We start from the raw sequence: 72,089 nt of genomic DNA, 5'->3' as shown, positions 1-72,089 counted from the left end.
TTCTATGAAAAATATCATTGGAATTTTGTTAGAGATTGCATTGACTTTGTCCATTGTTTTGGGTAGTATGAACATTTTAACATTTTAAATGTTAAATGTTAAATAAATCTATGAGCATAGAATATCTTTCCATTTCTTTGTGCCTCCTTGTTTCTTTCCTCTGTGTCTTAAAGTTTTCAGTGTATAGATCTTTTTACCTTTGGTTAAATTTGTTCCTAGATATTTTATATCTTTTGATGCAACTGTAATTGTGATTGTTTTCCTAATTTCTCTTCATGATAGTTCATTGTTAGTATATAAGAAATGCAACAAATTTCTGTATATTGATTTTGTATCCTGTAACTTTACTGAATAGTTAAATTAGTTCTAACGGTTTTTGGCTGGAGTCTTTGCAGTTTTACTTCTTACTTTCCAATTTGGATCCCTTTTATTTCTTTTTCTTGACTAAATTACTCTGGTTAGGACTTCCAATACTATGTTGAATAAAAATGGCAAAAATGGGCATCTTATCTTGTTCCTGATCTTAGAAGAAAAGTTTTCAGTTTTTCATGTTGAGTATGATGCTGAAAATAAGTTGTGGCTTATCATAAATGACTTTTATTATGTTAAGTACATTCCCCTGATATCCACCTTGAGAATTTTTAATCATAAATTGATGTTGAATTTTGTCATATACTTTTTCTGCATCTGTTGAAAGGATCATTTGATTTTCATCATTCATTTTGTTAATGTGATATGTATGTCACACAATTTTGATTTAATAGTTTTGGACATCATCTCTTAATTTTTTGTCACAGAGAATGAGGATTTATTCTTTTTTTTCAATTTTTTTTCAAATTTTCACTTAAATTCTAGTTAAATAACATATAGTGTAATATTGGTTTCAGGAATAAGAACTTAGTGATTCATCACTTACATATAATACCCATTTGCCAACATGACAAGTGCTCTTCTTAATATGCATCACCCATTCAGCCCATCTCCCACCCACCTCCCTCCACCAACCCTCAGTTTGTTCTCTATCATTAAGAGTCTTTTATGGTTTGTTTCCTCTCTCTTTTTCCTTCCCTTTCCGTATGTTCTCTGCTTGGTTTCTTAAATTCCATGTATGAGTGAAATAAAATGGTGTTTTTCTTTCTCTTACTGACTTATTTCACTTAGCGTAATACACTCTAGCTCCATCCATGACATTGCAAATGGCAAGATTTCATTCTTTTTGATGGTTGAATAGTATTCCATTGTATATCTCTTCTTTGGCCTTTCCTCAGTTGATGGACATTTGGGCTTTTTACATAGTTTGGCTATTGTTGGTAATGCTGCTATAAATGCTGGAGTGCATGTACCCCTTCGAATCTATTTTGGGTAAGTAGCTAGTAGTGCAATTGTTGGGTCATAGAGTAGTTCTATTTTTAATATTTTGAGAAATCTCCATACTGTTTTCCACAGCAGATATACCAGTTTGCATCCCCCCCAACAGTGTAGGAGGGTTCCCCTTTCAATGAGGGCTTATTCTTACACACACATCCACAGATCCTCTTCCCCACCCCACCCCCATATAGTAGTATCACAAATTTTGCTTAAATCATTCATCAGTGCTTAGAGTATGTATGATGATGGTGGAAATAATATTCACTGCCAAGCCCAGTAATATACTACAATCATGCCTCTTATCTTATACAGTCCTTTGGAATTAATACTTTTCTCTTTGCATTTGTTACATTTCTCTGGACCTATTGTAATTTCCCCCCAAAAGCTCTAATGTCTCTATCACATATACCTATCAATATTTTCCATATGTTCAAAAAGTCAATTCCATCTTTTCCCCTTAAAACTGTTCTTCTTGGAGCTTTTCATCCCTCTACTCCAATCCAGATGTGTTGCTTTATTTTTGAATCCCATTTACAGTTCCTTTCAGATGAATTCCTGTTTTGTGGGTTTTTTTTGTTTGTTTGTTTGTTTTTCTCCAGCAGCCTGTAAAGAAATCGTATAGAGAAAGTAAAATTTTTGAGATCTGAGTATCTGAAAATGTCTTTATTTTATACTCAAACTTCAGTGATAGTTTGGGTATAGAATTTCATTTCTTTCAAAATTATGAAGTAATTGCTGCATTTCTTCTACCTTTTATAATTACTATTGAGAAATCTGCTGCCGTTTGGATTTGTAATTTTTGTGTGTGAACTGTATTTTTTCTCTGGAATCTTAAAACAATGTTCTTTTTCTTGCTGAGATTTTAAAATTTCACAGCAATGTGCCTTGGTGTCCGTCCTTTTTCATTTATTGTGATTGACCATTTTAATCTGAAGATTAAGTTAAAAATTTAATCTTTAGTTCTAGAGAATTTTGTTATGAGAAAATTATGTCTTTCATAATTTCCTCCCCACTGTTCTCTCTTTCTAGAGCCCCTTTTGGGTTTGGTACAGGGCTCTCAAATTGATCTTCTGATTTTCTTAACTTTTCTCTCTATTTGTCTCTTTATCTATTAGTTCTTCTTTTCTTCTTATTTCCTCACCTTATTTCCCAAGTTTTTCATTCTTGCTGTTATGTTTTTAGAAACTCTCTGTATTTTTCTAATTCCCTACCCCCAACCTAAACACACACTTTTACTTTTTTTTTTTTTTTTTTTGTGGCAGCCTGATCTTGTTTCAGGGATTGAATGTCTTTGCTTATTTTTCTGAGAATAATATTCATAATTTCTGTGTGTATTATCAGTGATTCCTCTATTCTCTCTTCTTGTTTTGTTCCCTTTCATATTGGAGGTCTTCCTCTAATGTCTGGTTATCCTAGGCTCTCCATTTATATTTAGAGTGAGACACTTAAAAAGGAGATTGAAAGCTCTGTGTGTGTGTGTGTGTTGGTTTGTGTGTAGTGAGGGGCAATCCATCTCTCTGGCTTGTTCAGGGACAAAGTCAGCTTTGGAGACCAACCCCCAGGTTTTCCCTCCACCAATATCTGATATTTTTAAAATTTGCTTTTGTTGTTTTATGTTTGTTTTTTTTTTTTTTTTTTTTTTTTTTTTTTGGAGGGGGGTTTGCTATTTAATTTCTCCAGAGAAAATTTGTTCATTTCCTGCCTGGGGAGTTAAACCTGGCTCCAGTTGGAAGCAGAGATGGGAAAAGAAACTAAGGAGTCCTACCCTTCTTGCAGAATTGTCACTTTATCGCTTCATTTTTCTTCAGGTCTATCCTCAACCCCCAACACATAATGTGATGATCACTGAGACTTGGGTTCAATGTCCTCAGAAAAGAGTTCTTGGGACTCTGCATGGAGCATAGGTAGTAGTATGGAGGGGGATATAGTTGACTAGTTATGTTGGGTAGGAGAATGATAGGGGATTTAACTCAGGTCATGTGTAGATTGGACATGAAGTCTTGTCTTCTGCCCTGGCATGCCCTCCTGCCTCCTCTGATTACTTGTGCCCCATGTCCTGGACCTACAGTTGTTATGAGTATGTGACGGTCTCATTTCTTTTCAGGGTTTTCCTCTGTAGCAACTTAGCTGTTCCTTCCTCCTCCTTGTGAATCAAAACCACATTTCTGCCCTTTTGCTGTTTTATAACTACTTACTGAAATCTCCTTTCTACTGGCAGCTCCTTAAATGGTCATTTGCTCTTGTGGGCTAAAGTCTTTTAAATTCCTTTCTTGCCATTTGATGGAATTTAGGACAGAGTCCTATATATGCATCAGTCTGCCATGTTTAGTGTGCTCTACTGCATTTTGAAGACCTCTTCTGACTCATGTTCTGTTAAGAATCCTAGTTCCTGTTCACTTCTAAACTTACCATGTAACCTTCAGTCAAGCACTCAAGCTCTCCGGGCTTTAGTTTCTTAGCTGAAAAGACAGCAGTAAAAAACCTGTCAGCAACAAACCAAGTACCTGTTTTGTCAATTTTGTGTTACTGTGTGGCTGAAATGAGATTTGGTACATGAGAGTATTGTGGAAAAAGAAAAAATGGATGAAAATAGAAAACATCATAGGTAAAACTAAGAAACAGAGGGAACCTCTTTTTACCAATGGCAAAGAGCTCCTCTCTCTCAGGTATCTGGTCTTCCCCTATACTGATGGATAGTGGATAGGCATGTCCCACTGATAAACCCCAGGCAAGAAACTTGTTTTGATTCAAATTCCTTTTCTCTCTCTTCATCATAGATCAGCTTAGCATGATTTCTATTTTTATCCTCTCCATAATCTTTGAATATCTGAAGAAGGTATAGGATATTTCTAGTGGTTTTTGGTCTCAGTTTGGGCTCTTAAAATTTAATTGCAAAATTTATGTTCTAACACTGTAAATCCATTTCTTCTTACATTGTCTGTTGGCTTATAGTACTTGTATAAATCAAGGAAAACAGCAGAGAGAAATAAAAATCAAATGTTAAACACAGTCATTATTTTATAGCATTAGTTGCAACTTGTGCTGGAATCCATGGCATTATGAGGCTATACCTTCGTAAAGGATTATTGTGGGGATGAAAACGGATATTGTGAGGAAATGTTTTTTTTTCTTAAAGATTTTATTTATTTATTTGTCAGAGAGAGATTGAGAGAGAGAGAGAGTGCACACAAGCAGGGGGAGCAGTAGGCATAGGGAGCAGCAGGCTCCCCACTAGCAAGGAGCCTGATGTGGGACTCCATCCTTGGACCCTGGGATCATGACCTGAGCCGAAGGCAAATGCTTAACTGACTGAGCCACCCAGGCGTCCCAAGGAAATGCTTTGTAAACCATAAAGGTCTTTAATAAATGTAAGGAGTTGCTGTTATCATTGTTCATCTCTCTGGGCCTCATTTTGTTCATCTGTGAAATTAGTTGTTGAGTTGTAGTTCTGCTGTGGGGGGTTAATCTCACTGTAGCTCATGTCTCCTACTGATTGCAACTAAAAATTCAGGATAAAATTTAAAAATTAGCTATCTGAGGATTCTGAAAGCCTTATGTGTAGTTTAATTAGGCAGTCAACCATATAGTAGGTTTAGAGAGGGACACCAAATGCTTTGCAGCTCTCCTGACCTGACGTATAGGTTTTCTGTCAAGTGCCTGAATATCCAACTTCGTGGTTAACTTCCAGTCGAGTGTTAGGTAAAAAGAAACAAAATGCCAGTACTCTTGGGAAGGTTAATACCTCTAGACTCATTGTTAATACACATTATAATTTAGTTTGCTTAGAGGGGACTTGAATCCTGTGAACAAATCCAGATATGAGCTCTACTTTATATGTCTTGTGAAGCAAGTACCGTAATATGATCCTGTTACTGTTTATGCTTCTAAGTGGGAAATGCAGTAAGATTTAAAAGTCCTAGAACTAAAAGTCTTCAGTTACAAGTTGGTGATGTAGCTCCGTCAAGGAGGCCATTTCCTGCTAAAAGTAAAAAAAGCATTTTCTGAAAAGAATTTGAAGAATCCTAGAGCTTCCAACTTTAGATAAGAATTAAAATATTCTTTTTTTTAAAGGTTTTTATTTATTTATTTGACGGAAGAGACACAGTGAGAGAGGGAACACAAGCAGGAGGAGTGGGAGAGAGAGAAGTAGCCTTCCTGCCAAGTGGGGAAGCCCAATGTGGAGCTCAATCCCAGGACCCTGGGATCATGGCCTGAGTTGAAGGCAGATGCTTAACGAATAAGCCATCCAGGCACCCCAAATTAAAATATTCTTATAACAAGGTTTAGTAATATTATTTTATGTTTTTGTAAATCCAAATGGTTTTATCCCTTCTCTACATTAAAATAATTACAGTATTAATAAATATTTCTTGTCTTTGTGTCATTTCAGAAAATGCTAGACTGGCTTTTATTACTAATTATAACCATTGATTAGAGTTTTGTTTATCTGTTCAGGTTTTAAAAATAAGTAAGGTCTGCTCCAGCATTTAAAAATCAAAGTAATCTACCAAACTAATAAGCTAAGAAGAAAAAATGATGTGATTATATCATTTGATATGGAAAAAGCATTTGACAAAATCCAACACCCGTCATGATAAGCTCTCAGCAAATTAAGAATTGAGGGGAACATCCTCAACTTGATAAAGAACATCTACAAGAAATCTCCAGTGTGAAACCGTGTGGTTGGGTTGGCAATATTATTTCACCAGTGGAATAGTGCCTTGGCCTTGTGGTGGCAGGGGTAGGGATAGAGAAAGAACCAAACATTGTTTGGGGGAAGACACTGAAAATGGAGAGAAGAACACTGAGATGATGAGTGTTTGGTCAGTCACACCAAACTCATGATTTTACCAGGAGCCATCCTTGTATAGCAAGGTTTTGGTACTGGTGTTACCCTCTGCTCTATAGACATAGCTGTGTCTGGACATGAAGAAATAATGTCAATAAACACAAGAAGTGGTTGGCCAGGCAGTCTCCTGGGTCTATTTAACTTTCTATTTTCAGGATTGATTTGGTCAAAGAATTCTCACTGTGTTTCAGTATTTATAAACACCAAGTTAAAGATAGTAGGATTACCTTTTCAGTGTGTGATACTGAAACCAGCAGACATTGGCCTAAAGTGTTCAGTTGTGGTATGTCTGGGACAGTTAAGTCCTTCCCCTTTTATGGTTTCTGATACAGAAGCTATTGGATGTTTTTTTAGGATTTTGCTCATCTTGGGCCACCCTTCTAAAATCCTATCCTCGCTGGTTTAGAGAGATGTTTCCAACTCAGAAGCTCCGCTCAACAACACCTTTGAAGAAGAAAATAACACTTCAAACCTTATTCTCTTTCTTTGGTGTGGTTCCCATACTGGCTTCAAAATACTGCTGTGTGATGACTTACAGCAAAAGATGCTTCATAAAAATCAATTATAATACGTTTTACAGCAGGTTAGACTCCTTTAATGTATCTTGTTTGTAGTATTGCAACAAGGACATTAGTAGAATTTTAGGAGATCTGCCAAAATAAAAGCACAAGAACCATTGGTGGAGGAAAATTTCCTTGTCTTGAAAACAGTTCTGTTGCAAGAGAAGAGAGTGGAATGGCTTTCTCATGCTAGCTCCAAATCAAAGAAAAAGGAGTCACAACTCTATGTACTTGTTGGGATTTCTCTCCGTGACTGAATTTTAGGGTTTTGGTATTATTTGTGCTCCAAAAGTCACTACGAAGATTTTGTTTCCAATATCCCTAGGGTAGGGGTGCCTGGGTGGCTCAGTGGGTTGGGCCTCTGCCTTCAGCTCAGGTCATGATCTCAGGGTCCTGGGATCGAGCCCCACATCGGGCTCTCTGCTCAGCGGGGAGCCTGCTTCTCCCTCTGTCTCTCTCTGCCTGCCTCTCTGCCTACTTGTGATCTCTCTCTCTTTCAAATAAATAAATAAATTCTTTAAAAAAAAATATCCCTAGGGTAAGGATCAGCTGCAGTAAGTTGGAGCTGGGCTCCCAGCTAGTGTTTCCAGGATAGTGAGCAAATTTACTTTCTTCTTTGCTATTATTTTATGTAAGGTAACCTTTAAAAATATATGTTAGTCTTACTTTAGCCATTGAAAAGACAAGTACATAAACCAGAAACTGAACTTGCTTCCAAAAAGCATAGTTGAACCAGAAAGAATATGGAAACCACTGAATTAAATCTGATACTCTCTCACAAACACACCAGATGTTTTATATACCAAATTATGCCTTGGTGCTGAAATCTAGATCTTCTGACATCCAAATATTGCTATTGCAAGTGTTGAAATACTCTCAAGTTTAACATGTGTAAGGAAACCAAACCTTTCTCCAGATAAAACTATGCAATCTCAAACTATTCAAAGAGCTGTGATTTATTTCAGAGATTGCAAATGTGTGGTAAGGCATAAGAAACACCATATGACATGAGGTGTTTAGGTTGTGCTTAATATATTTATTTTCAGAAGTTCACCACCATTAATCCATGACAGGTGTTGGGTTTATAATTTGGAACAATTATCTTTTGAACCATTCATATCACTGCTTAAGAGATGGCTTCATTCTTCCTAGTCACCATATGTCCTAACCATGCAAATGAGAAGGAGAATAACATCTGGTGGACCTGGTTGTCTCGCCTGTCATGCAAAACATGTGGTATTGCATGTGCCCCTCATCGGGTTCCTTTGGGACATCAGTATAGTGGATGATTTCATATTTTATACAGCTGGTGCATTTAGGACATACCATCAATCTTAGTTCAGTAGCATCTTTACACCTTTGGTTTTTTATTGGGCTTTAGGTGGTGAATTCCATTTTTGGGTTATGCAAACATCTCTCCTGGAACTTCAAGTGAGAGTAGCATATTTATGTAACAGCATCTCTGTATAATTTGACAGCTGATGGGTAGAAATGTGGCCTAGGAAGAAATAGTTCTCTGGAAATCCTGAGTTAGGATATCTATGTTTTGGAGTTAATACTGTCTTTATTTTAGTTGTCTTGGGAAAAATTCACTAAGTTCTGTATATCTTTATTTAATACCTTGTAAAATGAAAAAATAGCCATCGAATATTCATCCTGCCATCGTGTTAATCATTGAATGGTGGCTATTGTACCCATGCATGCTATCATGTACAAAACAAATCACTTTTTTTCCAGGGTGCATGTTTGAATGATTATTTTAAAAAGCATGATTTGAGAATTACAGTATTAGTTTGGTAACATGTTTATTCACTGTGCTGCTTCTCATTTGGCCAATTTGGTCATATTCTTACTTGCTTAGGGCTCTGACAGCAAACTGAAGCATCATGAGGGTATATTTCTTGGGATCAGTGACCCATTCTTTGCCACTGTTAAGTCCATCCTGAAAAGGAGTGTTTATTATGTGAGGAAGCCTTAGTCTCAATCTAAAAAAAAGACATGGTTACCCTGACATACTTTTTAAATTTTTTTTTATTTTTCTGCACTTTTTAGATTTTTATGAACTGAGTACAGTTTTACTGCTCATTTTTTCCTAAGCCTGAGTGTTTTTTGAACTATTCCCAAGTAGAATTATTTTTATATGAGGAATAACTAAATTAAGAGCTTTAGTTTCAGATGAAGGTACAGATACAAATGTGGATTTATATGGATATACATGGAAACCGAAAAAATAAATTAAAAGTGAACAACAGTCCAGACGTTAGAACATCTTTAAGTAATGGCCAAAAAAATACAAAATGTATTTTCTTTGTTATCTTTTTTTCTTAATATTCACATGATGGAACAAAAAAGGGGGTTTCTTTCCTTTTTTTCCTCCTGCATAATCAAGTCTTAAAGTAGCTATGAGAGCTGGACTGTATTTTTTTTTTTTTTAGCCTCTGAATGCCAGCCAGCACACTGGGGGCAGTTAAATAAATAATAACAAATACTCAGTTTATTGACTCAGGCCTTGAATCAATCAATTAATCATGATATCAAGGCAAGATCAGGGGAATAAAATTCTGAAACTGACTGCAAGATGCAAATGGATAAATCCCCCAACAGAAATAATTGCCTACCATTTTGATCAAATATAAAATGATGATCAGTTATGCTCTTTAGGGCCCAATAACTTAGGTTTATTTAAATGCTGTAAAGTACACCTCTTCAGAATCTAATGGCCTCCTAAACATCACTTGCTAGGGTAAGGCATCACAATCTAATCACTCTAAAGACTGAAACCACAAATTCAAAGTTGTGAGCACCATCTCAATTTTAAAGGACAATTCCCTGAAAAATGTCCCTTTGCAACATATGATTTAGATATTTCAGTAAGTCTTACAATTAGGCTAATTTCTTCTGTTTACATTGAAATTAACTTTCCTTTTTCCAGCCTCCAACATTGGTTAGGTACTAAAGTAAGAGATTTTATGTGACTATTTTCATCAGTCTGCAAGAAACAATGTAGATGGTACTAAGAAAGTGAATCACCAGAGAGAGAGAAGCCCTAGGTCATAACATGCAATATACAGTAACAATACTCAACCATAACAATGTGCACAAAGGTCTGCATATGGCCACAGGACTCTGGAATAATAACTGTTAGAGGTTTATCCTGGCTGTTATGGTTTTGTTTTCTGGGTTCACTTGCCTACCCTTTGAGTAGTGTACCAGATGTGTAGTTAATACTCAGGGGAGATTTCCCTGAGTACAGAGAATACTCCTCTGAGTTTTGTCAGGGGATGTGGTCTGTCCCATAGGCTTCTGAGAACATAAGCAGCAACCATAGTAATAGAATTTCTTTTGGATTATTGAGATGCTGCCTTCAGGAAGTCTATTGTCCTTATGATTCTGGGGTTGCTTGGCTGTTAAAAAAAGGACATTTGGAAAGTCTGTTTTCAAGGCTTCAGAGAGTTTGTATTCAGGTTTGAGATCTGGACATTGTATTCTAGGATTTTATCTTTGTAGAGATTGAATTCACTCAATCATTCAACAAACATTTGTTGAACATCTAATGTGTGCTAGATGTAGATTCAATAAGAATAAGATTTGATCACTGTACTTAGGAATTCATTGAAACATCTCTTATAGTTGAATGGTAATTTTGCATGCATTATCTCCTTTAATCAACTGACCATTCTTTGAAGGATGTATCATATTTTAAGATATGGTAGTGCAGCTCAGTGAGTCAATAAAGTTTGCTAAAGTTTCCTTAATGTCAAAATGTGGATTTAACAGTGTTCTCTGGCTTCCTGGTCTTGTGCTCTTTCTTCTACATCATAGCATATAATCCCTACTCTGAGTCTTGGTTTTGTCTTCTGTAAATTAAAGCAGAGGGACTGTTTAACCAAATTCTCCTTTTCTTTCCAAACAATTTATGTTTTATGTATAACCAGTATTTGGATACAAGGAATTAGACAGAACTTCAATTTCAGTGACTCATCAACCTCTCTCAAACCTTGGAACTTGGGTAAACCTGTTGGCACAATGCCTTCCCAGTCTTGGACACCTTCAAGTCTGGTGGTGATTTTATCCCAAGAACTTCTTGGTGTTCATCTTCCATGACCTACAGAAGAGCAATTAGAGGTGGGTCTGGTTCTGAAGACCCTTCCTCCCCCTCCTTTTATAGTCTGTCCCTTCCCCAGGTCCCAGTGATTGGGTGGTTAGTCAATAGTGTTTTCTAGGGATCTCCTACCCCTTCTCTTTCTAAGCCATCAATAACCCAGCTGTCTTCCTTATGTGTTTCTCATAAGCCATCTTAAGATGCTGGGAAAACAGGATCTTCTGGGATGAACACCATCTAATCTCTTGAATTGTGTCCTTTTAAAAATTGATATGTTAAATTCCTAATCTGCTGTACCTCAGAATGTGACCTTCTTTGGAAATAGGATCAGTACAACTGTAATTAAGTTAGGACAAAGTCATACTGGAATAGGATGTGTCCCTAATTCAGTATAATGGTGTCCTTTAAAAGAGGGAAATTTGGACATAGTTACATACTCAGGGAATGAAAATGAAGATCAAGGTATAGATCTTACTATCAGTGGGATGCCCACTCATACCCTTCTACATGGGGCTATTAGTCTTCCTCAAATTACCAAATAATTCCACCAGTTGCCCAAAGCCTTGTGCACATGACCTGGGATACTGGTTATCACTTACCATTTTTTTTTCCTAAGGGCCTGCACACAGTGCTCACTGACACTTTTCTGTTGTACTCTTTGATTCCACAGGCCTTTGGCTACTTGGATATCTAATAGTAATTTTGTAATTCTCAGTGTGCCTCTCATTATAAGAGAAAAGATAAAGCCATCCTTTTCTTTGCGAATTCTTATTATTTGAGATGCTGCTTTCCTCCCCACTAAACAAATACCAGTGAGTATTTTCCATTTCCCTCTGAAACTGAGCTGAGTGCTCCCTCCCTCCACGTCTGATTAAACTGTCCATTCATCCTTTCATACATTAAGCGTTTATCAAAGACCAACCACAGGTTGTTAGTATAAAGAAGTAAACTGTTGACTTGCCCCTGCAGAGCTCAAAGTCTAGTAGAATGAATGCCCAAAGTCTGGTGGGAGAGTCAAACATGGGAGGAATTGTTCTGTAATAAGCCCATGGTGGAGTATTTACCATATGAGGCCAGAAGCAAAACTGGTTAAATGTCCCTGGAGAAAAGTTTTGGAAGTCTTCACAGAGGAAGTGACTTTCTAAGAATGAGAAGGAATGAGTGGCAGTTGGAGGAAAGGCAGAATAGGGGCACAGGTTGAGGAAGGGATCCCAGGTAGAGGTCACAAATGAAGTCTTCAAGACTTTGGAAAACCCAGCCCTATTTGACTAGAGTGCATAACACACACACACACACACACACACACACACACACACACGTGTGTACATATAAATTTGGCAGGAGAGGTTGGCTCAGAAGTGAAGCTGGAGCTCAGTAGTAGAGGGTTGTCCACATTTTGAGTGGAAGAAATATGGTGAGATTTGTTTTTTTAAATGATCATTCTGGTGGCAGAGTGGCATATGACTTAGGGCACAGATGGGAGGCTGGAGGCCAGTGGGGAGGCTGGATTTCTTGAGTAAAAAAAATTAGAACATGGTTCAACAAGTATTAATGTAGTTATAAGCTCACAGGACAGAATATTTGAACTCAGGATTCTTTAGAAGATTTCCTGTGGCTGGATGTAGGGACTGTGCAGGAAAGAGAATGAAATCATAAACAAGGGCAGTGCCAGTTGGAATAGGGAGAAAGGGATACATTTATGAGTTAAAAAGGACTGAATAGATGATATGATATATTTAATATCGAAGTGAAGAAGAAACAGGACTTAAAGGTGGCTTCCAGATATTTCATTTGTCCATAAAGATAATGACAGATTAAGAAAAAATAGTGATGGGTTTCCTGAGAATGCTAATGGGTCCAGTTTTAGAAATATGCATTTGATGTACTTACAGAGGCCATCTAGGGAGTGAGAACTATAGGCAGTTGAAAATATTGGACAGGAGCTCAGAAGGGACATTTAAAAAATAATTATAATGATAACAACAAAGTAATATCAACAATTTATTGAACTCTTATGATATGCCAGACACATGCTCAGTCCCTGTGTATATGATTTCATCTAGTTCCTTCAACCATGCTGTGAAGTATTGTCTTCTTATAGATGCCAAACTTAAGATCACAAAGCTAGTAGGTAACAGAATTGGGATTTCTCCCTGAGTCTGCCTGACCTCAAAGCCAGCATTCTCAACCCTTCCCTTCTACTCCCATCACCGCATGCATGTCTGTGAAGCTGTCAGCTAGGGTAAGGTCATGCAGTGCCTGTTGTTGGAAGGGAATGCACAAATGCCTGCTAAGTAACTGAATGAAGCTTTGGATGTCGCCTTGGCTAGGTAGCATTAAGGAGGGGGCTGCCCAGCTGATTGAAAGACACCAACAGACAACAGTCACCACGAGTGAGGATGCCATTGTCAGTTGCTAGTCCATGGAGTAACAGACACAAGTTCCTTCTCTCTGTTGGAGGGACACGGTTCCCTGGCCTTTACATCTCGCAGAAGCTGCCACTGAAGATGGTTCTGTCTATTGGGGAGGAGCATCCCTTTGAGCACCAAGTCCTCCAAGATGTCCTTTAAGATTCTCGTGAAGTGCTGTGCAGTGTCTTACCCTCCTCACCCCAGCGGCCCGGAGTTGGGGGGGGCGGTGGGGGGGACTTCTGAGATTCTGCTGTGACATTTCTGCATAGAAGACAAAGAATTGAAGCCACTAAAATTCAAAGGAAACTGGAGGCAAGAATGAAAATCTGAAAGTAGTACTTTTCTCAACATTAATTTACATACCAAGAAGATGGGAAGAATTTGAAGTTTCAGTCTGCTACTGAGACTTGCATGGACCCCTCAGCCCTCTGAACAAATTGCTGTGGTTCTGCCAGGAGAAAACCTTTACTTTTTAGTCACTTGTCTCAGACTCAATAATGTCAAGCTTAAGGATATTCATGTAAGTGTCAATATTAGCAAGAAAATACCTTAAAAGATAGAATACCTTTCTGATTTTTGTGTTTTGATGAATCTGATGTTAAGAATGTACCCCGAATCTAAAATCTTCCAAGGTTCTGGATCAAGAATGATTTTTACATTGACCCACTTTTGGGGAGCAGGGATTGATAAGAGGCCTTTTGAAAATTTAGATTCATATAATTGAAGTTTGCTTGGAAAGGAAAGCTGAAGTTCTGAAACTTTTTGACCTACAGTTTTGATGTGCAATCATCACTTTCTTTTCTGGACCTTACATTTCAACAGCCTAATTTTTTAAAAGAAATGTTTCACTGAAGCAGTGGAAACTACAGCACTGACAGGTCACTTTGATTGAATAGGTGTTTTTATTTTAATTCAATAAGTAAATTTAGGTTGGATTTCTTGCTGTTAGCAATGTTTATCTCACTACAGTAATGGCTATAATATGTTATGTGTGAAATCTTGTATTTCTTTTAGAAAAAGGATATTCTTTATTAACGAAAATAAGGTTTATTAGATCATGAGATTGTCTGAATTTACCACCTTTGTCAAAAGAGAAATATGCAGGGCTTCACAGATTTGCGTATCTTTGCTCAGGGGCCATGCTAATCTCTGTATCGTTCCAATTTTAGTATATGTGCTGCTGAAGTGAGCACAATCATGTTCCTTTTGGAATGTCCTGTTAAAAATATATTTTCTTTTCCTGACTTTTGTACTTGTTTCATGACTCAAATAGAATTTTAGCATATTGCAAACAACTTTTAAGTGTAATTATAAATATTATCTTTTAGTTCCACTGATTATTAATCTTACCTTAAATTATATTTACTTGGGATTAAAAAAATTTAGTGTTTTATAGGCCTTATGTTAGAAGAGTATCAGTACACATGTACAGATTACATACATGGCTGTAAAAGTACACTGTATATGAGAATTTCCCTGAATAAATAGTTATTTGAGCCTCTAAGTTTCAGGCACTTATGACCCTCAATCTTTTAGGAATAGTCATTTATTTATTTGTTTAGGATTTTGTTTGTTTATTTGAGAGAGAGAGAGAGATAGAGAGAGTGAGTACAAGTGGAGGGGAGGAACAAAATAAGAGGGATAAACAGACTCCATGCTGAGCACACAGTCTGCTGTCGGGCTTAATCCAATGATCATGACCTGAACTAAAATCAAGAGTTGGATGCTTAACCAAGTGAGCCACCCAGGTGCTCCAAGGAACATTTATATAGTCATTAGAAGTGTTCACCTACTTTTGGTGAAAATTACTCTAAATTCTGGGATAATTCTGTGATCTAGGATATTGGTTCTCAAATTTCAGTGTGTGTTACCAGTTCAGGGTCCAGTTTAGAGATGGAAACAACACAGTTATTCAGATAGAAAAAGCTTAACTAAAGAAACATTAACTACCAATGAGTCATAATTAGTAAGGGGTAAAAACAGCTCTAAAGAAAACCAGAATGGCAAATATAGGTAGCAGCCAGTAGCTCTTGGGTTGAGGTAGGGTACACGGAGAATGAACACATTTGGAAGAGGGCTCTCTCTTCCCCTATCACTAAGTGCTGAGAGACCTCTTTGTAGAGGATGTAACTGAGGTTCACTGGGTGGTGGAGAAAATTACTGAGGGGCACAGGCTGAATGAGTAGAGCCAGTGTTCCATAGGAGAGCATCTGCAAAGACCTTGAAGTAGCTTAAGAATTTATAGCCATTTAAATATCAGAATACTTATACTGCTTCATTAACTTCTAGGGGCTTTTTGAAGCTTTTATAGATACTGAAATAAGAAAAAAATGTCTTACATTTGTGCAAAACTTTATGCAGGTTGTTTCCTGTATGTTTTCTCATTCAAAACCCACAGCTCTGTATATTGAAGTGCCCTCCTCCACCATTTCCTAAGGATTAAGGTCAAGTTCCTCAGAATGAGTCATGTTTTCAAGGCATGAAACGAACTAATTTTTCTAGATTCATTTCTCACCAGTTCCTCTGCTCCATTCCTAAAAGTTAGGATGGATGCTTTCTTATTTTCCATTTAACCCCCTTATTAGACTTATAATATTCCCTGTTCATTCTGTGAAACACACTAAATTGATGTTTATAGACTTCAAAACACACCTGGCTTGCAGGACAATTTCTAGTATGCCCTAAACTTCTGCTTCTACCAATCAGAGTTGTATATTCACAAAGAATTGAATTATTGTGTATGTGAAACAAACAGGTCTGTTTGTTTCAGTTAAATTTATTATTATAATCATATAATTAAACTGAATATAAAGCATTATAACATTAGTGCAAAAAGAGAAGTGCCTGTTAAAAGATAAAATTGAGAATTTCTGGTTCCAGCAAGTGGCAGATAAAACAGAAAATTCTCTTTCTAATAGCTTCTATACATGCTGGATAAAATGCAATAAAAATTCTTAGAAATATATAACTGCGCTTATGAGAAAATGGAAACCTACAGGTCCTAGGGATAAAGAAGAAACTGTAACTCAAAGAAGTATGAGTCTGAGCTGATGCTAAGTCTTCCCTGGAGGTTGAGGCAGGAGAGTTTTAATGCCTACAATAGAGAGGAAATGAGGCTGGTCTTATATAGGCAGACAGTCTGAAATAAAACCCTTGTATAAAGCCGGGATTTTGAAAGTCTGCACCCTCTTTGTTGTAAGGTGAACTGAAAAACTTCACACAAAAAACATAGGGAGATAATGAGAAGGCTTATCTGTGTGTGTGTTGGGGAGGTAGAAGGCAGGGGTGAGGGAAAAACAGGAAAATCTCTTCTGAGAACCTGAAACTCAAGGTTTGAAATTATAATATCCACATGTTATGGACACCCTCAAGCCAAGAAATTCAGTAAAAAATTGCTGTGGGCAGATGTCCCTGGGATATTTTACAGTAGCAAATGCAAAACCACTTTTGAGGATCATACCTTCACCCCTGTGGCAAAAGATTTCAGTAGAACTTGCTGAAGATAAAGTCACAATCCAGGACTGTAAAACAGGTGAGGAAATATCATGCCATGAATGAGAGCCACCTGGCACAGTAAATAGGAACATGGATTTCCTAAGCCTTCAGATAATAGAAAGCAATGGAAGTGATAAAGTAGGCACATTTAAGATGATTAAAAGTGCAAAAGTAAGCATTAAAATTACAGAAAGAAAGACGGTATGGAAGAGTGTATTTGCCAATATTGGCAGACATGTTTGCAAATAAAAAAAAGTAGAACTCTTAATAATGACTACTATAGTCATTGCAAAGAAAAAAAAAAGAAGAAAAAAAAGAAACCTAATTTGTGAGTTGTAAAGGGAATTCTTAGCACAGTGCAGTTTATGTAAATTGTTTGCCAATACAGGTGTGTTGGCTAGTGAACTCCCAAGCGGCAACTTCTGCCTTCTCCCCTTTTCATGTTCCTCATATGGTATGATAATTTCAAATAGAATATGTTATTAAGGTTTTTAAGCTTAGTCCTATAGCCCTTGGGACACGGACATCAAAAGATATATATTAGCTGATGAGGAGACAGTTACCTTCCAACTTGTGCAGTCCAGCAGCATTGAAAAAGCTATAGCAATTCATCCTCACATGGGTTGTACCATGACTGGGACTACTGTCTTTAATTGATAAAGACAATGGCAATGGAGAGTTTGACCAGTGCTTTATCCAACCTAGCTCCACAATTTAGAGAAGAGATTGAAACTCTGAATGGTATATTTCATCTTATTGGAATACTGTTTGGAGAAGTTTTTGAGAAAGTATCCCAGTTGTTTCATGTGGGTACTTGACAGATTTTTGTACAATGCAGTGTTTAAGCAAGATTTTTCCTCAGTGGGTATACAGGATTCCTTTCAAAAGTATACTATAAATCTATAGTACTGAAAAAAGCATCACATCTTGTCATTTTCAAATACAACGTCTGAGAAGTTGAATGTAAACAACAGAGTTAGCTACACTAGCTAGGAAAGAAATTTCAAATGAAAGATATAAAAAAATAAAGATTTCAAATGAAAACTTTTCAAATAAAAAATATAAAAGAATTTTAAATATTGAAGATAAAGTGAGAAGGTTCAGCATAGTTCTAATAAGAGTTCCATAAAGAAAAGGGAAAACAGTGAAAAGGCAATGCATAAGGATATAATGGCTGAGAATTTTAAAAGATGATATAAGAACATGAATAATGAGTCAGAAGCACAATGAATACAAGACAGAATAAATGCAAATAAATTCACAGCCATATATTGTAGTGAAACTTAACTCTAACAAAGAAAATATGGAGATTTTATAAGCTACCAGAGAAAAAAGTCTGGTTACAAAAGGAGTGACCATTAAACAAACAGCTGAATTTTTTTTTTAAACAAAAAAAACCATTGATTGTGTTTATTTCCCAAATTGCTCAAACAGCTGAATTTTTAATATGACATAATAAATGAAGTCTGCAATCCGTAGAATGATATATTAAAAATGCCGAAAGTAAATAATTACCTAGAATTACCAGGTTTAGTTATCATTCTAGAGTGCGGACACAATTAAGACATTTTTAGAAAAACAAGAAGGGGTGAATCTAGCAATCACAGAGCCTCACTATAAGAACTTACAAAGGGTAAATTTTGGTAAAAAGGAAATTTAACCCAAAGGAAAGAGTGGGAAACAAAAAGCAATGATGATTGACTAAATTGGTAAAATATTAAATAAATCTAAAGAAGTATTATATAAAACTATAACAATGATGTTGACAATAAATGGAGGGAGGGAGAATTTAGAAGCAAGGCGAATTTAAAGAAGTTTAAAAGCAAGGTGGAATTTAAAAACTGGGCAAAAATAACATGTAAGATTGAAGGAGACCTCAGAGTTAAAATACTCTAAGATTCTCTATTTAGGAGGAGTGAAGGTATATTAATTAATTTTATAATTTGATAAGCCCGATATACATTAAAATATGAATAATCATTAAAAATAGGAATAGGTGGTATAGCTTCCAAAATATATAAAGAATGAAACAACCAATATATCAGAAGTTAGGAAAGTAAAAAAAAAAAAAAGAAAAGAAGAAGAAGAAGAAAAGAAATACATCAACAGCTTCCTTAATAGAAGTTTCAAGATACTAGAATAGAAATAAATGGAAATATTTAAGTATTACAACAAATATGAATGAACTAATTTGGTAGCTACAAGCAGAGAATCTTGGATTAGATCTTTAAAAATTTAGCTCTGTAATATTTAAGAGACTCGCCTAAAACTTGACACATAAGGGCTAAAATTAAAGGCTACAAAATATATTTTAGGCCAGGCTAACGTAGAGGAAAATTAATATAAATATGTTAGTAACAAATACTCTTTAAGAATTAAGAATATTATTCTTTAGTTACTAGGAATTAAGAGCATTGTGGGACACCTGGGTGACTCAGTTGTTTAAGCATCTGACTCTTGATTTTAGCTCAGGTCGTGATCTCAGGATCATGAGATCAAGCCCCAAGATAGTCTCCAAGTTGGTCATGGAGGCTGCTTAAGATTCTCTCTCTCCCTGTCCTACCCTGTGCTCACACATGCTCTCTCTCAAAACAAACAAACAAATAAATAAATAAGAAAAATTAAGAGCATTGTTACATGAAAAGAAAGAACATTTCACTAGGAAAATAGGTAAGTTCAAGACTTGTATGTACCCAACATTACATAAAAGAGGGAAAAATCCCCAACTCATTTTTTGAGACTGGTATAATTTTGATAGCAAAATTGAGAAAAGAACGTATGTGAATAGGAAATTGTAGGTTATGCTCATTTATGAACAGAGATGACTATAAAATATACAACAATAACCAAATATAAACAATAACCAAATATAACAATATTCAATATATAAAAACTTTACTGTAATATTAAGGGAGAACAATCATTTAATACCTCAAAATTCTGGGAAACTGTCAGCACTCATGATAAAATTTTTTAGCTAACTAGTACAACATTTCTTAAATAAAAGTAACAAAGGTATGTATGAATATCATACTTAGAAGTATTCTAGGTAAGAAAAAGACAAATATATTCTCTATTCTTGCTCATTTTCGGCTTTGTATTAGAAGTCTAGTTAGCACAGGGGCACCTGAGTGGCTCAATTGGTTAAGCGTCTGCCTTTGGCTCAGGTCATGATCCCAGAGTCCTGGGATAGAGCCCCACATCAGGACCCTTGCTCAACAGGGAGCCTGCTTCTCCCTCTGCCTGCTCTGTCTGCTGCTCCCCCTGTTTATGTTCTCTCTCTCTGTCAAATTAAAAAAGAAAAAGAAAAAGAAGTCCTAGTCAGCACAACACAAGTAAAAAGAAGATTGGCATTTGGAATTATTTGCAGTGTCTATAGAGAAAATACAAGACTTAACAAATGATTAGCATTAATCAATAGGGCAAATAATACTACTTGATTTATCAATAATATCAAAATCGAATTTAAAAAATATGTTATTTGTAATTGCAAGAAACACTCTAAGGGATAGTATACTATTTTCTGTATACAGACATACCTATGATAAAGTTTAATTTATAAATTAGGCATACTAAACAATTAACAACAGTAGTAAAATAGAACAATTGCAATGATGTACTGTAAAAAAAAGTTATGTGAATATAGTCTCTCTCTCTCAATATCTTACTATACTGAACTCAGTCTTCTTTTTCTTGTGATGATCTGAGGTGATAAAATGCCTACAATGAGATGAAGTGAAGTGAATGACATAGGCATTATGACAGCGTTAGGCTATGATTGACCTTATGTTGTTATGTCAGAAGGAAGATCATCTGCTTTGGGATGGCGGTTGACCATGGGTAACTGAAACCATTGAAAATGAAACTAAGGGTATAGGGGTAGTGGTGGGGGGTGGTTACTGTAATGTGTAATTCACAGACGGTGAAACCTGACTGGCCAATAAACATGTAAGTAATATCCAATCTCTAAATAGATGAGAAACTTAAAACAACAACATACCATTATAGTATTAATAGGATTAGCAAAAATTAAGAAGTCTAATAACTCCAAGTGTGAGTGAGGTTGTGAAAATATTGCTGGTGGGACCATACTACTGGTGGGACAGCTGCTTTGAAGAACTATTTGGTATTATCAATTGAAACTGGAAACACAAGACTTTGGGTATCTCAGTTGGTTAGGTCAGATCCAGCCCCACTTTGGACTCCCTGCTCAGCGAGGAGTCTGCTTCTCCCTCTGCCTCTCCCCATGCTCATGCGCCCTCTCTCTCTCGCTCACTCTTTCTCAAAGAAATAAATAAAATCTTTAAAAAAATGCGGACTGCATTTTTTTTTTTTTTTTTGTCTTAGCGATTCCACTGTTAGGTATGCACTGGGGATACTGAATGGCAGAAGACCTGGAGTTGTGCAAAGTGCAGTCTTTCATTTCATGGAGCAACTCTCACAAATGTGCAGAGACCATTCTAAAAAATCTGAGGAAGTTGGGGCTCATAGTCATTAGAAATTGCCCTGTTCCCACTCAAGTACAAGAAGCTGAAACTGAAATTATAGACATATTTTGATATTTATGTAAGAAATACAATGCATGCCTCCTATCAAGAGACATAAACAGAAGAAAAAATTTTTCGCCTTATATCAAAAGATTGAAGAATAAATATACCTTGATATGTTTATATAAGAATGTAAAGTTCTGAGCAAAACAAAATGTAATTCTTTTTCATTTTACAAAGTGTTTGCATTCCTGGAAAAAAAAAATATTCCTGGATAAATGAATGGTGCCAAAAACAAAAGAAAACAGAACATATCCTTTGTGGTTTATATGTAGAACTTGACTTAGTGTAAGGCTCAAATAGTTTTAAACAGGTTTTTTAGGTCCTAAATGCCTGGCATGACATTTGACATTTGAAAATCATGTTGGAAGCCGGACAATTCTTGGTATGGAGAGCTGACCCTGGGTGAGGATGGTTAACTTTCCTGACCTCTACCCACTAAATGCCAGTGGTACCCCAGTCACTGAGACAATAAGGCCCCTAGGGACGAGAGCCACTGTTTAATCTAGACCCAGCACAAACATTTTCGCCTTCCTGGAGAGCCCTTTATTATTATTTTTTCTGTGCCCACAGCGCACATGACCCCGATAACATTTATCCCGTTGCGTAGTGATGAGCTTCTTACATAACTATTCTCTCCTCCAAATCATGGCTACCTAGAGGACTGGGACCTGTATTATACATCTGAAAGTACTCAGTAAATGTTTGTTGTATGGAAAATAATATAATCAGGTCTAGCCTTTTAAGTTTGAATTTCTAGAGTGTCACTGGACTGCTTGCAGCTTTTTATTCTCCTCTTCCAATGAAAACTTTTATCTATAAAAGGATAAAAAGTGGAGTCCTAGCAGAACAACTCTTCAGTTTCCTAAAAATGTCTGTTGTGTACTGATGGTACCTTAGAGCAGTCCTTATTAACTGAATGTCTTTATCTACAGAGAAATTAAAGAGTAAAGATGGTCATAGCTCTTGTTAGAGAAATATATAAATATTATCTGGTCATCATTTAAGGAGTCCTGAAAAAATGTATTTTACATGCATTCTTCGTTCTTCTAGTAGACAACCTTATTTCTTCCCCCGTCTTTTGGCTTTATCTTTTATAAGGAACTCTCATTTGGCCTGTTCTGTCCAACATTATTTTTTTTAAATTTTTTCTTTAAATTTCTTTTCCCTGTAACAGAATTCATTGTTTTTGCACCACACCCAATGCTCCATGCAATACGTGCCCTCCATAATACCTACCACCTGGCTCCCCCAACCTCCCACCCTCCACCCCTTCAAAACCCTCAGGTTGTTTTTCAGAGTCCATAGTCTCTCATGGTTCATCTCCCCTTCCAATTTCCCTCAACTCCCTTCTCCTCTCCATCTCCCTATGTCCAACATTATTACAAAGATAAACCCTGTGAATCCAGACTAGACTTCACAGTCTAAGGTACATGGATTGAAGGGATAGTCTTTCTAGTCGAAATGGAGATTTTTCACAATCTTTAAAACATAAGTGGCATTAATTGAACCTAAGAAGAAATCAAGGGGATTCATGAACATATTTATAAATTTTCTTCTTTCTGCATTTTAATTATACTGGCACTTTAATTGCATTGTAATTGCACTTTAATTGCATGTATTTGTATAAATTAAAAAATAATTAGAGCACTGCAGCACTATGGGAAACTAATTTATGCATATAGACCTTTAAAGATGTACACGTGGAGAATGATTTCATAATTCTCACTATGTTAGACACTTTTAAATTGTCCTTGCTGAAAAGATCTGTGGCTATCTAGATTGATGAGTCTTCCCCATTCTTTCTGTGAGTAAGAAAGCAAGACAGAACTGGAGCTTGAATGGAGGGCAGTTCTTAGTTTTATGGGACTCCCCACTTGGAAAGTCCTTTAAATACTAAAAACAAAACCCCACCATATATATATATATATATATATATATATATATATATATATATATATAATTTATGCAAGAAATACATTGTACAACCCATATGTTTTCTGATAGGAGTCATACATTGTATTTCTTACATAAATCATATATATTATATATATGTACATATATGTATATATGCATATATCTGTATAACTTTTTTCCTAGGTTAGTCAAGAAATTTCTGTGATCTGACTGCACGTGGGTGGAAAAGACAGAGGATGAGTCACTAAGTTAGGGCAACAGAACCAATGAATTTTAAACAGTATTCCTGGCACAGGTTATCATGACAAAGCATATGCATGATGTAGGGGCCATTCATTCAACGAGCATTTATTGAACGCCTCCTGGTTGTCTGGCATTCCTGAGTAATGGCCCCACCCTGTTCCATAGGTCATTTATCCAAAAGCAATTTGAATTTTCTAGCCTTCACTTCTATCTCCTTACTCAGTGTTTTAGCTTTCACTGGAATCCTGAGTGTTACACAATCTTGGGCTCTCCTATATCTGGTTTTTCTGCCCCACAGTATGCCCCTCTCTTTATGTACTTGATATCCCAGAGAATTCTTAGCATTAGGTTTATTCCTTAAAAATTGCGTTTTAATTTCTTTTTCAAAAGGAAAATCTAAGAAACTTAGTAACTGAGATTGCATTACTCATTTGTCTTGAGATGATGGCACCAAATGCTTTTGTAAGCAAGAGGATCCAGTGTAAATAAACTTCCTGTTCCCTCATATCTCAGGGCCTGTACTTAAGCTATTCTTTATGCCTGCCCCCTGGGTGATTTTCCCCCTAAACACACAGCATTCATTTTATCTGTCCCAAGAAAAAGTACTGGTTGTTCCATGTGGAATTATTCCTTTTATTCTTATGGTACATTCTGTTTGTTCTTAGAGCATATTCTGCATCCTTCTCTTCTGTAACACTTAGGTTGGAGTTATAGTCTGTCAGCTCCTGGAGGTCACAGATAGTGTCGTATTTATTTTTTATCCACTGTGGGAACCAGTATGGGGCTTTGTCTCTGACAGATATAACCTGAGTCTGGAATTCAAAGGGCAAATATTTTCATGTCCGTGTGTGTGCACGCATGTGTGTAAACTGCAAGCCCCTCTCAGAATCTTCTAGGATCCTTTATTGCATGCAAACACAAGTCAGTCAACATTCTCAGGGAAATTTGTAGGGTCTGCTCTGGGCTGTGGCTGGGTTCCCTGGCCTTGTTCTTTTATGGGGCTGCTCTTTAGAAAAGGAAATTCATCAACTCTTAAAATGTTTTGCAGCTAGATGGTGTTCAAGGCCTTGGAACATGATGGGGAAAACAACAGAGGGGAGTTATATCTCCTTTGGTGTTATCCTTAGCTGTGTTTTGGAGAGAAGAGAATTCAGAAACGAATATTTCCCATTCAAGCCAGGTGATGCTTATCACAAGAGCCTTTTGCACCTTGTAAACACCGAGTCAGAGTAGGGCAGCTGCAGGCTCCTGCTCCCTTGGACTGATCCTTATTCAGGTCTAGATAATGTCTCTGAAGTCCAGGAATGACATTTACCTTTGGCCTAGTCAAATATATGAGTCAGAGTAATGCTTGCCAGATGCTATTAAAAATGGATCCCACGGTGTATAATCTCTCAAACACAATAGTGTATTTCCTGCTGAGATAGTAGTCCAAAGCAGTGGTCCTTTGTTGGTGGATGCTTCCTTCATGAAATGATCCTGGGCCAAGCTTCTTCCATCCTGTGGCTCTGTTGGCACGTAGGGATTGACAGCTGCATCCAGCCAGTGGAATGGGGAAGGAAGCGGAGGGGCAGTAACTGCTGAAAAACCTGGGTCTGGAAGTGATGTGCATCATTTCCAGTGGCATTCTCTTGTTTCTAGCATCAAGAGGACTGGGAAAGTGGTCCTTGACTGAGCACCTGCTCTTCAGAGACAGCTCAGAACTCTGCGCTATAGAAGGAGAATTCTGAATTTGTAGTACTTAGCTTCCAAGGTTGCTCTGCTGCTTTTCTAGGGCAGCACTGTTTTGTCCAATGGCCTAGATGCCCAAGTTCCATCAAAGGGTTGTCTGCTGCCCACTGCCAAGCAGTCATCTGATTACTGTTTGAACCACTGAAGCAATTCGTGCTTCCCATCCGGTAATTGGCGAGTGTCCCAAGGTGCTTCCAGTTCAGTCTCCATCTGTCTTGGACAGGGGTGAAGAAAGCTGACCTCACTAATAGGTACTTAAGACTTGGTGGTGCAATTCTCACCCTTATACCAGGGATTGCTCATCTGTCCCCATCTCATGGGTAGGCACAGCACAATTTTGGATGGCTCGGATGATGGGATGGGACATTTTCTTAAGAATTTCACCTAAGCTCATGGTGCCTAATTTATTTATTTTTTAAAAGATTTTATTTATTTACTTGAGAGAGGGAGAGAGAGAGTGTGTGAGAGAGAGCACAAGCATAAGGGAGGGATAGGGGGAGAAGCAGACTCCCTGCCAAGCAGGGAGCCCACTGGGGGACTTGATCCCAGGACCCTGAGATCATGACCTAAGCTGAAGGCAGATGTTTAACCGACTGAGCCACCCAAGTACCTTCATGGTGCCTAATTTAAAACAGTTGCTTTGGGGGCACCTGGGTGGCTCAGTGGGTTAAAGCCTCTGCCTTCGGCCCAGGTCATGATCCCAGGGTCCTGGGATTGAGCCCCACATCGGGCTCTCTGCTCAGCAGGGAGCCTGCTTCCCTTCCTCTCTCTTTGCCTACTTGTGATCTCTGTCTGTCAAATAAATAAATAAAATCTTAAAAAAAAAAAAGAGTGTTTCCTGCTTAAAAACAAACAAACAAACAAACAAACAAAAAAAACCAGTTGCTTTGGCAGAAGACCTCTATCTGTCTCCAATTATAGCTCACAGTTGTAGGCCTCTTAGTCCTTGAGTTTTCTTAAGCAGACTTCCTTAGTCCTGGGCATGTGAAGATGGTCCTCAGGCCCTGGGCCTGATCTCTTCATCAATTTTTCTTTTTAGGCATCCTCTTTAACAACTGCTGGACCTCACAACTTAAGGCCCATTTTCAAGGTAGAAAGATATTTAATTTAATTGAATTTCAGAGTTTTCTTGCAAAAGGAGAGGTGTTATGTGTTACAGAAAATATTTTGTAAGAATTTTACTGAGCAAGTATTGTATCTGATGTGGTATGAAAAGAGCAATGAGAAATTTGAAGGAGCATAAGATATGGTATCTGCTTATGAGGTTTTTCTAATAAGAACTGCTAATCATCCAGGAAACAAAAATAGTGTAGTGAGTAACAAGGTACTAATTTCAGGCTACCACGTAGATAGAAGATGAACTGAGGGGAGGCATCTTTATAAGTATCCTTCCTGATAGTCTTCCTTGCCATCCTTCATTTGATAAAGTACAAAACTAAGGCTATGTTTTGCCTAACATATCCAAGTATAATTAAAAAAAAGAGAGAAAAATTTCAAAGTATGGTTGTTATTTTATCTTTCAACTTTCAAGAGTATTCATTTTTCCAACTCCTGGAAAGTGTACCAAAATTTAATTTGCACTTCTAAAAATGTTTAGGATTAGAAATATTTATTTATTTAATTCTTGCTCATGATAAAAATGTAAACAACATTAATGAGTTTATGGTGAAAAAGAAGTTTCTTTTTTAACCTGTACTGCAGACCTCCTTGGAGGCAGCCCCGGTTATCCCTTGTCCCTCGATCTCTGGAGGTATTCTGTGCATTCTGTGCGTGTACTTGCTGGGCTTTTACTGTGCAAAATAAATACCTGGGAACTTCTGAGAAATGCAGATTTTCTAGTTTTTTTTCCCCCCAGAGATTCAGTAGGGCTGGGTGAGTTCAAAGAATTTGCATTTGTAACTAGGTGATTCGGAAGCAGGTGGTGTTTGTGCCTACTTTGACATACTGATTTAGAAAATAATTAGAGTCTCATTGCACTGGGCCTTGTGATCAAGTCACAGGCTGCTGTGGTAGATTTTATCTCTTCGTAATGCCATACTCACTTTTCCAGTCTTTGACATTTATTGGGGTTCCTCTTCCTTTGGTCACCATGGTGATGTGCAGAGGTCTTCCACATGTAATTAGCCTAAGGATGTTGATTTGTTCCATTGCCTCTCACTGACTGCCTCACTGCTGAGCTGCCGAGTGTCATTAGACTGAGAAAACTCAATTTGTTTTCTTTCTTCCTCCAGTGGTATGATTACAGTTAACAGCAGCTGTATTAAACAGCAGTTTCTTGTATCTCTGAGGAGTGAGTGACAGTCACAAAACTACAGACTTTGGAGAGATGACAGTAACTTAGAAATTGTTTCACCCACCTTGTAGATGAGGAAGCTGAGGCCCAGAGAGATTAAGAAACATAACCAAGGTCACAGAATTAATAGCAGGAGCTGATCAGAAGCCTGGTTTACTAATTCTGAATCTGGAGCTGTTTTCTCATCTTAGTAGGCAGCTAAAATCTCAGGGTCCCTGAAAATCTTTCAGAAGTTCCTGTTTCCTAGTCTGCCTACCACTTTGAAATATGTCCTTCTGTGACCTGTACACCCCTCCACCCCAACTTACATGGGTCCCACCAGCCCCGGTTGGTTGTCTTGCTTGGGGTAGTGGTAGTGTGAATTATTTCTGAGCTCTTGAATGTGACAAAATTTCATTTTTGAACTCAGGTCACTAAATATAAAGCAATTTTGAATGGAAGGTGTTGTGGTTACCCTGAGTCTCTGTGGAAATGCAGAAGCTCTCAATTCTTTCCCTCAGCTTCCTCAAACAAAGACCCGAGGAACAGTCCTTATTATTTTTCAGAGGTTGGGGGAGGGTTGAGGTCATGAAAAGGTTGCTTGATTTACAGTCTCATCCTGTTTCCCTCCTCCTATTGACAAGGCATCAGGATGGTTTATAGATTGTCACCTCCCTTTAAGGCCTGTTTGCTGATGTTTTGAGACATTTATCCAATCTCAGGAAACTCAAGGGACCGGATTTCGACTTTGAATTATATATTATCCATATTTGGGATGGAATGGGCAGTTTTAATGGAAAAAGCCCATCAGTCAGGCAAGGGATTAAGAAAGGCTTTGATTTGTGTATTTGTTGAAATCATCTACATTGATATAAAATTTTTAAAGTTCTATGAATTTAACAATATTTTAGCTTGAATGTGATTAACACCCTCCCACTGTACCACCCCTCCACATGTGTTCTTTCTTTTTTTTTTATTTTTTTAACCTTTGGTGAAATAGTAATTTACTGTACCATAACTTTGATAATGTCCCCAGCGTTTAGCCAGGAGAAATATCAGGCTGTCCTTGGAGAACATGTCTGTCTTGAGAACAAGAAGGATTCCAGGAAAAAGGGCTCAGTTCCTGAAATAAATTACAGTAACTTTAGAAAGGAAATTAAGTGTCTATGGAAAGATACATTCACTAGACTAGTGACTTTCTCCACATTTTTGTAACTCAGATACTGTGTTCAGGAAAAGGAAATTACTGGAGTTTTTGGATACAAATGGTAAGAAATGGGAAATACTGTTTGAAAACCTTTAAGTACATATAGTATTGTACTTATAATTAGAACTGGCCATGAATCACTCCAGTACCTTAACTGATGAAGTTGCTGTCCTTCAAACAGGTATTTATATTATGTGTGAAGATAGGTAGAGGCATGAAAACAATGGTATCTTTTTTTTTTTTTAATCTATTGTAACATGCAGCCAGTAAATTAGTCTCTCTCTAACCATAGGATAAGGAATGTTGCTATTTTGCTTACATGCATTTCTCTTAGAATTCTGCATCCCTGGGTAAATGTTGTTAAATATTACATTAGCCATGCATTGAGATAGGGTCAGGGTAGCCAGACACACACTCAAGGTAAAAACCATGTTGTATGTGTCTGTTCCCATTACCCTATGCATCAGTGCTTATAATTTTTAAGTATCAAAATTGTCCTTTGCTATTTTTGGTCCACTTACTTTCTTTTGAGAATGAAGGTTATTCTGACATTTTGTTTTATATGTATTTCCCCTGTGCTTGAAATCCAAATAGATGTTAGTTTTCTATCCATATGTTTTCCTACCTATTACACAATTGGGCTTGGCTTATTTGCATTTAGTTGTCTTGGGAAGGTTAATGATTTTATTTTCAAAAGGTCAACTGCTGACACATAACCTATAAAATAGCTGTCCAGGGTTCTTTCCACTCATTCCTCAAATACTGAGGTTTGTTTGTTTGTTTTTAATTCACTACTGAAAATCAGTTGCCTCTAGGAATTTCAATATTACATTACAGCATAACAAACTATCCAATATCACTAATGGCCTATTTAGGAATGAAATGCTTTTCTTTTGGTTTTAAGCAATTTCTAATTTTGATGGGATCAGGCACCATCTACAAGGATGGAGTTAATAGCTCCCTGAAGGGACACATCACTAGCCAGGTCGTAAAAATCATGCATGGCTTGCTCTTTTCAGCCATAAGGCAAGAGGAAAACAAATACATCTATTTTCTCCCAGAATTACATTTATGTTCTGAAGATGCTTAGAAAATTACAGTCATTATATTATTATTATCATTGTTGTTATTTTTTGCAATGTTTTTGAAATCTGGGTAATTATCTGTGTTTACCTATCTGTCTGATATTTATGTATTTATACATAAATTCCCTAAGAATTTACTCTCTAAGATGTCTTCTCTCAAAATCATATCCCAAACAGGATACAAGTGCTGGGATGAACATATACCATTTGAGGCTTTGCCATGTGAAGCTATTGTCTGGAAAATTCAGGCAAAAGCACTAGTTAGTGAGAGAAGAAATTACTCAACATATTTGTTTTGGCTGTGCAGTCAATCAGATTTGTGGGAAATTAACTTTAATTCTTTGTAATAAAACACACCAGTCCTCTCCTATTTCTGTATTGTAAATGTACCCGTTTGACTAAGACAAAATTGATCTGACCGCAAATGTGTTTGCTTGGTTGTTGTAAAATGTGCTTGGGTAAGAGCACCTCAGGAATGGATGGAAGAACACAGAGCAGCAGAGAAGGAAATAGGAGTGGGTGGGGTGAAGGCAGGATTTATATCCCACCTAGAAATGGGATTATAAAAATTGGCAAAATCATGTCAGTGTTAGGAAAATAGAAGCTCAGATGGTCAGGCGCAGAAGACCTGTTAGAACTAGACAATGGTGGGGAGGGGGCTCCCCAACATAGCAAAGAGATATTCACATCATTCTCTGAGGGAAGAGAGAAGAGTGTTTATTATTAGATGGCGGTAGAGAAACACCTTGGATTCAGATCACCTGTAGCCCAAGCAGATTCAAAAAGGACCCAGTTTTCCTCATGGGGAAAGAAACTAATGTTTGTTGAGCTCCTACTAATGGGCCGGGTCTTCCATAGATGTTATATAATTTAATTCTGCCCAGCATCCCTATGAAGGAAATTACAGTAATAATAACTAACATCTTTTGCGTGCTTATTATGTGCCCCACACAGTGTTAAGCACTTGTTTTGCATTGCTTCTTCATAATAGTCTTTTATAATTTAGGAAACAGACTCAAAGATGAGAGCAACTTACTCAAGGATGCACAGTTAATAGAGCTGGAATTTAAGTCTAAATATATCTGACCCAAAGCCCAGACCTTCTGGCTTACCATGATGTTTCCTAGTGAATGAAAATCCATGGAGATGGAAGAGCCATCTGTCAATATGTGACCTCCATCTGATGGGTGAGCTGGGTACCTGCCATGTACTTGGATAGGCCAAGTTGCTACCTAAATTCCTCAGAGTAAAGTCGAGGTAATAGTCTAAGGAGGTTTTACAGTGAGAGTTTTCGTGACTTATGGAGGGGCAAGGGCAAAGAGTGGTTACCATCTAATGATAACCAGTCACACAAAAACAAAAGATTCTAAATCTTTAACCCTTTGGTAGTGATGAAAGGAATCTTAGGAGAACATGGAAACCCTTGAATGGATGGTACTTTGGAAAATGTTATTTCATTCAGCTTCACACACTGCCTTCGGGCTTCACAACTACCACATAATGATGTCTAATTCTATTTCGTAACTGTCTCCAAATGTGAGAAGAGGGACTAAGCCTCCGGAGAAGAAGACTTCCTGGAGTGTGTCTTTGTGTTGGGTTGTTCACAGATGGATTGGCTGGCTCTCCACACAGCCTCACAGGGTATAGCAACAATATTTGGAGATGTAATCTGAGGGGAGGAAGGGTCAAAGATGTCAAAATCAGGGAGTCAATAGCTTGGGCATCAGTAACTAGAGCAAAGCAGTCTCCACACCCTGCCTCCCCCCAACCCCGGTAGATTCCAGTGAGATTAAAAAAACTTTCATCATTGGATTTCTTTGGCCTCTGATATTCTAGGATGTGGTTGTGGCATGCCAGAGTGTAGTTATTTTGAAATTTGAGGTTTGTGCCCAGCTACCACCAAGAATTCTCAGTGGGTGGCATTGACTGTACTCTTTCAGACTTAAATGGGAAAAGAAGGGGGTTCAGAAAGAAGTTTTTGTCTAAAAAATACAGTACTTTCATGATTATTACAATTTTTGTAAATGAGACAGTATCATTAAACTATATTATGTAATGGTTTTCAGTTAGAATTTTATGATATGCTTAAAAAAACTGTATATCAGGTCTATAAAATAAAATTGCTAAATTCTGAGCTCCCTTTTCCTTCTTCAAAATACCCCAAACTTCATGCTGTACTTTCAAATTTATGATAAAGAATTTTTTTAAAGATTTTATTTATTTATTTGACAGACAGAGACCACAAGTAGGCAGAGAAGCAGGCAGAGAGAGAGGAAGAAGCAGGCTCCCCACCGAGCAGAGAGCCCGATGCAGGACTCGAAATCAGGACTCTGGGATCATTACCCGAGCCGAAGGCAGAGGCCTTAACCCACTGAGCCACTCAGTGCCCCTATGATAGAGACTTTATTATCAGACCTGTTGGGGAAAAAAAAAGAGAGAGAGAGAGAATAGCATGTAAGTTCAGACTTCCAGTTATCCATGCTTTAACTTAGGCTGATTTCCTAAATTTCAAGATGTACCTAATGCCCTGACTGCCACATGAAGTGGAAAGCCGCAGATGTCCTCTGAACAATTATGTAAAGGTAAGGAGTTTCAATAGCTCTGTACTTGAGAGAGCATGAGAAGACCACCCGGGCATAAAAACCTACCTCCTGGAAGTTTGACAACGCAAACGCTCTAAAATGCCTCCTGAAAGCATGTAAGAAAATCACGTTTTACTTCAGAAGTAATTAGGATTGAAAATAAGCTCTTGTTACAGCAAAGGAGCTGGTTGGCAGAGGAGAAGAGTGAACTGCTGTCCAGCTCTCAGAGGTGTTCACGAAAATGTGACAGTGTAGGTCAATGCCAGAGAAACTGGGTCAGACTCTAGGTTCATAACCAGAGAGTGCTTGTTGCAGCATACTTTTTTTTTTTTTAATAAGGCTCAAAAATGGAGCAAAAACTTATATCGGAGGGCAAAAGACAAAACCAGCCTCTGAAATCATCTCTGTGGTAAAATGCTGGATACCATGGCTTTAGCAACAGTAGGAATTTTCTGTTCTGCCATTTTCAGAGTTAATTTTCTTCTCCTCTTGAGAACAAGAGGAATTACAAAAATCTTTTATATCAGATTTGCAAATACCAATAAGTCACCCAGCCCCACTTCTTGTCTTTATCAGCTTGCCCTTTCAAAAGGCAGTGCATGGTAAAATGAATAAATTCAGCATATTTTCCTGTTCACCAAGCATAAATTATTACTAACTGTGGTGAGCAGCTATTTGAAAAGCTGTTTTATTTTATAGAGGAATCTTCTTTTATCTATAAATGATTCTGTTTGAAATCGAAGAAGATACTGTCCTGTCTTTGTGACCTCAGGAAACTGAACTATGATGACATATTCCCATTCGGAAGAGGGCAGTGAGAGGATTCATACATAAGCTGAATAAACTCTACTAATCTATTCCTGCCCTTGGATCAGATTCCCAGTCTTTGAAATGCTAGGAGAATTATCATACCATTAGTATGTGATACGACACCATTGCAAATTATCTGATGAGTGTGTTCTAACTGGCAAGCTTCAGCCCTGGGTTGGGGGGTTGGACTCTGTGACCTTAGAGATTCTTTTCAACTGAAATGAATTACAGGTCTTTCATACCACAGCCCTTCAGTAATGGGCTGTTGCTCTGTTATTTTTGCCAGGCTTTCAGCCAGTGCATTAAGTCATGATTTCCCTCAAAGATGCTCTATGATTCCCACACCTGAAAGGATTGTAGCAATTTGATAAAGTATCAGTTTGAAGTAGCACTAACAAAATGTGTATCTATCAAACGATTATAGCTTTTATTCAGTGACAAACAGCCTGGAAATTCATAAATAGTTTTTATGCAGCAGCACATTTATTCAGTCCTCATTTCATCTGATGCCTGTCTTCTGTCTGGTGCTTTCATCATAATAAATTGGGTATTGAACCACGAAGTTGGCATTTAGCATTAGCATGTTATATTGTACCCCTTATCATTTTGCTGTTTTCTTCATCGATTTTTCTTTCTTTCTACTTATTTTTGTTTTTATTTTCGAAGAGAGCAGTAAGGATCAATGATTTCTGAAAATGAACATATTTAATGAAGCAATTTTGACTATGACTTCTAAGTATTTGGGCATTGGCCCTCAAGAAAAGAGATTGGACATTGTGAACCTTGTGTGGTAAGGCAGAAAATAATCCTGAATCAGAGACTCTTGGCTCTGAACAGGGCTGACTCAGAACCTTGGCTCTCCCATTCAGCAGGAAGCAGAACTTGGAGAAGACTGACTCACTTGCCCAGCGGCACGTGCGTGAGGTTGAGCAGTGAGACCAACTGCCTGATGAGCCATGTTGGTTGTTCTTTCAGTGAAGTGAAAAGCATGTGAAAACTATTCATACTCATATGTTAGGTTGATCCATTTATAAGAAACGTGCAGCCAGTTTTCTCAATCCACCTGGGTGAAAGTTCAAACGACTGAAAACTCTTTGTGGCTAGAAATACCAATGAAGTCTAAAAATATTAGGGTCAACTTTCACTACTCTCCATTTCCTGCCTGGAAATATCTCTCCAGTCCTAAGATTTTTCACCCTTGAACTCCCTCCTTTGGAATTCATCCCGTTACCCAGTTTAGGCCCTCAAAGTGCTTACTGTGTCATTGCCATTACCTTTCAAGGGCAGGAAGTGGTTTGGGTTCCTTGGGTGCAAGCAACAGAAGCTGGTGCTGGGTAATAAAAAGGAATTACTGGAAGGAGACGCAGAATCGACAGAGGATGCACAGTTGGGTTTGTGAATAGGTAGGAACAAAACATGTCTGTAAGGTGAGAAATCAGGAAGCACAACACCTGCTTCAACTGTGGCCACTGGTGATTGTGCAATTATTCTTTGTATTCTTGGTTTAAAGAGTGTCCAGATGACAGACACCCTTTATCCCTGTAAGTGTTGGGGTGAGAAAAAAAAAATCTGATCCCATGGCTTCCTGGATCCCTGAATTTACTGTCCCTCCAAAACTGCATATGGTGGGATGAGTTAATTACCCAAACTGAAACTAGATGGTCATTAGAAAGTGGGAAAGATGCTGGGTGGCAAATGTCCTTAAGAAGGCATTTTTTTCCCCGTCTGCACTTCCTCATCTCTCCAATCCATTTCAGTTCAATTCAACAAATATTTACAGTAATCTCACCTTCTCTACAATTTCCCTTTCCCTGGTTTCAACTTAAGGGCAGAAGCAGATGATCCTCCTTCTGACATTGTCAGAAGGTCAGTAGCTATCTAACTCTGTATTGGAATGCCTGTGTCATTCACCTCATTAGATCTTCTCATGTAGGCATTTTATCATCTCACATCATTTCAAAAAGACCAAAGGTGAATATAGTACAATAGGATATTTTGGCAGGGGCAGGGGGAGAGACCACATTCACATAAATTATATTTTAGTAAATTGTTATAATTTTTCTATTTTATTACTAGTTACTGTTGTTAATCTCTTATTATACCTAATTTATAAATTAAACTTTATCATAGATATGTATGTTTGGGAAAAACATAGTATATATAGGGTTGGTATTAGCCATGGTTTCAGGCACACACTGAGAATCTTAGAATGCATTTCCTGCAGTAAAGGTGGGACTTCTGTACTACATATCAACCCTGCACAAGGTTCTGTGTTAGGTATTGGGCAGTCTGGGAAGAGAGGTCTTCTACAGTGTGCAATCAATTATGTTGCATTTAGTGGGGTCATGCACTCCCATGGCTTCTTCATATAACTTGTTTTTTTAGAACAGATTTAGATTCATAGTAAAATTGAAAAGAAGGTCAGAGATTTCCCATATAACCCCTGCCTCCACACAAGCATAGCCTCTTCCACTCTCAACATCCCCCACCAAAGTACATTTATTGCAATTGATGAACTTATATTGATACATCATAATCACTAAGTGTCTATAGTTCACCTAGGGTTCACTCTTGCTTTTGCATATTCTATGGATTTTGACAAATATATGATGATATGTATCTATCTTTATAGTATCATATAGAATATTTTCACTGCCCTAAGAATGTTCTGTGCTATACCTGTTTATCTCACCCTTTCCCTAGCCCCTGAACACTAATCATTTTATTGTCTTCATAGTTTTGCCTTTTCTGGAATGTCATCTAGTTGGAAAGCAAGAGGTGTGTGTGTGGAGTGGAGGGATTTGCTGTTACGTATCTTCCTATTTCCTCCCAATTGCTCCCCTCCATCCCTGGAAGTTCACATGATAAGAGAGGATAAATGAAGATTTAGCATGCTTGCCCTACCAACAAAGGTTTCTAAAACCTAAAGTATATCATAAGAAAGGAGTAGCAAAATGCCTCGTAGGATTAGAAGGTTTGTTCCAGGAACTTGAAATCCCAGAGACTCCATGACCTTGGCTTAGATTCCTCTCCTTCAAATATTGTTCCATAGCCCAAAGACCATTCTGTTGGTAGGATTATTCGTTTCAGCAGATGTCTTTGTGCTAGAAAGTCTGTCATAATCTTCAGTGCCTATCATATCCAATCTTAATGATTTTTTCTGGCTTTTGGGGCTTCCAATAACTATCGCCATCTTAACTCTGTGTTTTCTCTCACTGCCCTTAATATTGGCTTCACCTCCTGTACTGGGTTTTCCCCCTTCCCTCTTCTATCATGTACTGCCTTCATTGTCATACTTTTCCTTGTCTGTAATGATTTCCCTTTTCTTCCTACTCAGGCTGGCTCAAGTGCCACTTCCTCTAAGAAGCTTTCCCTATTTCTATACCACAACATTCTTTTATTCCTCTGTACCCAACAATGCTTATAATCTATATCACACAATTTGAACTTGATTATCCTATTATTCTGTATTTTTCTTATATTTTTTTCTTATTGAATCTTATGCAAGTTTGCTGCTCTGCCCTACAAAGATAAAAACTCTTTCTTTTATTTCTTGGGCATCTCCCACAGCATGTACAGTTATGTTGGAACCTTAAAAATATCTTGCTATAATGTATAGGCTTGTCAAATCCCTATGTTGTACACCTGAAACTAATGTAACATTATGTATCAACTATTTTTCACTAATAAAATACCTTGTTATTCTCTGCTGGCCGACCTAAATTTCACTGAGCTGTTACCATGGGGCTGTTTGAAAGCCTTTCTCAAGGGCTACTCTCTACTTCTATGTTTGCAGTGATTTAGGGGAGGGGAAGATATATTGACCCCTTGCCATTTTTCTCTCTTCCCCAAAAGGGACACATTGGAGTCAACCCTTCCTGGCACTTTCTCTGTTCTTCCACCTACTTCTACCCTTGGGCAAATGAATGGCCAGTACAAATGACTGAAGCTTGGTACTCATTTTGGCAAATTTTAAGAGGATGAGCTGTCTTCCTCAAAAAAGAATGGACATATGTCTATGTCTCTCTCAAAAAAAAGAGGGGGTAAGGAATGAGTTCCATCCCAATCCTTTCATTGCCTGCCCTTTGATCATTGAAAAGGGCCACTTCCTCGCTCCCTCCTCCCAGTGCAGGGTCTTTCTGTATTAATGACGGTGATGGGGTGGAGACAGGCATTTTCACTTTTTGTTCCAGCTTTTTCACCATCAGGTCTCCTCTTTTCCACTGGTTGGTCTGTCCTCAATTTGGAGTAGAAGATAGGAAGTCAAATCACATTCTACATCCAGCTGTTCCCAGGAAGCCTAAGCCTTAGGCATGGGGTTATTTATGTGGTTGCTCAATCTATTGATGAAACCAATATTTGGATTCTTGGCCAGATGTCCATTCTGACATGTCTACTCTAGTGGCCACAGCAATGGAGAGGAAGATGTGTGAGTGTTAATTTGGGACCCCAACATTCACCTTAGACTCCTACCATGAAGTAAGTTCAGGTATTGGGTTAACCATATGGCTGTGTAGTTTTAGGTGAGAATAGCCTATAATCTTAAGAATGGTTGATGTGGCATCAGTGTATGCATGTATGTGTGTGTGTGGTACTGTGTTCTTTTCCCCATGGCTACACAAAGCAGTGGTGGGGTCAGAGTCTCAAGCAGGCTGTAAAAACTGCCAGACCCTGAAGCCTCTATTGACTTTGGGGGGACCCTGCCAATTTGTGCAAGACCTGCTAAGGTGTTTCTGAGTTTGTGGTCATCTTTGTTAACTTCTTTCAAACCCTCTTGCCCAAACTTGGGCATTATTGAGCTCCTACCTGGCCTATGGCAAGGGCCACATTTGCAACATGTTCCATATCTTAGGCTTCCCCAGCCAGTATAGAAGCCACTAATAATATAACATACTGTTAGCAGTGCGGTGCTAGACCTGATGATAGCATAACTGAAGAAAGTAGACCTTTTCAGATGTGGGAGGTGCATTTCAGCAGACACAGGCACGCAGGTATATGCCGAAGCTGGCATTGTCCCAGAGCCCACCTGCCTCCCCCTTATTCTTTGGAAATAAGACTGGTATGTCTCTAGCTTAGTGATTTTGTGTCTCTTGGCAATTATTTCCTATATTGGAGACTACTTTGCCTTTCTTCCTTTCTAATGGCAGCCACATAGTAACTGGGATTGTTCAAGATTCCTGTGAGACCCTCCTAAAATCTGTGCCTCCCCGTGACCTCAGATGGTTCTATGTGTAAAAGAAAGAGATGGTAGGATAGAAGATGGGACACAGTGTGCCTTTAAAGCAAGAAACATATTACCAGCTTTTGTTAACCTCTTGGCTGAGAGCCCTGTTTATTTTTATTAATAAAACTCTGTATTCATAAGCAAAGGTATAAAAACAACAAAAATGTACTGTAAGATTGTACTCAGCCAAGTCTTCTGTTTTTCTGATGTGGAGTAGCAAAATATACCCTCTCCCCTTTGCCCCTTCTTCCATGAGGTGAATGAGCTCTGAAATCCCTTTGATTCTGAATAACCAGCAGAATGAAAGGGCCTTCATTTAAAAATGGAGAGGCTGAGCCTGCTTGCTTTCTCTCCAGCTTCCTCAGTTAGCTCAACAGCGACCTTTTGACTCAGCAACTGGCCTGCTAGTTAAATGCAACCACTGAACAATCACTTGACAGGATTTCCAGCTTATTAAAAATGGAGTGTGGTTACAAGGGATTCAAGCAAAAAGGTAATAAAAGAGCACCTAATAAAAACTTTAAAACGTGTGTGCACACATTCCAAGGTAGAGTGATCTTTAACCCCCACTCACCCTTTAAGGGTTAGGATTTGGAGAACAGGGATGAAGAGATGAAACGAGGGCTGTAAAGCTAGGATTTGAGAATATTTTTGAATCATGGCCTTCTCTCATTAAAAAAAAAAAAATTGGTTTCTTATACTAATTTTCATTTTATGTATTTCCAGATGTAGGCAGTAGTTGTATCCATAAGTAAAAGAATGTAAATTTTCAGACACTTAGTAATAAGACCATGTCTCCTAATGTTAATGAATGAAATATGTAGTACATGGAGGAAAATCAGAGTGTCAGCTTCTGTAACCTTGCCTGACATATGTCTTATGGCAGGGTACAATTTATCTGTCACTGCCTTTACCTGCTAATGAATGAAAATATGAAAAAAATTTTTTTCCCAAAAACCTTCTGCCGTTGTCTTCTTACTGCTTGTAGTTTCTTCTTAGGTAACCTTAAAAGGGACCTGATTTTCAATGTAATGATCAAAAAACTGTAGATAACCCTCAATTTTGTGATATAAGTGAATGTTTCTTGCTGCCTATCATTCAGCTATCTTTTGTACATTTTCACATTTTCCTCCAGAAGAGGAATGCTGGTTCTCTTCACATGGAGCCCTGTGAAACTGTTGGTGCCATGTTTACTCACTTCGGTTTCTGAACGTGAGTAGTTAGAAAAAGGTCAACACAGGGATATTAGGTTACTCTCAGATTCACCAGTGGTAACAGGCAGCTTCAGAACAGCTAGGGGTCAGATTCTAGAAGTCAGAGCTCCTGTATAAGGCAGTAGAATGTGGTAGAAAGTGGTACTGCCTCGAACTAGCAGGCAGGAGACCCAGCTAGCTCTCCCTCTGCCACTGACACCTTATTTCAGTTTAGACGAGACATTTCACAGTTCTGTCCCTCAGTCTCTTCATCTGTGAAATGGGGTGTGTGGGGTGGGGCTAGATAATCTCTTAGCCCTGGGCTTTGACACTCTGATCATTTGATTAAGGAATCACAAAAACCTGAAGAGCCCTCCCAGGATCAACTAGTTCATTGCCTTCTTTTAAAATAATTCTGTCCCTGGGGCGCCTGGGTGGCTCAGTGGGTTAAAGCCTCTGCCTTCGGCTCAGGTCATGATCCCAGGGTCTTGGGATCGAGCCCCGCATAGGGCTCTCTGCTCAACAGGGAGCCTGCTTCCTCCTCTCTCTCTCTGCCTGCCTCCCTGCCTACTTGTGGTCTCTGTCTGTCAAATAAATAAATAAAATCTTAAAAAAATAAAATAAAATAATTCTGTCCCAGTAGCACTCTGGATAAAAGGCAACCTGATCCAAAATCAATGATAAAATGAAAACTCATACTTTCTATGTGGGCTTCTTAACAAACGTAACTGAAAGAAAGATCTCTACTTTTTTCTGCCTAGAGGATAGGGAACACGATGCTATGCTTCTGTAAGTCTTACTTTGTATAAAGGCAATGGGCTACATGGAGTTTTGCTCACCCTTGTATTCTGAATGCCTTACAAGGTGTCTATAGCAAGTGAATAAATATCAGTTGAGTGAATGAATGAATGAATAAATGAAAAATTCAAATACAGTCTTTGTGTGGCTAAGGATTTTTAAGAGATCTCTGGCTTCCTAATGGGTCAGTATCTAATCCTAGGAAAACCTAATGGGACATAATTTGTAAATGGGGAGAAGGCTAGGAAAGAAGGATAAAGGAATCAAAACTGCTCTGAATAACACAAGTTGCCTGCGCTGTGAATTAAGACTCAGTCAGGAAAATATTTCTTTGTCATCATCGGTTTAGAGTGTTATAATTTCTGAGAATGAATTTTGTCCTTTAGTTGTGTGTGTGTGTGTGAGAGAGAGAGAGAGATCCGAAAGTTACCTGGTGACAACAGTGATAGGTGTATCATCACCTTACCTCTGGAAGGAGAACCCGCATCCATTCTGTGTTCTGCTGCAGGACTTATGCTGAGCCAAAGGCCATTGTGATATGTTATCCTGGAGGCCCCTCGTTCTTCATCCAGACTGAATATCTCAGATGTGGGAAATATACCGCAGGAGAAGAGGTCGATCCTCTGGTTAGAGACATTTTTGGGGTTTTCTCAAAAGGTGGCCAGAGAGGAGAACTGGTTAGAAAGGAAGTTGCTCTTGAAGACATGAGAACATGGAAACAAAGTTAGGATCTAGGATTTTTTGAGATGGCCATAGCTTAATTTCATGAAGAATTTAACTTTTGGGTTTTTTTTTTTAATATAGGACAATTTTTATAGTGCAAGGTTTAAAAGTTTTTCTTTCTGTTGAAATTTCCCTTAATTATTCTAACCTGTCAGGGGATTCTGATATTCCCACTTCTCCTGCCATTTCAGGAGCTTGAGCAGATTAGGAAAAAAATATAAAAGGGTATCTATTTACTTATTTATTTAAACCAACCTTTGGTACTCAGGAAGGTCCAGGGAGACAAAATATATACGGCCGAATCATTGCTCAAAGGCCATCTGGTTGACTGTCATTGTGATCACAATCTTCTTTAAAAATGAATGCCTAGGAATGGTTTTTGTTTTTTTTTTACTACATTTTTGAACACTTAACATTTTCATCATGTCAGTAATGGTATAGATATGGAAAAAGCATCTGTGGTTCGAGTAGTTAATATTAGTAGAGGGCTATGCTTTGCCTAGAGAATCCTGAATGCCTCTTTGGCCATAACCGGTTATTCAGTAGGACCAGAATTATCAGCAACAAAAGCAGCACAGGAATATAAAGATCAAACATTTGTTCTTTTTTCGAAAGGAAATATTTTTGAAGGCAGAAAGTTTTTCTAGTATGGCTTGCTCTTCTGGTCTCCCAAGTTCAGCTTTGTCATCCCGAGTGCCATGGTTTCTGCTGCTTGCACAAAATTCAGTAGTAGAGGCTGCCAGTCCAGAAACTGCTCTTGCTTGGTGAACCAAAGACCAGATATGCTGGTAGCTTTAAAGTGACATTCAGGCATAAACACAGAAGCTAAGTTGGGCCTGAACACTAAAAGCTGCTTTTCCAATCAGACAAAATCATTCTTCTATAATCATTAAAGCCAAAAGTTGTTGAAATAGGAAAAACTTGTTTGAGTCGTTTCTTGATTTTTATTGTGTTGGTTAAGATGGCTTTTTATTCCTGTAAAAGACATTAGAGCCATATCTCCATAGCTTAATTTCAATGAATTTTTTTAAATGGAGGAATTAATACCACGTTTTGTTTATAATGATAAGGATCAATGGGTGCCCCAGGCCCGCATAAAGCCGGAGTCCGTTTATTGAAGGACGGAAAACAGAAACCTAAGCCACTTTGCCTGGAGGGCTTCCACAGGCTGGTGGTTTGAGAGAGGTTTTCTCTCTCTAATGAGTATGATATTAAAATTACGTGGGTTCAAGAGGTTTTATTTTTGCAGTATTTGAACTATATATATGGACATCTGCAAATGCCACTCATATGACTTATGTGGCCACAATTAATTGTTTGTGCTCACACATATGCTGACAGCATTTGTTTTATGCACCTGCTTCTTCTCCAGTTCCAGTTTGCTTCGATCTTTTGATTTTGTTTTAATGCGCAGGCGTTTGCTGAAGTGTAACCACTTACAGAGCTTCTGGGCTCGCATGGGTTTTTTGTTTTTTTTTTTAATTTATTTTATTTTATTTTTTATAAACATATAATATATTTTTATCCCCAGGGGTACAGGTCTGTGAATCGCCGGGTTTACACACTTCACAGCACTCACCATAGCACACACCCTCCCCAATGTCCATAATCCCCCCACCCCCCTCCCCCCATTAACCCTCAGTTGGTTTTGTGAGATTAAGAGTCACTTATGGTTTGTCTCCCTCCCAATCCCATCTTGTTTCATTTACTCTTCTCCTACCCCCTTAACCCACCATGTTGCATCTCCTCTCCCTCATATCAGGGAGATCATATGATAGTTGTCTTTCTCCGATTGACTAATTTCGCTAAGCATGATACCCTCTAGTTCCATCCACGTCGTCGCAAATGGCAAGATTTCATTTCTTTTGATGGCTGCATAGTATTCCATTGTGTATATATACCACATCTTCTTTATCCATTCATCTGTTGATGGACATCTAGGTTCTTTCCATAGTTTGGCTATTGTAGACATTGCTGCTATAAACATTTGGGTGCACGTGCCCCTTCGGATCACTACGTTTGTATCTTTAGGGTAAATACCCAGCAGTGCAATTCCTGGGTCATAGGGTAGTTCTATTTTCAACATTTTGAGGAACCTCCATGCTGTTTTCCAGAGTGGCTGCACCAGCTTGCATTCCCACCAACAGTGTAGGAGGGTTCCCCTTTCTCCGCATCCTCGCCAGCATCTGTCATTTCCTGACTTGTTAATTTTAGCCATTCTGACTGGTGTGAGGTGGTATCTCATTGTGGTTTTGATTTGTATTTCCCTGATGCTGAGTGATGTGGAGCACTTTTTCATGTGTCTGTTGGCCATCTGGATGTCTTCTTTGCAGAAATGTCTGTTCATGTCCTCTGCCCATTTCTTGATTGGATTATTTGTTCTTTGGGTGTTGAGTTTGCTAAGTTCTTTATAGATTTTGGACACTAGCCCTTTATCTGATATGTCATTTGCAAATATCTTCTCCCATTCTGTCAGTTGTCTTTTGGTTTTGTTAACTGTTTCCTTTGCTGTGCAAAAGCTTTTGATCTTGATAAAATCCCAATAGTTCATTTTTGCCCTTGCTTCCCTTGCCTTTGGCGATGTTCCTAGGAAGATGTTGCTGCGGCTGAGGTCGAAGAGGTTGCTGCCTATGTTCTCCTCAAGGATTTTGATGGATTCCTTTCTCACATTGAGATCCTTCATCCATTTTGAGTCTATTTTCGTGTGTGGTGTAAGGAAATGGTCCAATTTCATTTTTCTGCATGTGGCTGTCCAATTTTCCCAACACCATTTGTTGAAGAGGCTGTCTTTTTCCATTGGATATTCTTTCCTGCTTTGTCGAAGATGAGTTGACCATAGAGTTGAGGGTCTATTTCTGGGCTCTCTATTCTGTTCCATTGATCTATGTGTCTGTTTTTGTGCCAGTACCATGCTGTCTTGATGATGACAGCTTTGTAATAGAGCTTGAAGTCCGGAATTGTGATGCCACCAACTTTGGCTTTCTTTTTCAATATTCCTTTGGCTATTCAAGGTCTTTTCCAGTTCCATATAAACTTTAGGATTATTTGTTCCATTTCTTTGAAAAAAATGGATGGTACTTTGATAGGAATTGCATTAAATGTGTAGATTGCTTTAGGTAGCATAGATATTTTCACAATATTTATTCTTCCAATCCAGGAGCATGGAACATTTTTCCATTTCTTTGTGTCTTCCTCAATTTCTTTCATGAGTACTTTGTAGTTTTCTGTGTATAGATTCTTAGCCTCTTTGGTTAGGTTTATTCCTAGGTATCTTATAGTTTTGGGTGCAATTGTAAATGGGATTGACTCCTTAATTTCTCTTTCTTCTGTCTTGTTGTTGGTGTAGAGAAATGCAACTGATTTCTGGGCATTGATTTTATATCCTGACACTTTACTGAATTCCTGTACAAGTTCTAGCAGTTTTGGAGTGGAGTCTTTTGGGTTTTCCACATATAGTATCATATCATCTGCGAAGAGTGATAGTTTGACTTCTTCTTTGCCGATTTGGATGCCTTTAATTTCCTTTTGTTGTCTGATTGCTGAGGCTAGGACTTCTAGTACTATGTTGAATAGCAGTGGTGATAACGGACATCCCTGCCGTGTTCCTGACCTTAGAGGAAAAGCTTTCAGTTTTTCTCCATTGAGAATGATATTTGCGGTGGGTTTTTCATAGATGGCTTTGATAATATTGAGGTATGTGCCCTCTATCCCTACACTTTGAAGAGTTTTGATCAGGAAGGGATGCTGTACTTTGTCAAATGCTTTTTCAGCATCTATGGAGAGTATCATATGGTTCTTATTCTTTCTTTTATTAATGTGTTGTATCACATTGATTGATTTGCGGATGTTGAACCAATCTTGCAGCCCTGGAATAAATCCCACTTGGTCGTGGTGAATAATCCTTTTAATGTACTGTTGAATCCTCTTGGCTAGTATTTTGGCGAGAATTTTTGCATCTGTGTTCATCAAGGATATTGGTCTGTAGTTCTCTTTTTTGATGGGATCCTTGTCTGGTTTTGGGATCAAGGTGATGCTGGCCTCATAAAATGAGTTTGGAAGTTTCCCTTCCATTTCTATTTTTTGGAACAGTTTCCGGAGAATAGGAATTAGTTCTTCTTTAAATGTTTGGTAGAATTCCCCCGGGAAGCCGTCTGGCCCTGGGCTTTTGTTTGTTTGGAGATTTTTGATGACTGTTTCAATCTCCTTACTGGTTATGGGTCTGTTCAGGCTTTCTATTTCTTCCTGGTTCAGTTGTGGTAGTTTATATGTCTCTAGGAATGCATCCATTTCTTCCAGATTGTCAAATTTGTTGGCGTAAAGTTGCTCATAGTATGTTCTTATAATTGTCTGTATTTCTTTGGTGTTAGTTGTGATCTCTCCTCTTTCATTCATGATTTTATTTATTTGGGTCCTTTCTCTTTTCTTTTTGATAAGCCTGGCCAGGGGTTTATCGATCTTATTAATTCTTTCAAAGAACCAGCTCCTAGTTTCGTTGATTTGTTCTATTGTTTTTTTGGTTTCTATTTCATTGATTTTTGCTCTGATCTTTATGATTTCTCTTCTCCTGCTGGGTTTAGGGTTTCTTTCTTGTTCTTTCTCTAGCTCTTTTAGGTGTAGGGTTAGGTTGTGTACCTGAGACCTTTCTTGTTTCTTGAGAAAGGCTTGTACCACTATATATTTTCCTCTCAGGACTGCCTTTGTTGTGTCCCACAGATTTTGAACCGTTGTGTTTTCATTATCATTTGTTTCCATGAATTTTTTCAATTCTTCTTTAATTTCCTGGTTGACCAATTCATTCTTTAGAAGGATGCTGTTTAGTCTCCATGTATTTGGGTTCTTTCCAAATTTTCTCTTGTGATTGAGTTCTAGCTTCAGAGCATTGTGGTCTGAAAATATGCAGGGAATGATCCCAATCTTTTGATAACGGTTGAGACCTGATTTAGGACCAAGAATATGATCTATTCTGGAGAATGTTCCATGTGCACTAGAGAAGAATGTGTATTCTGTTGCTTTGGGATGAAATGTTCTGAATATATCTGTGATGTCCATCTGGTCCAGTGTGTCATTTAAGGCCTTGATTTCCTTGTTGATCTTTTGCTTGGATGATCTGTCCATTTCAGTGAGGGGAGTGTTAAAGTCCCCTACTATTATCGTATTATTGTCGATGTGTTTCTTTGATTTTGTTATTAATTGGTTTATATAGTTGGCTGCTCCCACGTTAGGGGCATAGATATTTAAAATTGTTAGATCTTCTTGTTGGACAGTTCCTTTGAGTATGATATAGTGTCCTTCCTCATCTCTTATTATAGTCTTTGGCTTAAAATCTAATTGATCTGATATAAGGATTGCCACTCCTGCTTTCTTCTGATGTCCATTAGCATGGTAAATTGTTTTCCACCCCCTCACTTTAAATCTGGAGGTGTCTTCAGGTTTAAGATGAGTTTCTTGTAGGCAACATATAGATGGGTTTTGTTTTTTTATCCATTCTGATACCCTGTGTCTTTTGATTGGGGCATTTAGCCCATTAACATTCAGGGTAAGTATTGAGAGATATGAATTTAGTGCCATTGTATTGCCTGTAAGGTGACTGTTATTGTATATTGTCTCTGTTTCTTTCTGATCTACTACTTTTAGGGTCTCTCTTTGCTTAGAGGACCCCTTTCAATATTTCCTGTAGAGCTGGTTTGGTATTTGCAAATTCTTTTCAGTTTTTGTTTGTCCTGGAAGCTTTTAATCTCTCCTTCTATTTTCAATGATAGCCTAGCTGGATATAGTATTCTTGGCTGCATGTTTTTCTCATTTAGTACTCTGAATATATCATGCCAGCTCTTTCTGGCCTGCCAGGTCTCTGTGGATAAGTCTGCTGCCAATCTAATATTTTCACCATTGTACGTTACAGACTTCTTTTCCCGGGCTGCTTTCAGGATCTTCTCTTTGTCACTAAGACTTGTAAATTTTACTATTAGGTGACGGGGTGTGGACCTATTCTTATTGATTTTGAGGGGGGTTCTCTGAACCTCCTGGATTTTGATGCTTGTTCCCTTTGCCATATTGGGGAAATTCTCTCCAATAATTCTCTCCAATATACCTTCTGCTCCCCTCTCTGTTTCCTCTTCTTCTGGAATCCCAATTATTCTAATGTTGTTTCGTCTTATGGTGTCACTTATCTCTCGAATTCTCCACTCGTGGTCCAGTAGCTGTTTGTCCCTCTTTTGCTCAGCTTCTTTATTCTCTGTCATTTGGTCTTCTATATTGCTAAGTCTTTCTTCTGCCTCATTTATCCTAGCAGTGAGAGCCTCCATTTTTGATTGCACCTCATTAATAGCTTTTTTGATTTCAACTTGGTTAGATTTTAGTTCCTTTATTTCTCCAGAAAGGGCTTTTATATCTCCCGAGAGGGTTTCTCTAATATCTTCCATGCCTTTTTTGAGCCCGGCTAGAACCTTGAGAATCGTCATTCTGAACTCTAGATCTGACATATTACCAATGTCTGTATTGATTAGGTCCCTAGCCTTTGGTACTGCCTCTTGTTCTTTTTTTTGTGGTGAATTTTTCTGCCTTTTCATTTTGTCCAGATAAGAGTATATGAAGGAGCAAGTAAAATACTAAAAGGGTGGCAACAACCCCAGGAAAATATGCTTTAGCCAAATCAGAAGAGATCCCAAATCGTGAGGGGGGAGAAAGGGGATAAAAAGAGGTTCAGAAAGAAGAAAAAAAAAATAAAGAAACAAAAAAAGAAAACCAATAAAGAAAAAATATAAAAAGGAAAAAAAATATATATATATATTAGATAAACTAGTTAAAAAACGTTAAAAAAGAAAAGGGTAAAAGTTAAAAAAAATTTAGCAGAAGAAGAAAAATAAATTGAAAAAGAAAAAAAATTAAATTAACTGCAAGGCTAAAGAATCATGGGGAGAAAGCCGAGTTCCGTGCTTTGCCTTCTCCTCCTTTGGAATTCCGCTGCTCTCCTTGGTATTGAAACTGCACTCCTTGGTAGGTGAACTTGGTCCTGGCTGGGCTTCTTGTTGATCTTCTGGGGGAGGGGCCTGTTGTAGTGATTCTCAAGTGTCTTTGCCCCGGGCAGAGTTGCACCGCCCTTACCAGGGGCCGGGCTGAGTAGTCCACTCGGGTTTTCTTTCGGGAGCTTTTGTTCCCTGAGTGCTTTCCGTAGAGTTCCGGAGGGCGGGAATGAAGATGGCGGCCTCCCAGTCTCCGGCCCGGAGGAGCCGAGAGTCCGGGGCTCCACTCCTCAGTGCGCCCTCAGAGAACAGCGCCGATTTACTCCCGTCACCCTGCCTCTGGCCGCGCTCCGAGCTGACCGAGCCTGCGACCGGTTCAAGGTAACCCCGAGCTTAGAGCTCACTCCTCGGCTCTGTCTCTGTAACTGGCTTCCCTGTTCTAATACCTGTAAGCTCTGCGACACTCAGACACCCCCGATCCTTCTGTGACCCTGCGGGACTTGAGGCCACACTGACCCTGCGTGGGCTTCACCCCGGTTAAGCCTCTGGAGCGATGTCCCTCAGCGGAACAGACTTTTAAAAGTCCCGATTTTGTGCTCCGTTGCTCCGCCGCTTGCCGGGAGCCGGCCCCTCCCCCCGCGGTCTATCTTCCCGTCGCTTTGGATTCACTTCTCCACCAGTCCTACCTTTCAGAAAGTGGTTGATTTTCTGTTTCTAGAGTTGCTGTTCTTCTTCTCTTCGATCTCCCGTTGGATTTGTAGGTGTTTGCAATCTTTAGATAAGCTATCTAGCTGATCTCCCGCTACCTGAAGTAGTCTCAGCCTGCTACTTCTCCGCCATCTTGTCTCCTCCCCCCACTGCTGATCTCGCATGGGTTTTAAAACTGAATCCACATTTTAACAGTTTCTCACCTCTCGATCTGGAGAGATTCCTTTTAGAGAATACGGATACATCATAGTAACCAATATTAATAGTTCTTTCACATTCCTAAGTGCTTACATTTGCTTCTTGGTTATAATCCTCAATTTGGAGTTTGGCTTCCTGCTTTGTCTCAGATTCTCACGGGACTCACAATAATGCTTACCATTTGCATAGCACTTTTAAAACCCCTTTCAATCATTAGTTAATTAATTCATAAGATGTCTTTTCACGATCCCCATTTAATGCATAAATAAGCAAAGTGGGCCAAGCAGAGGTTAAATGACTAGGCCAGGGCCATATGGGGATTTGGCTAAGTCCTTCAATTTTTTTTTGAATTTTTTTGAATGTCCAGAAAGGAAGGTTACTTTTGCAAATCCAGTACCACACTATGTGATAAGTTAATGAACTTAGGCAATCTGGGAAGTATTTGCTCTTTGTGTAGTGTTAGGCTTTCAAGTGGAAATGAGAATGCTGTGACTTCTTAAGATCATGGCAACCTCCTGGACCGACAGGATCAGGCTAAGCCTTAGAGTACAGCTGATGTCTCTAATAATTTCTTGACAAGAAGCTATTTTGTGATAGTTTTTGAAATCTGAGAATCGTTGCCCAAGAAAGATGCTGGTAGTGTAAATCAAAGACATAGGCTAAGAAAGGCTTTGGGTTATGGTCTTCCCAGGAGACATTTCTAAAGAAGGGAAAATTTAGGGTAGCAGCTGGACTGCAGATCAAGCAAGTACAAGTTTAAGATTGATAATATGCATTTGACTTCTTCAGTAGCCCAGTGGTGATGATAGGAATGAAGGAATGCGGGGTGAGAAGCCCCTACCAACTTCTTGTCAACTGCTTAAGAAAGCTGTTCTGCTCCTCATCACACTTGGGATCCGCAGGGTACTTTTAGCATCCAGTCCACTGCAGGGTTTCAGTAGAGATCTGCTTAATTGGCTGTTACCCTGAGCTCAGAATAGCATCTGAGCTAAGAAGAAAAGCTGCCATGATGGGAAAAGAGCAGAGAGAATGTGGAAAACAGAGACTCAGGTTGAAGAGATGCATCTGCCCCAGGGGGAATGAAGGAGACACAGAAGCAAACTGCCAGAGAGTAATAATCGCTTCTGAGAAGGTACTGGTTGGCCTTCACCCATATCCTGAAAGCACTAAATGGGATATTGTCTGTTTCCTAGCGCTGCTCTAACAAATAACCACCAACATGGTGGCTTTAAACAACAGAAATTTGTTCTTTTACATTTGTTAGGCAAGAAGTGCAAAATCAAGGTGTAGGCAAGGCCCAGAGGGAGAATCCGTTCTACACCTCTCTCAGCATCTGATGGCTGCTGGCAAACATCTTGGCATGTACATGCATCCCTCCAGTCTCTGCCTCTGTCTTCTCATGCCTGTTTTCTCTCTGTGTCTCAAATCTCTTTCTTTTCTCTTATAAGGACATTAGTCATAAGATTTGGGGCACGTCCTAAACCCTGGATAATCTCTTCTATCCTTAATTACATCTAACAAAATCCTTTTTCCAAATAAGGTTTCATTCACAGGTACAGGCCTGGGGTGGGGGTGGGGGGAGGGTGTTAGGACTTGGTTGTTTCTTTTTAGAAAACACAGTTCAACTTAATACATGTGTCACCTCTCAAACCTTGGGTGGGGGGAGATGCTGAAACAGTCTTTAGATTCTGTATACCTGGGCCTCTCCTGTGAATCCAGACAGACAGACAATGAGTGCTTCTGGAGGCAGAGCTAATAAATGCTTTCTTCTGATTCTGTCCTATATTGTCTTATCCATTTAGCTCTATGCCCAGCTAGAGGGAGGAATTGCTTGGCAACCGCAAGAATCCCCATTGTATCCAGTTGTCCATAGGAGATAGGGCTCTTATCTTGGATTGCAGAGACAGCCTTCATTCCATGCACACCAGCCACTCAACACCTTTCCTTCCTCCTAGCTCTGACCTTTGTTAGTGGTTCTTTAGGTGGTCCAGTAGAAGAAAGTAGCTCTTAGCAATTCCTGGGCATATGGGTCTTGTGGATGGGAGATAATTTTTTTTTCTGGTCATGGTAAATCATAGGACACCGATCTGGATCCCCGGTAGTGACTCTGTACTGTACTAATCCTCCTGTTCCTTCCCAGACTACCCTAAGTCAGCCCTTTCAGGAGCTCCACAATCCTCCCAGTCACCCAGTCTAGTAACTTAATGCATCATTCTTGGATTTTTCCTCTCCTACTCCCTATATCATATCAGTTTCTGGGTCATGTTGATTTCCCAACTTTGTATTTCCTAACCCATTCTCTCTTTCTCATCCTCATCAGCCCTGTTTTCTTTCAGGCTCCTGTCACTATCTCATGAAGTATTAAGATTAGCTGCTTATTTGGTTGGCCTTCTTGTAGTCAGTCACTCCTTCCAATCCATCTTCTCCTTGACAGCAATATTAATGCTTTGATCAGTTTTTAGATAGTCTCTTGTTTTAAATCTGCCAGTGGCCTTCTTGGCCAGATTAATGCCCAAAATTGTTAGCGGGTCACAGAGCTCTTCGTGACAAACTTGACTGGGCTCCTGAGCCTGCTGTCCATGGTTCAGACATGACTTCTTCTAAAGGGACCTCTGGGCGCCACAGTCCCAAGGTGGGTACTCTAGTGTGTGGCAGAAAACACCCCCATTCAGCCCAGTGCTTACTTAATTGACATGTCCAGATGCTGCTAAACAATCAGCAATACTCAAGGGACTTTACTTTTTAAATATGGGGGCACTTTGTGGTTTATTGGCTTTAAAAAAACTTACCTTTTTTCGTCCTCACCTGAAATCTCATCTCCCAGAGCCTAGACTCTGTGCTGGATTGGGTTTCCTGCTTGGCACTAAAATCTTGTCTCTTGAGTATTCAGTCATTGGTCCCTTAACCTTTGCTTATTTTAAAAAAATTTATTCCTAAAGCCTAATATTTCCCCCATTTCCCACAAACTTCCTGTGTTCTACCCATTCAGACTTGGAGTTTCCTGAGTACTCATGCTTCCATTCGTCTGTGCACTTGCCCATGCTGTTCCCTCTTCCAGGAACACTAACGACCCTGTGCATACCTCATCCCTCAAGCTTAAGTGTTAGAGCTTCTGACTCCCCCAGGCAGACCTGGGAACTCCTTGGTTGGCATTCTCATCTAATAAAGACTGATAACATTTATCCACCCCAGAGTGGGGTTTTTAAAACTGTGTCAATATCCCAATAGTAGGTGGTAAAATCAATTTTTAAAATGAAATAGAACAGAAAATATCAAGTATATTTCATTTAGTAAGTGTCTGGTATGTAGACTTCTGCTGTTTCTGTTGTTGCTGTTGGTGTGTGTGTGAGAGAAAGAGAGGAGTGTGTGTGTGTGTGTGTGTGTGTGTGTGTACTGGGTGTAGGAGTATTTTTACTGTAGGCCGTGAGGCACTTGACAGCGTTATTTGGATGTCAGGATATTGCTTTAATCATCTTTGTATGTCTCAGACCCTGTCCAGTGTTTGCCTAAAGTTGACAGTCAGCACATGTTGGATGAATGAGGGAATCGGTGCAGCTGTGAGAAGTCTGTGCACAGTTCTCAACACATTCTCAGGAGTCCAAGAAGAGTGATGCCCAAACACTGAGGATTGCACAATGCACTTGCTGGCCCTACCCATGTTGACCAATAGTCAAAGCCAGAAGTTTGGAACAAGTCATGCCTGTGTCTTCTGCCGTTTATAGACTCAGATGCAGCTAATATTTATTTAGTTTCTATCTCTTTGCCACGTGCTCTCATTTAGTCTTAGAAAAATGCACTCCTTTTAGACACAAAGAGGGTGAAATGTTGCTTTAAGCTCTGCCACAAATCTCAGCAAGGACTGGGCTTAAATTCGCATCTTGTATCACTTAGGTGAGTGTTTATTCTTTTGCATAAGGAGGTGTGGAAGTCGGGAGTGTGGCAGCTTCTGGAAGGCTGTGGAGGAGTGTTGGGGGAGGAAAAGGGCAGTCTAGGCCACTTGCTCAGTTACAGCACTGAGGAAACAGCCACATGGAGAAGAAAAACATCACCACACATTTGTGACAAAGACTCCTCAAGTCTGTGAAGAAGTGATTTCAGGAGGCGCATCAAAGGTCCATTAACCAAAAAGCAGAAGACCCGGCTCTCGAGGTATGACGGGAAGTATTTGTCATACGGTTGTACTGTCATGGATGGGAGCCATCAGCAGCTGTTGCGTGCTGCTTGTACATTAACCACACAATCGTGGAGATCGATTTGGGAGCTCGTCCCCGAAGCCCTCCCCTGGCTGCCTTCACCTGCCTGCCCCCTCTTCCCTCACTCCTACCCCCACTGTCTACTCACCCCACACCCCAGCCCACCTCCTACTTCCATCTGGATGCCTCAGAGCAGATGTGGACAGAGCCATATGTTCCATCCCTCTGACTAACACTGCTGTGCTTTTAGATTGGCTCAAGTTGGATTGTGATTAGTGTTTATTGTTATCCTCACCAAGTCAGATGATGGGGATGGTTATTGATTTGCCTGAATACAAACCTCTTTAGTTTTTTAGGAGTCTTGTACAGAAAGAAGGGAAGTCAATGAAAGACGAATAAAAAATTTGTGTATTTGTTCACCTAAAATGAGAAAGTATAAGACTATGTCCCTGGCTCTGTCCTGCTGAACATTTTTATTAGGGACTTGGATCAAGACATAAAAGACCTGCTGATCAAATTTGCAGTTGGCACGAAGCTGGGCAGGGTGGCTAATAGGCTAGATAAGATCAGATTTTTAAAAGACCTTGACAAGTGGAACAAAAGGCTAAAACCATTGCGAAAAATTTAATAAGAAACTTAAGGTCCTGCATTTGGAGTAAAAAAAAAAAAAAATCTGTTTCAAAGTACATAGGACGGAAGAAATCTCCCTTTGTAGAAGTCCTAATGAAAACAACTAAGGGCTTTTAGTGGACTCCATCCCCAGGATGAGTTAGCCATAAAGGTGATGCAAATGAAGCTCTATGAATAGAAGCACAGTCAATGTCCATCCCAGTGAGTCCTACATAGGTCTGACCATGGCTGCAGGACCCTGGGTGTCCATCACATTTAAAATAAAAATCAAGATATATGTTAGTTATAGATTGATTGAAAATTTTTTTCTCAAATTCCTCTTCAAACATCACCAGAGTAACAAGGGTTAACTGCAGCTAATGAAATATCATTAGGTATATTTTTTAAAAACCCAATATTCATCTTCCAACATCCCCTAAAGCAGGCAGCTCATGTTAACAGCCTGGGGTGCATCTTTCCATGCTATTATTCACACTGATACAAACATATCAAAATAAACACATATGAGTATAAGATTGTCATTGGGATTGTTTGTTTTTTTATAAAGTGAATCCTGCAAAACCCATTACTCTCCAGCTTTGTTTCTTCACATAAGGATGTGTCACTGGCACCTCTCCAGGTTAATATGTACAGATCTCAATTCTTTAAAAAATGGTGCTTACTATTCCATGATACAGATGTGATACTGTTTATTAGACTTTCTCCTTCTGTCCCATTTTAAGAAGAATCTTGGATAACTTTCCGGGGTGGGATGGCAAAAGATGGAGCTAGAAGCCATGACACACAAAAAACGATTGAGGCAATGGGGCTGTTTAACTGGGAAGAAGGAAGGTGGGTGTGCAAAGGGGAGGGTTGGTTGCAGTCATTCATTAATATTGGGATTTCGCTTAGTGTAGGGTGGAACAAGTCAATGATTCTACATTTAGTGTTTGGTTCCTTGTCAGGACAGGGCTGGGGAAGGGGAGAGGAAGGACTCCACTTTCTTCCAGTGGCTGGAGGTATGTGCAAAACAACAGCTTTTGGGGTAAACAAGCCTGCCCCTACCCCCACCCCCATCACCAGAATGCTGGCAGGCACCAGGCAACCTCCATACTAAGCACATTATAAAAACATTAGGCGAAATAATAAAAATAATGATATTAAAAAGAAAAAGCATTGTAGAAACCAAACAAACCCAGCCCTAGAGCTGAGGCAGGCACCAGCCAGGATGTTGTTGGCATGCTTGGGAGAAATTTGATTTCGATGAATTTCATTGTCAGTGTAACCCAGGCATGAATCACCCTCCTTCGCCCTTTCTCATCATTTTAATACCACAGATTTAGGGAACATGGCATTAGAGAGATAAAGAGGTTCACAAACAGCAGCGGCCAGGAGCCCCCTGGGTCCCAAGGCAGCTCTGGACTCAGCCAGGAGGCAGTTTTCCACTGTTATGGGCCTATAAATCTGAAGGCGGTTGAACCCCTGAGGGATTTGAAGCCTTCAACCCTGAGACCAGGGCTGTTGCTTTTTCTGCTTCCAACCTCACCCTCCCCTCACAGGCCACCTAACTGAGGGTTGAAAAATGAGTTTTCTCACCCAGAAGCAGGAAGTCTGGGGGAAGCAGGGGGGGCTGGCAACGTTGGCGCTGGAGAAAGTCAGCTCTCAGGAGGCTTCTAGGATTTATTTCCCTGATCCCGAGTGTTCTCTCCTGAGGTGCTTGGAGTAGCCACCTGCCTGACAGAGACACGGGGACACGGGGACACAGTGCCAGCCTCCGATCAGGAGGAGGCACTGGAGGTGTGGGGGTGCTTACAAGCCTGGTGATCAGGGAGTCCCTGAGAGTGCTAAAACCATGCCATTGTTTTATTTTTTAATGAACATGTACTTGATCCTTTGCTGGGTACCAGGCACAGTGCCAGGTCCTTCACATGGGTCATTTTGATCCATACTCCTGACCCTCTGGCACATACACCATACACAGGAGGAGACTGAGGCTCGGAGAGATGAAGTTCCCTGGTACAGTTCACTCAGCTGGCCTAGGGTCTAAAGCCTGGGCTTGAACTCTTGCATCTGTGACCTTTTTGTTAAGTGTTGAAGATGACACATTGTCATGAGAAGGGTCCTGGAGAAGAGTGGGCCTTCTGAAAGCTCATGCTTTCTCTCTTCTGATTATAAACCCAGCGAGTTTCATGTTTCATTTCAGAATGCTCAAGGTACCCTCATTTTTCTAGAGTTCATCTCAGCCCTGAAGATTGCTTAGGGGATAGGAGACCTATTTTATTTGTACCAGTGCCATCAGCCTATTACCATCTACACAGGTAACTGAAACAGAACCTGAAAATTAGAATTGGAAAAACCTGTAAGGTCCTGAGGTTGGCTGCTTCATGGTATTTCCTCAGGCAGCAAGGCCCACTGGTGTTTTTTCTTCATCGAGAGGTTGTGAGGAACAGTGGTCTGGAATGTGGGCATAAAATTTGAATTCTGGAGTCAGATGACTTGGTTTTACCTATGACTTGGGGAAGTTACTTAACCATGTACAAAAGAGAGATAATAATAAAATGAGATCTTGTATATAGAGTGCTCAGCCCAGCACCTTACACAAAGTTATTGTTTTATAAGTGTTATCCACTGTGGGTGTCATGTTGTCTGGGATACAGAGATGACAATTCAGAGGCACTGTCATTGAGATGTGCACTTGGAGTTGGTTTTCCTATGGTAGGAACATGCTATAGTCAGTCCTTTTCTGCTCAGAAAACTGGCATCTTTTGGGGAATCGTTTGGAAATGGCATGGCCTGGGTACAGTGAAACATGTCAGGTAGGAAATAAGTCCAGCCTCTGAGATTCAGCAGATCTGGTCCCCAGTCCTGACTGCTAGTCACCACCTGGGTCCTCTGTGTAGTTTACTCCTTCTCCAGAGCCTCAAGTGATGGATCACAAGAGCTACCCTACCTAGTCATTGTCCATCTGAAAAGAAGTCACAAACACAAAGCATCTAGAGTTGTTTGGCCGTCAGGAGATGCACAGGGGTTTTTAGTTTCCTTCTGCCGTGGCTGAATCACTGAACTTCCCAAACCAGTCCATAGATGAGTGTCTCCCAGACCTTTCCAAACCTGTTTCTGGCCCTTGACAAGGGGGACATGACATCCTAAGGCACTTAGATGACCCTCCAGGCAAAACTGAGTTTGAAGATAGGAAAGTATGAGTGTTCGAAGGGAATTTCAAGATAAGCAATTTGATCACAACTCAAGCAGGACTCAAATTAGGTGAAGAAATCCTTTCGTGAAGTACTTAAGGGCCTTTTAAGATCGGAATTTACATAGAAATGAGAGAACTACCTATCATTCCCTTCAGTTTCACAAATATATATCCAGCTGGTACTTCTTCTGTCTGCTCCTGGAGCCTAGGCCCCATCCTGCCGTTAATAGAGATGTGTGAACTCTGCCATCCAGCACCCCCAATCCAGACCTCAGAATACTCATCTGAAAATGGGGAACTGGGATGGATGTTCTTGCCTTTTGTCAAGGCCTTCTTCCCTTTTGTCACCAGGGTTCTGTGGTTCCCATTTCTCCTCCAATTGAAGACTCCATGCAAGAGGCCGTTTATCCAAGAGACCTTCTCTGACAGCCCCCCCCACCCCAGAGATTTCCCACTACCTTCTGAGACTCCCCACTCTATATGACGTGCACTTCTTTCAAACCTCTGTACCTGATAGCTTACTTCTATGGTCCCCATACTAGCCTGTGATAACCGTAAGGGTAGGAATGAGGTTTGCATTTAGTTCTGTGTTCCCAGAATCCAGCTTACTGGTTGGCACATAGTAGGTGTTCGTTTATGTTGAAAGAATGGATGTTGAAGAAACAATAAAGAAGGTGCTTTAACCAATTGTATAGTTCCTCTGTCCTTACCTGTAATAAGGATAATAAGATATCTATCTCATAGGGTTTTATGAGGACTGAGAGACCTCACCATTAGTATTTAGCACAGGATCTAGCACATAGTCATCACTCACTAAATATTAACCATCATTATATAATATTATCAACATTCCAATTCTAATTTTTGTGTCTCCACTTTAGAAACAAACTGAGATACAGAGGAAAATGGCTTGCCCTTTCGGATAACCCAGAGGGCCAAGTATAGTGCCAAGAAAAAAGCCGAGATCTTTATTTCTTGTTCTGATTTTTAAATACAGTACTGTGAGGCTTCTGCCTGAGAGCCTGGGGTTTTAGACTTTGCTCAGACCTGTTGTTCAGCAGGTGGAATTTGGCTGGGCTCAGTCAGGAGGATGGTGGGAAAAAATCATCTGAGCTGCTGAGGAGTTGGATTTTATGGCATTTGAGGAAGAAATGAAAAGTACTCTTTAATCACTTTTTGACATGGCTTCTCTATACAGATCTTTGAGCCATTGGCTCAGGAGAGGAGAGCAGGGAAGATATTCAGAAGGGAAATTATTTTACATAAAAGTAATGTTTGGCAGATATCACAGTGTGCAAGAAATAAATACTTCTTAAAACAGAAGGCGAAGGCACATGTCTCTGAAAATTTAGAAATATTCCCAAGAGTGATCTAGATGAAGAATATATGGGAAGAGACATTAGAATCCTCTGTACAGAATCATTCATGCTGAGTTTTAGCACAGAAAGTCAAACTAGCTGATATTATAGTGCACATTCAGTAAACCTCCGAAGAAAAGAAGCCCATTGAATCATAGCTCTGAGCCCAGAGTTGTTGCCACCAAATTGGTACCACTGCCTCTATAGGTAGCCTCCTTATATCTTGGGGATTGCATCTAATTTTTAATAACCTTGTAATCAATGATTTTTATGGCTTATTATTATCATTTTATAGTGTATTACTTTCTGGAATATATCATTCCAAAAGGCCTGTTTCAAGTAAAAAAGGAAATCTGGAACATATTCAGTTAGAGAATTTAGGAATAATCTAATGGATATTAAACAATATTTTGTGGTGAAAAAATATTTTTCTCTCCTTCCTTCCCTCTGTTCCCCCCTTTCTCCTTTCTTTATTTTATTCCAGAGAGACTGGCATAAGTTTACTCAAATACCCCTTTCTCACTTTATCTCCCCATGTATCCCATACATGTGTTTATTCTAAGTGCAGAGTTTCTGTTTGTTTCGCTTGCTTGCTTTTAAGCATCCTTTTGCAGATGTTGGGGGAACTCTATAGTTGTAGGATGCTTTGAGAAGGACTAAGCATTCCTACAGATAAACTCAGATTATCGCTTTGGGGGAGAGACTTCTTTCCTCAGTGCCTAGGGTTCCTCATCTCCATTACTGACATGTAGTGGGAATGAATTATTTCACAACCCAAGCTGGACTCTTGGGTCCCAGCACACTTATGCTATGGAAGGACTCCTCCTTACCTTTTTTCAGCCACAACATGGCACTCCTGAGGCACTTTGGAAGCAGTGACTCAGGAGACCAGCAGATGGCATAGGGGAACCAGAATATGCACGCCATTGCCCAGGACAGATGGAGGAGGCTGGTTTAGAGCAAGGTCAGTTGGCTGACTTCCTCAGTCTTAGGGCATTGAATGCTGCCTGTAAAAATCTGTATGACTGCAGGATGTCAATGATTAAAATGCAGGGAGGGCAAGACCAGGGTGACACTAAAGGATAGGAACACTATAGTCATTCTTTGACCTCTCCTAATCCTTTCTCTTAAGCTGAGTTACCTCATATCAGGATTGTAAACTGAAGAACATATATTGTAGGTAAAGCTACAAGCCTAGTGTAAAATGTACTGTATTCACTGTAAAATGAATACTATCTGGTTGGGTTGAACACAATCCAGTGGTGTTATTTAGGGATTTCTGATAAATATAGTGGCTGCATTCAGGTGTTTTTGATTCACTGACCTGTTCATTTCTTTTTTTCCAACGATGAATACATAGGGAGTGTCTACTCTTTGTCTGGCACAGGGCTTGGAAACACAGAGGTGAGCGAGACCTACTTTCATCTCTCTGGAAAACAAAGCAACTCACTTGGCTAAATCACTAGGAGGGGATGGTGGGGGTTTCATGTAAAACCAACAATATAGCCTGATAACCAATACACTCATTAGATTAGAAGGTATTGAGATGATGGTTTGGATGGTGGGAGAGCTAGTATGGGAACACGAGGGGAAAAAAAGGACCAAGGGGCTGTATATAAACCAGAATTATCTCTAATATTAAAATAATTAATATGCCCACACAATCTAGTCACGTAGTTACCTGGGTATACTGTAGACTCTTTATGTTACAGAGAACAGTATTTTGAAGATGACCTAACCTTTTAAAAATAATATATGCACATGAAGGGTTACTTTTACATAGACTAACACTCAGTTATTCCCTGTCTCCAGAGTGTGAAAGGAGAGGAGCTTTAACCACAAGAGGAATAGAAAGGATTTGTTGGCATTGAGAACTGTTAATCCTTGATGTGTTACTCCCAGAAGATGAGGACTGCTTTGGTTGAAGGCTTTTAAGAAAGCGGAGATTGCTAACTATCTGGACTAGTTTAGATGTGGGTCTCTTGGGGAAAAGGGATAGACAAGTGATTTTTAAAGACCCTGTACATACTGATGATTAGCAGAATTGGTATCAGGCAGAGAGATAAAGAAAGACAGGGAATGACTTAATTACTGACTGTCAAATAAACAAAGGCTTATCTACTGGGGAGAAACTGCTAGATAGAGAAAGAGGAATTAAAGCACAAGTTCTATCCTAGGAGGCAGGGCCCTTTTGATTCTATAAAGATGGTGTGGTACTCTTGGTATAAACAATGAGAAACTATGGAATCTCCTTAGTTTGGGGGATGTAGGTATTGAGCACACTTTCAATGAATGTTTATAGGGCTAAGATTTAAGGTAATTAATAGGCATATTACTTCTATTTTGTTTCACTTTTATAATCAGCAATTAAAATCTTTTTTCTCATAATGAAATGTTTTAGGTGTTCATGAAATATTATATCAAATATGTATAGCTCAGATATATCAAATATCAAATAACTGTGTTTCCATCCCATAGCCTTTTCAGTGTTTCAAATATTGCTATAGTTCCTTCAGACTTTTTTTTTTTAAGATTTTATTTATTTATTTGACAGACAGAGATCACAAGTAGGCAGAGAGGCAGGCAGAGAGGAGGAAGCAGGCTCCCTGCTGAGCAGAGAGCCTGATGCGGGGCTGGATCCCAGAACCCTGGGATCATGACCTGAGCTGAAGGTAGAGGCTTTAACCCACTGAGCCACCCAGGCACCCCTCCTTCAGACATTTTAAAAATTAATTAATTTATTTTTTCAGACTTTATTTATTTATTTATTTATTTATTTAAAAGAAACAGCCTTGTGGATTATATTGATGCTCCTTGTGTACCTCTGGTATGGAAATGTGTGTAGATGCTGGTAACCCCTGGGTCTCAGGGGAGGCATTTCTGAGTGGGGTGCGATGTAAGTAAAATCACTGCTGAGACCCTTATACTTTGGAAAGTGCTCAGTGGTGGGATAGATGACCTTCTAAGTTGGTAAGGATGGTGAACTCCTAAATAAAGTCTTTGAAATGCACCAGGTTCTTAAACAGTCTCAACACGGGCTAAAATGCACAAATCATTTGGGAATGATGCATCCAGTTATGGATAATATTCTTAAGTAGAAATGGGCCACCTCCTACTTCTGTCTTTGCAAGCTTCAACCTAAAGTGGTAGAAAATATCTTAGATTTTGTAAAATTTAGAGTGTGGCTTTTACTCAGAGAGCAGAGGAAAGAACTGCATGGGACCTAAGAGTCACAAAGTGATTTTTTAGTAAATACTTAACTCCTGTGGGAGAATTCTAGTAAAGATTTGAGGTAGAGGATTTGGTGTCTGAATACCTAAAACTGATCCTTCCTTCTGAAGGCATCATATCTACAGAGATCAGGAGCCAAATGGGGAAAATAACCAGATTTGTTAATACCTGAGCAAGTTCCCAATTATAACAGACCCCTCCACACACACACACACACACACACACACACACACACACACACACACTGAACTCCCACCCCTCCCCTGTGAAAGGGAGCTTTGGTCAAACTGAACTGAAGCCTATGGCTTAGGTTGAAGGCCAAAGAGGGGCCCCAAACTCCTTCATAACAGGAAGGGCCTGACAAGTCCTTACTCTCACACAGAGTCTGAGCGGGAAGAGGGTGAGGAGACCCATGACTGCCCTCTGAAGGCCAGGCCTTCTTCACAGCTGCAGCACATCTAACACATAGTGCTTGCACCAGTTTTCAAAGCAGTGTCCCCTACAGTGAAGTTAGGCTCTGGACAGCAGTTAGCAACTCTTTGTCCTGTGTAAATGAGCAAGGTACGGGCTGTGGGAAGAATGGCTGCATGTCTAAGTCAAAGTAGAAACAAGGAGATGAGAGGAAAGTCCTCCCAACCAAATGCCCTTCTTCACATTTTTACCACCTCCTATATAAACCGGAGTGGTGTCCAGCCGATTAATCTGAGCATTAACTAATAATAGCTTCATTTTAGCAGCCTTAAATGAAAGTGGACTCTGGATGAAGAATTTGTCATGCTTATCCCTCATTCTTTTTTTTTTTTTTTTTTTTTTTGTGGAGCCTGAAAATTCTTAAGTTGCACCCAATTTCAGATAAGGACCAAGGTTGAGAATAGGTTTAGAAGTCATAAGGCTATTTTCCTATTTTAATGCAGGGACATTTCCATCCCAAGCATGGCTGAGAAAAGTACATGCCAGAGTGAAAGTATTGAATATGAAATATAGAAATCCCAATGACGGGGCATGGGGGTAAAATACTGAGCTGAGAATTCTCCCTCTATATCACCTACATTTGCAATGATTGCAAAATTTATTTCTCAGAAAGGGAGACTAGGTTCATGTCACACATATGGCAATAACGGAACCATCAGATTTGTCTTTGTCTTTGTCTTTGATGGCATTCAGTCATCAGGGGAGGTTAATCTAACAACAGATTGACAAGAAAAGAAAAATGACAAAATGTAGTCCAGGGAAACTAGCTGTCTTTATGAGAGTGGGGGCTTCTTCTTGCTGGGTCACATCGTGCCTGGTCCAGTCTAGATACCAGTGCTGGGCTGCACCGTTCCTGGCATCATCAGCCTTAGCATCCTCAACACCCCGGACTTCAGCTTCTCCTTTAGCTGGGTTGATGATGATAATGACAAAAAAGGTTAGTCTAGAAGTAAATAAAGCCACCTGGAAGAAAACCAAAGTGAGGGGGCTCTCTGTGATTGATCTACCCTCCCTCATTCTCAGGAACAGTCATCCAGGACACCCCAGGCTTCTGCAGCAGTCCATAGGCTCACTGGGCGTCCTGCAACCTGGGCTCTTGAGGCTGGCTTCCTTCGATGGCAGTCATTCACGTGTCATCCCTCTTTCTGTCCCCTACTCCCCACTGTGTGCCCACATCCAGGCCCAGCAGACCCTCCTGGCCCTCCCTGCCCTTGCTGTGCTCTGCCTCCTGCTACCGAGCTGCTGATCACACACGCTGGCTTCCACCCAAGCAGGCATCACAGCAGCGTAAACATCGTAGTCAGCTTCTCCCCACCTCTCCACTTGGGCTTTGAGTTTTTCTTCTAGAATCATTTCTTTAAAGCAGTATTTGTGTGGGCTTGTTACAAATGCAGAAATGCAGTTTGCTGACCTACTGAGAATCTTTGGCAGTGGGGTCTGGGGAGTGGGACTTTATCCCTTCCTTCTGGAATAAACTTAAACAATAACCTTATAAATGCACACAGTGGTGGGAGGAGGCTGGCCCTGGGAATGGCTCTGGTTCCCCTGCATTTCCATGCTCCATGACGCAGGCTGTACCACAGTGACTACTGTCAAACACATCGGCCACGTGTTCTGGAAGTGAAGAGCTATTCCTCAACCTGTTATAAACCTTCCCAGGCTAGGAGACAGACCACTTCTTGAGAGAAATATTTCTTGTGATTTTGACTAAACTTCCTTTCCTTGGCATTACTCTGAATGTCTCTCTCACCCCAGGTGTTACGGACTGAATATTTGTGTCCTTCCCCTCCCTAAATCTGTGTGTTGAAGCCCTAACCCCTGGTGTGGCTATAATTGGAGATGTGACCTCTAAGGAAGTCGTTAAAGTTGAATGAGGTCCTAAGGCTGGGGCCCTGATCCAACAGGATTTGTGCCCTTCTAAGAAGAGACACCAGAGAGCTGGCTTACTCGCTCGGTCTCTCTCTCTCTCTCTTCCTGCATACACACAGAGGAAAGACCATGTGAACATATAGTAAGAAGGCAGTTGTCTGTAAGCCAGGAAGACAGCCCTCACCAGGACCGATTTTGTGGGAACCTTGATCTTAAGCTTCCAGGTTCCAGAGCTGTGTCAGTTGTTTAAGCCACCCCATCTGTGGTATTTTTTTATGGCGGCCTGAGCAGACTAATATTCTGGGTATACTCCTAGTAACATTTATCGAGCACTTGCTGTGTGCCAAGCAATGCATTAAAGAAGTGCAAAAATTTACATATTGATTTATCCTTGTAACAACTCTATGGGATAACTACTGTCAGTGTGCCCATTTTTCAAATGAATGAACAAGCTTAGGATAAGAATTTACTCAAGTTAACATAGCTAGTAGGTCATGGGGTTGGGAGTTAGTCAAGTTAGTCAAACTCCAAATTCCTTACTTTATTCTGTTCTACTGTCTCCCAGGGATCTGGATCATAAATACTGAGCAAATGAAATCATAGAATCCTGTAATTTTCCAAGTATTTTTATACTTTTCACAACTAAAGATTCCTTTTATGATTTCTCATCATTGTCATTCATAAATGCGTATTTTGATAGATAATTAATCTGCAAATTGATATGAAATGTATAACTTTCAGTGGATTTTTGAAATATTGAAAATAACTTCTCCTGTTTCCTTTGAGCTCCCAGGAGTTTGAAAACCTAATTATCACCATCATTTTACAAACAAGGAAGCAGAAATCCAGAGAGGATAGTGGCTTCCTAGATACAGAGTCAGAAACACACCTCGGGTCTCCCCCTTCCTGTCCAAGTGGTTTTTATCCAACATTGTGCTGAATCAATCAGTCCAACATTTAGTTGTCACTGAGCACCTACTTATGCCTGCTAGACAAGATTATGTGGAGGGTACAGAAAAATTATAGCTATAGCTTCTGTATTCAATAAATTTATACTCTATTTGCTCAAACAAGGCTAAGACATAAAAGGCAACTACATAAAATCACAAGATTGTGTGTTTCTGAAACAGTGTTTCTTATCCTTGGCTGCACATCAGAATCACCCAGGGAGCCTTCAGAAGCTCCAGAAGTCTCCAGAATCAGGATTTTCAGGGATGGGGGACCAAGCTTATATATTAAAACAAACAAAAAAAAACCCCAAAACCCAGTCAGTGTTGAGAACCACAGTGGCAAAGTAACATATTCTACAATAAACTTATTCTGATGCTCCCAGTGTAAAGGCAAGGTCAAGGTGGTCTTGAGTGGTCAGGGGAACTATGATGATTAAAGAGGCCTTGGGGCAGATGTAAAAAGGGTTTGGCTAGGAGGAGGGGGGAGGTGGAGGGAAACACACGAGTAGGTTTAGGAAGGAAATGGGCTTGAAAAGAGAAAGGAGCTGATGGGGCTGGTGAGTGGCCAGTTCTCAATGCAGGGTTCCGCGAGGCAGAAGTGGAAGGGATAGTTAGAGTAGGGGGGCTCTAAACTCATTTCTGAAAATAAGGAAGGCTTGCAGATTTGCAAATAAAAATCTTATATAACAGATGTGTAGCGTTAACTACTCAGGGAGGAATTATCTGGGTGATCTTGCAGAAGCTGGGCTGGGCTGGGAAGCTCTTGCAGATCAGTTCATAAGAAGAGTCCTCATTCTCTCTGGAATAGGGAAAGGCATTATATTCTCAGATGAGAGGGATGGGGTGGGGAGAATGAATTTAGCAGACACAGGAAGCAGGGGTGAGTCCTCCACATGGGCCTGTAGTCCACAGAGCCCCAAAGCTGTGTGTGAGAAGGAAGAAAGGGGCTGCAGAAATGCTAGACAGGGATAGCAAAGGGCAACATCTTTGGGCCGCCCAGGGCAGATACCTGATTGACAGGGGGTGACCAGGGTGCAGGCATGGGGCAGTTCTGAACTAGACAGCAACATAGAGCAAGCCTCCCAGGCCTTTCTGTAGGGCAGGGTTGTGTCTCCCTGCAGTTCCCATTTGGGGTCTCCACTGGTGCGGCTTGCTTAGACGTGACAGTGGTAGCAGGTCTGGCTTCTCTGGGAAGTGTGCATTTTCGGGGGGGGGAGTCCCAGACCACTGGAGAGCTAGAGGCAATGGAGAAATGAGGGAGATGCCCCAGGTATTGCCCCATCTTTTGAACCAGAGAAATTCACAGGGGTTGAGATTTATTGCTTTGCACCCTGACCATCCTGGTTGGGTCAACCACCATTGGCTGGTGGTTGGGAAAACATTGTAGAGACTATTTATGGGAGGTAAGTTTTGGTGGCAGTGCATGACCTAGAATGCAGGTGGTGAGACAAGCCTGGATGCTCTGAAGTGATGAGGGTCTGGATGAGGGCTGACGGTGTGGGGATGCGGAAGTACGAAAGGAGCTCAAGCTACTATATTTTAATAGGTAAAGCATCACAGAATAGCTCGAGTGAGGTACACAGGCATTCACAAACCTAAAGTAAATATATATGGATGCCTACTAATGCTTTAAACATTTGTTCTGAAAGTTTGAACCCCACTGGCTTATAAGCCCCCACGATGTGGTGGAGACCCAGAGTTAAGAGTCTTCTGTGGTCTGGCTCAGAAAGTCTCAGAACAAAGGGCAGCAGAGGAGCACTGGGTCAGCTTTCCAAGGCCACACTTCAGAGGAGCATGGCATTCTGTTGCTTGTGTGGGGTGGAGACAGATGCTGGAGGAGGGAGAGCTGAGACCCTCAAAGGAAGAGCATACTGCTCCTACGGATGTGGATTTACCATGAACCTGATGCAGCTCAAACTTTAGGGCCTTTTACTGAAACAGCCTTGTCCAAAGCTCTGTATTTAACTTCCTTTTTATCATTTTGAATTGTTTTTCATACAACAGGTCCACAAATTATACAAGCCTTGTGCCTCTGCCCGATCCGATCCTAGATTAGCCCCAATCACGTATGCAGCACTGTCCCTGGTGCTTTCGTATGTCAAAATAGGTATGGCCACTACTTGTTAGCATCCTTTATTGCTGTCAAATCAGAAATGAGCTCTCCGCTTAATCAGGCTGTGCACCTGACAGAATTCAGGCCCATTCACATTCTAGTATACGTAATCAGGAGGCCGGGAGGTGTGCAATGACTATATGTCTCTGTTGACTATATTTTCTGGTTTGTTTTGCTTTGTTTTGTTTTGTCTTCGCTGGTCTTCAGTTTCATGATAGGTATCTAGGTGTGATTTTATTATCTAATCTACATAAGATTTATTAGACTTTGTCAGTCAGCAAACCAACATCTCTCTTTATTTCTGGAAAATGCTCAGTTATGTCTTCAGATATTGCTTCTGCCCCATTTTCTTTTTGCTTTCAAGAATTCTTGTTAAACATATGTCAGATCTTCTATCTTCCTTGTTTATTAAAATCTCTTCCTCATATTATGTATGTTTCTCTTCTCCATGCTTCATTTCAGACCAGGAGTTGACTACCTACTACTGTCTGTGGACCAAATCTATCCCATTACCTGCTTTTGCAAATAAAGTTTTTACTGGAATGTAGCCACACCCTTTTGTTTACATATTATCTATGAAAGAGTAGTTGTGACAAATACTACATGGCTGACACACCTGAAAGATTTACTATCGGCTCTTTACAGAAAGGGTTTGCTACCCTTTCTAGGTAATTTTCTATCTTCCAGTTCACAAACTCTCTCTTCATCTCTTTATTGTACTATTAAAATGGTCCACTGAGTTTTTCATTTTGGTTATTGTATTTTTTATTTCAAATGGACCTTTATATATCTGCCAGATCACTTTCTACAGTTTCCTGTCCCTGATGTTATTTCCAAGCTTTTCTTTTATGTATTTAAATATAATTTCCATAGTTATAGGAGACTAATAAACAAACGTTCTGATATACCTAATATGTGAAGCCTCTATGGGTCTATTTCTGCAGTCTGTGTCCTGTGTGCTTATTTTATTTATTTATATTTTTACTTTATTATTTTCATTGTATATAGCTTGTTCCTGAAAAACTCTATGTTGAGGTTCTTTGAGGCCTGAGGGAGGAAAATATGTTTCTCCAAAGAGGATTTGGTTCTGCCTAGTGCCTATACCAAATTCTTCAAAGTTCCCTGGACCACTGGTGCTACAAATCTATGTCAGGGCTGGTTTATGGCCAGATTGTCTAAGGAATTTTTCTTTATTTGTCCTGTTGTTAAAAAAGATTTTAGTGTTCCATTGGAGAAATCCTGCATTAGACAGTATAGTGGCAGGAACTGAGTGAGATCTACTCTTCATTGAGTTTCTATCACAATGCTTGGCCTAGTACTTGTTGAATGAATGAATGCATGAGTGAGTGAGTGAATGAGTGAGTAAGGGAACAGGTTCTGCTGATCACATTTCCTAAGTAGTTCTCAAATCTCTCTTCACCTCTTTCCCATTCTCTTGGTCCTAGTTCAGGTCCTAATCATCTTTATCTGGACTGTTGTACAATCTCCCAGTTTTGTGGTCATCAGCTGAGGGTATATTTCAGAATCTCTGGAATATGTTAAACACAGATGTTTTTAAAATTTGTGGTGAGTTGAGGAAATTACAGTTTGAAATATTCTGCAGAGGATTCTAAGCTATACCTCTAGTAAGGCCACTCTGGTGTACTTCAGTTTTGTCTCTCTGGAATCCATCCTCCATACTTGGTTAGAGAATCTATCCAGTGTGAAAATCTGACTACTTTGCTCTTCTGCCAGAACCTTACAGTGGCTCTCTGTTGACTAAAGAATACAACCCAAGCTATTTAGCATTATTTACAAGGCCCTCCATCCCCTATCTTATACTTTATGCCTTGGAGGCACTCAACTTTGTGCATCACTTCTCACATACCATCTTGTCTTCCATGTCTTGCTCTTGCGCACACTCTTCTCTGCCTACAGTGCCCTCTACCTCGTTCTTTACTGGCTTGCTTCTTCTTTTTCAGGACTCAGGTCAACTCTAGGAAGCTTCCTCAGACTCAAGGGCTGAGTGTAGTGTTACCTTTCATGCTTTTCTGCTTCATGAATTATATAACCAACTCTTACATTGAAAATATAACCCTCCGCTGGAGTGTGAATTCCTCAAGAGACTTAAGTTACTCATTTTTGTTAGCCTAGCATAGTTCTGAGAACACAGTAGGAATTTAGTATGTATTTATTACCCAGAACATGTTGTAGATTTATTGTATATTTACTGAACTGTCTGGGTTTGCCCTTTTAAAATCAGGTACTTTGATATCTCAGAACATGGGCAGTGATACCTCTGGGGCTTTTTTAAATTCACGGGATTTGTGATCATTTTCTCCAACTAAATTCAGTTGTTTCCAGCTGTATTAGGGAAAAGAAGAGATATAACTTGGGGGTTAAAATATAAATCCCAGCTGAAATAGAAAACTAATTTTCAAAGGAAGAGAGAGAAATAATAAGACTCCAGCATCCACACTTTTGTGAATGTATTGTTCAAAGGTTGATTTCCTTGCATGGGCTGCTTGGATGAGGGACACTCATGTTTTCTGTGGTGGTATGGGATTTCCCATCCCTCATTCCTGCCTGACTTTTTGCCCAAGCCTCCTGGGGAGGTAATGAATACCAGATCTTTCCTCCTGGATGAGATGGTGCTGGAAACAAGAATGACAGGCTTGTGTGTAGGTCTCAGAGAAAGCAGGCAGAGAATAGGAGATTTTTGCTTCCTGGGATATAGAAGGTGTGATGCCCTTGCCAGTATAAAACTAGGTATCACTTAGTTTCTTGATGTTCTTCACTCCATACCCCCAGGGACAACAAATGGGATTAATTCAGCCTTTCCAAATAATCCCATATGACAAAGATGATCAAACCATCTGGAGTTCTGCTGGGTGGGATCAAAAAGATCAGAGCTGGCTAAGCCATAGTTGGCTGCCACGTCTTCCCAGGGGCATTTTGCTCAGAAATTGGGGTTGCAACCTCACGCTCATCCCCAGAATTCCTGACACTTTGACTTCCTTCTCAGTGTACAGTTTTATGTCCTTCTAACCAAGGTCAATTTGAGAGCTATATAGTCTTTGGGATGGAACAGAATTCAAAGTCTGTTCGGTGTCATGCATCAGCAAGTACTCAATGTTAATTGATAAGGTTAATGATCATGAAATGGAAGAAGATATGTACTTTGGCATTGTCTCTGATAGCTGTAATCTCCACCCTCTACTAGAGAATAACAACAACAGTAATAATACGGAGATTCTCAGAAAGAAAACAAAGAGGTGGCAGAAGTAGCATCTCACTCAGGAAGCTGCAGGTGGAGACAGCTGCTGCAGAAATCTGTTACCTTCACATTTCGTTACCTTCCAGAGACCTGTTGCCCTTTAGAGGAGATGATGGCCAATGACAGCCTTAAAACCATGGCAAGGTCAGTTGCCAGTAAAATGACTGGGAAGGAAGGAGTGGGGGAAGAGTGTCCTTGGCAGAAAATGGTCTGACACATTGATGAATAAGCAAAGGCTCTACAGACAGAGCTGCTTTTCTGCACAGATCCTCTTTTATCCTGGGAAACTGCTAGAAACCCAGTTGCAAAAAAAGTCTCCCATCTAACAGAACCCATCACTTTAGAGCAATCTGCTAACTGGTACTATTCCATCATCATGTAATTGTGGAGGGAGGATTTGCAAACAGAAAACCTAGGTTCAAGTGACTGCCATTTCTGGATATATGATCTAAGGTGAGATGTTTAACCTCCGTGAGTTTGGCTTTCTTATAGGTAAAATATAGAGAGTAGAAACAGAAAATAATTATGAGAATTAATTGAGCTGTTGTATGTGGAGGTCTATTTTGCCTCTAGGTGATCATGCAGTTTAGGACATTCTGTCTTTGTATGGGCCGAGGAGGAGACAGTGCCGATAATGCTGCTAATGAATAAAGCTGCCTCCAAGCCCCGCCTACCGTCTGCAAGAACATACTAATAAACCCAGATTTATGCAGACTGCTGTCAGGGTCTGCATTCATTAGCCAATTTAAGTAATTTTATATCTTAAAATAATTATGGCATTTGCAGTACTGTTTTCCAACATATTCAAGGTCTAAAGCAAAATGCCCCAAAGACAACCACATGCAATCACTGCATTTATTTTAATTTTTAATGAACTTCTGTTCCCAGAGCTCTGTTGGCATTCCCCAGCAGCCTGGGTTCTGGCTTGTGTTCCTTCATGGAAACAGAAAGCAGCCTACCTGTTTTCTTGTCAGCACGTGCATTTTAACTTCGTCAGAAGACAGAGGATGTGGAGACATGATCTTGTCTCAAAAGGTTTTTATTCTTTCCCAAATTACCAACCACAAATATGTGGCAAAACAAAGGAAAAAGACAGAACTACAATAAAAGAGCTTTATGTGGTTTGTTTCTTGACTAGAGTAAGTAGTGTAGCTTTTTCCCTGCTACTCATTCAGGATGGCTTTAGAGGCTTGGGGGAGCATCCATTCCCTGAATCTACCATCCCTGTCCAGCTCTCCATATTCAGAAAAGAGTATTAGAAGGAAAAGTTGGGGCCAAATATCTCTGCCTTCATCTGATCAAACAATCCATTCCTCAAAAACAATCCCAGCAGTAAGAGTGATTTAATAAGGATTGCCCAGGAGTACCACTGGCAAAAGTCTTTGACAACAAATAGGGAACGTATAACACCTTTACAGGGTTGAAGAACACACTACATATTTAGGCTATAAGGACTTTCCCATCCAAAGTGTTAGTCCCATCTGAGCCTTATAGTAATGCTGGAAAGTTGGGAATACAGGTATTATTACTAACAGCCTACAGGACCCACAGGATCTAGCCCTGCCTTCCTATACCACTCTTACCTTGCTCACTCTGCTTTCTGTGTTCTCTCTACACTGACCTTCCTTCTGTTTCTTGAATATGTCACTCTTGTCCCTGCCCTAGGGCCTTTGCATTGAGGCTGACTTGATGGAAAGTGCTTCCCTGACCATGCTCTTCCAATGACTGAGTCCTCACCATATGGCGATCAGCTAAAACACCTCCTATTCCAAGAAAACTTTTCTGGCCATTTTCAGGAAACACTGCCCTCACCCTATTTCTATTCCAGCACAGGCTTCTACATTACCTTACCTTGTTTATT

This window comes from Enhydra lutris, unplaced genomic scaffold (genome assembly GCF_002288905.1).
Source record: "Enhydra lutris kenyoni isolate GAN:26980312 unplaced genomic scaffold, ASM228890v2 scaffoldscaffold63, whole genome shotgun sequence".
NCBI classification, from domain to species: domain Eukaryota; kingdom Metazoa; phylum Chordata; class Mammalia; order Carnivora; family Mustelidae; genus Enhydra; species Enhydra lutris.
This window is presented reverse-complemented; position numbering follows the sequence as displayed.